The sequence below is a fragment of the Falco peregrinus genome, chromosome W (assembly GCF_023634155.1).
Source record: "Falco peregrinus isolate bFalPer1 chromosome W, bFalPer1.pri, whole genome shotgun sequence".
Taxonomy (NCBI): Eukaryota; Metazoa; Chordata; class Aves; order Falconiformes; family Falconidae; genus Falco; species Falco peregrinus.
Window position 1 is genome coordinate 22048780 of NC_073743.1, and position 72089 is coordinate 22120868.

The following is a 72089-nucleotide window of genomic DNA, read 5'->3' on the forward strand; positions in this document are numbered from 1 at the left end:
TTAAATGCTAAGAAAAACTTAGCTGGATGGTGGATAAGTCTCTTGTGATGAGAGAGATAATTCAAACAAGGCATCAAGAATGTCACTGGGGAGCAGAAGCCTTAGTAACATCTTTACGAAAGCAAGTAATATCAGTTAAGATGTTGGGAATAGCTAAAATGGTAACTGCAAAGTGTGAAGTATGTTTGAAAAATAATCCAGTGATTAAGAAAAAGGTTCAAATGGGTAGACTGAAATCTGGTGTAGAACCTGGAGATTATTGGTAAGTAGATTTTTCAGAGTTACCTAGACAAAATGGGTACCGGTACATCCTGGTAAGGGTTGATACTTTTACAGGATGGCCAGAAGCCCTTCCCTGTCGCACCACACAAGCAAAAAGAAGTAGTGAAGTGGTTATTACAAGAAATAATTCAGAGATTTGGAGTTCCTATTGGAATTTCCTCTGACAGAGGTCCACACTTTGTTGCTGAAGTAGTCCAAAGTGTTAGCAAAGTATTGGGTATTAATTGGGATTTGCATGCGTCTTGCAGGCCACAATTTAGTGGAAAAGTGGAGAGGATGAATCAAACTTTGAAATGACAAATAAGTAAAATTTGTCAAGAAACCAGTCTAAAGTGGCCTCAGGCACTTCCATTGGTGTTATTACGAATCAGAGTACAGCCAAAGAGTGGAACCTCAGTCAGTCCTTATGAATTATTATATGGAAAACCATATGAGTCTCTAGAACCAAATCTAAACATACATGTAAAAGGAAAACAAGATGTGTATAACTATTTGCTTTTTCTAAGGAAAACTTTGGCTGTGATTTGGAGTGTAGTAATTTGGAATAGACCTTTACCCCTGGAAAATTCAGTGCATGATTTCCAACCAGGAGACTATGTCTATGTGAAGACTTGGACCTCCGAACCTTTGCAGGAGCACTGGAGAGGACCTTTCCAGATACTGCTAACCACTTTTACAGCTATCAAAATTGCAGAATCGGATGCTTGGATACATTATACTCGAGTGAAGAAAGCACCGTGAAGAAAGCATCTACTCCGTGGAAGATTGTTAATCGTGACCCAGAGTCTTAAAAATTGACTTTGAAACATGTCTAATTTTTCATATCAGGTTATGATTGGTTTTTGGATTTTCTTTTGGTCGGTAGTGTTGGTGGGATCATGGGCTGACTTGGTGGACAGGAACAAAAGACAAATAGAAACAGAACAAATGATTGACATTCCCAAACAAATGACTGAGGAAAATTTGATGGTAGGATTGATTAAAGAATTTGCCAATTTACAAAACGTCACGCAGATCACTGCTTGTTTGCCAATACCGAGGGCAGTAGGTGAATCTATTCCATGGGGAATTTTAACTATGAATCTGACTAATCTGGAACATAAAAATGAAACCACCTATTGTGAACAAAGAACAGTAACTCAATGGTATGAACAAGTAAAGGTTATTAGAAAACAGTGGAAGTCACCAGGTAAAGAAACAGATTGTAAAAAAAAAAACCAAAAAAACCAAAAAACCCCCAAACTATTTAATTATGATTTTATAACAGGATCCAGACCTAGTGCCATAGCTTGAGTTCTTCTTCCTGGGGGTCCAAATCTCCAGTTAGGATGGTGTTCTTATGATGAACAACTTAAAACCAATGTGAGCAGAAGTATCATGAAATGGAAGTGTAATAAAACTGGCCAAGGTACCCAATTAGTAGAACAATGGGACTCTATATGGTCTATGTCCATATTTTCTCATTTTCAGTATATGACAAGAACTTCTTGGTGTTTTACCTGGGATGGAAAAGTTTTTTCAGTATTACCCTGGGTCAATGATAGGTCAACTTCATCGGGAGAGAAGGAAAATAAAATAGTGCCATGGTGGAAATGTGAAAAAGTATATGATTGCAGTAATGCAGACTTAGTAATCCAAAGAATTCCTCCGTAGGCCACTGTTTTAAAATATGGTTGTTTTTGTCGAGGTCTTAAGAACACTCTCAATTTAACCAGCACTTTTACAGTTAGGAAAGGAACTTTGTTTAGTTGTAGTAAAACTACTATTTGAAGTCCAGGACATTTAGTTTGGGCATTAAGTGATGGAACCTGGACCACACATTTACCATTAGATGGTAAGGTGAAACAAATTACTTTAGGCATGCCAACATTGTGTCAAATTTGGAAGAAATCACCATTTAAAGGATCCTTAGAGAATTTAGAATTGAAACGAATAAAGAGATCTGAGATAAATGATGATATTTGGAATGAACCATTTACAGGAGTGAAAACTGGTTGGGCACTTGAATCACTTTTAAATCCTATAGCTTCATATAGAAACAGAGCATGGCTCTATCAGTTAACTGGTCAAGTGGAAAAATTAGCAAACGTTACCAAAAAGGGGTTTAAGGAATTGAACATACAATTACAGGCGACCTCCAGAATGACTTTACAAAATAGAATGGCACTAGATATGCTCCTACTTAAAGAAGATGGAGTATGTGGATATCTCAAGGATAAATTGGACCACTGTTGTATCCACATTCCAAATGTCACTCAGGATGTGGAACATGATCTAGACCTATTAGGAAAAATTGAAAAAGAAACTGAAGCAATTCAAAAGGATATGTCAGAAGATTGGCTTGGGAAAATTTTTAACAAACTGGGATGGAATTTGAGCTCTTGGATACAATCTATAATTAAAACTTTGTTTCTGTTATTAATTGTCTTTTTGATGAGCATGCTAGTATATGCATGTTTGAAGAAACAGTTTACCAATAGAATTGCAGTCAGTCGTATGATTATGAGAGAAGTACCAACTATTTCACCAAGACATGATCCATCACCAAAATATGTTGAAACAAAAGATATATGAATAATGTGAAAGTATTGAAATAATGATTTTCAATACTTTCAAAGGGGGGAAATGTTATCGATTTGTTAATAAGTTAAGATTGATTGACTTTATTTGATTGATTAATTGATTTTATAAAATCATTTAATAGAATTAAAAAATAGAAGGATAAGAAATATTTTTAATGAAACTTATAGTTGCACAGTAAAAGCTGCTATGAGATCTTCTGTACATCCTGTACCAAGGCTAGAAGAAGGGGCTGGAACCATTGTTAAAACTTAGGTAATAACTTTAGGGTTTGAAAGGTTTCTTTGTATTTGACCAGTCTTCTGTATGTAGAAGTGTATTGAAATGTCAGAATATGAGATTAATGGAAACTGGGGAGAGTCGACTGGAACAGCTTGTAGTTACCTGCCAAGAAACCGTGAACTTTAGTAAAAGGTAATTCCGGCAGGGGGAGATCGCGACCACCGACTCATATACCACCTACCCAAATCGTACCCCAGACCCATTTCTAGACCTTTCTAAGCTCTACTGCGCAGAATCGGATATAGGAGGAGAATATGTTAAAGATTTACGGGAAATATCATGGTTATGCATGAATACTTAATGAATATGTATGAATAAGTTCTATATATGGTGTCTGATTTTGAGACCTGGCATGCGTTGATCGTGAGAGGACTCGCTCACGCACCCGGCCGTTAATAAAGAAGTGTCTGCTTATCTACATCACATTGGTGTCGATAAGTTTTTCATTCCGAGATTTCGGTAACAATCTCAACCAGGAAACACGACGCTTGCAGAAAAGCCCTCCTAACTAATTTATTGGTTATTAATCGGCCTCCATGGTTCTTCCCCCAGGCTCGCGTCCTGCCCGCGGGAAGCACCCAGTGCCTGCCACCCCTGGCCTTCCTCACCCTCTGCCCACTGGCATCCCTGGCGGGTGGGTGCTGGGACGGGAGCCAGCCTGGGGGACACCGGGTGGATGGGAAAGGCTGGGGGAAAATCCAGGTCCATTTTTCTCTCCGCTCTGGCTCGTGGTGGCCCCAGCAGTGCTCCCCAATGTCACCGCAGAGCGGTCTGGCACCAAGGCCACCTAGACGTGTTTTGCTACAATCTTAAGCACGTAATGACTGCATGTCAGAGAAGACTGCATATTATGCCCTCTTTTTTTTGCAAGTGTACACTGGCTGGCTGGCAGCAGGCCACCAATGCAGGCTTCCTTTTTTTTTTTACATTCCTGGTGTTCTGTTTGCCATACATAAAACATGAACTACTGGAGGATTTACAAATGGTTGCTAAAACAGCTGAATTCGACAGCAACTCTCTCATCCCCACCACTCATGCGAGTTGAGTGACAAAGATGATAAAAGAAATTAGTAATTTGTCTTTTCATTTTGTGCTGTTGGGAACACATTCAGATTTTTGGCGTGGTGGTGTGATTATTTGCTATGGGTGTTTCTGTAGTTAGTAATTACGTATTTTTTATTAAAAAAACAACCAAACCAACCCAAATGAGTGACCTACGACACTGTCTCATTAATGGCATGGACTATGTTTAAAATAGACTTCCATGACGTAAGACTAGACCTATACAAAGAGCTACAAACCTCTACGGAGTAAAACATGAGTTAGTCATGACAACTTGAGCTCTACGAAGACTAGTGGATCAAAAGGAGCAATCCAGTGGCATCACCTATGACTCCACAGTGACGATGCCACCTGCTTTGCCCCGCTTTCATCACTTGAGATGCCAGATCTACGGTTCTGTAACGTTTCCATGATTATTCATTCATTCCTTTTTCTTATTTTTATCATTCCTTTCAGGACTTTGCAGTAATCTTCCTGGCACTGAAGGAGTGGTACCGGGAACAAGATGATTTTATGGGGTGTTGTACGTGGGTGGTATGCGTGAAATCCTGGTATGCTGCAATGCTCTGGGATAATTATCGCTTCATCAAGGGCTGTTAGAAGGCTGAGCCTGTGATAGCATTAAGTTGCTTCATTAGCCCCTCCAAACTGGCCATCTGTTCACTCAGATCGTCCTGCTCATAAACCTGGGAGAAAATACAAACACACACATAAGTGGGCACTGGGATGGGAACCAAACCCACCCACACAGGGACCCCGTCCCCAGGGACCTGGAGCCTTCAGGGATGGGCTGATGCTCACAGGGGGGATAGCAAAGCCTCTCTGGGCTCAGCACCCTGAAAACCAGGGGTGACCCTGCCAGAGCGATAGGAAATATTAGTGACCCCTCCCCAAACCCCCATTTCCCCCATTTCCCTCCCTTACATTGCACACACCCATGCTTGGGGTGACAATAAAGATATTTTTTAGCACCCAACAGAGACCTCAAACGTTCATCTAAACATGTCCTCTACCAGGGCAGGCTTGTCCGGCAATTACCTCAGCTCCTCAGCCCTTGTGATATGGAGAAATAGTGTGAAATGGGGACAATGGACATCGATTGTGATTGTATATGTCTGCTCAAGGAATGTGGGTATGGTGACTGGTCATGGGTGTGGTGTCTGGTCACATTACCACACAGCTCTGAGGAGACAACTACCCTTCTTCCTCTAACAAAGGGGCTATTTATAAAAAGGATGAGAAAAGGATGAGAGACATCCCAATGCTATCTAGAGGGAGGGAGTGCTAAGTCTTCTTGCTGGAGAAGATCAGATGGTCACAAGGACATGAATCACCTACAAACCTGCAAGACCACCACATTCCAGGCAAAGGACTGATAAGCTAATTAACATACGAAGCGAGAGTAAGCAGGTTTAGGTAACGAATATGTATAGGCGTTAATTGAATATTCATTTGTTTTATTGTATAAATGTGAGATGGTTCGTCACTTTGGGCATGCACGCTTGTGGAGGAGCGATCCCCCGTGCATCTGCACGCAATAAACATACCTACTTTATAACTTTCGAGTTATAGAGTTTAATTCCATACATCACTTGCTGATGCTGGGGAATTGCCACCATCACCTTTAGTGGGAGCAGAGAACTGGGAACAGTTTCCAGAAGCGCCTAACTGGGCTGGAGGAAAGTTATCCTTTGGGTATGGGTAGTTGCGAATCTGCAGCAAAACCTAAAGGTACCAGCGCTGCCCCTATTCTTGACAACCACTGACCCCCAAAATTAATTTCCAAGGCAAGAGCAAGAGGAGAGATCCACTGCTTTCAGACACTGAGAAGAAGCTCAGATGGTTTTACATACATATATATATATATATATATACACCCCCAGTTAGTTATTTATATGGGTTTTATTCAGTAAAAGATCTGACATTTGTTGTATAAGCCCTGCAGTCCCTGAGGTGGGATGGAGCAGGCAGCTTAAAAAAGCACCTGTGGAGTCAAGCTTAAAAAAAGAAAAAAATCCCCAAATTTTAGCTTTTCTTCCCAAATTCTGACCACCCGATGAGCTTGTTGCTTGCACTGTTATTGCCTGTAACTGCCCTTGCACTTGTGGAGCTTGAGCAGAGTCTCTCCCGAGAGCTAAATCGTGCTGCTGTGATGACATAAGATGCTGAGAGCTGAAATTACACTTTGCGTTACCAAATGGCCTGTGTGAAATTACTCCTTATGCCAGCAATTTCACCACAGAGGGCATTTTCCTTCCCGTTCCCATTCCAGTAGGAGATTCCATGGCTCTTACATCATCCCATGTCCCCTTTTCCAGCAAAATGTGAGAAACCTGATGCAACTCTACGCAGAAGTATATTTTTATGCCGTTGATAACAACAGGCAGGAATCAAACGCTGTTGTCCTGCATAAATCAGGCAGCACACCCAAACCCTCCAGACCTACATCTAAAGCAAATCTTTTGTCTTTCCTTTAGCCAGGTTGAAAACGTAAAAGGATTCACTAACAAAATGTTGGACAAATCACTGCTATAGCGTCTAGCAAAAAATTCTGCTGTGCAAGTAGATGAAAAGAGGTGATACACAATGTGTATTTAATGTATTTCTTTTTTCCCCCTCATTCTACTTCTTTTCCACTATTTCATCTTCTGGACCACGAGACCTTTCTCTAACCATCTTAATAGGAGTTAAAAGACTGTTCTAATTTCACCACCTTTTCAGTGTCACTTATCTACTTCTTCAATGTTATTCTTCTTACCATTATCTGGTATTACTATAGACTCATTTTTCCTGCCAAAATTATTTTCTTCCCTTATCATACTTCTTACCCCCTCTTTCTCGTCCCCCACTATCTCAGGGAGCTCAGGAGAGGCGGTGCGAGCTGTCCTGTGGATAATATTCACACAGAACTGAAGCACTCGCTTCTCCCCTGTATCATGGCTGCCAAAGTCTATTAAAGCCACCCGCAAAGTTTTGCCGGCTGCCCGAACTTTTTACTGGCTTTCTAAGAGCCATCAGCTGCAGCGTAATACCCAAGGCAAGGAGGGACAGACTGTTATCTCAAAATTAATGTCTAGATTGGGGCTTAGAGGCTCTAACGGGATGGTGAGGAGCCTCGTGAGCTCAGGGTGCTGGTTCTTACATTGGCGGAGTCCCCCGTCTGCTTGTGGCCTTCTTCTGCCACCTCTGGGGCCGTGGGCACCGAGACGGGCAGCAGGGGCGACCTGGCCTTCCCTGCCAAACCAAAGGAGGCCATCTTCACCTGAGCCTTGGGGAGGTTAGGCCCTGGAAAAAAAATAAAATGTCACACTGAGAACCTGTAGGTAGGACAAAAAGGGATGGCAGTGAAACGCGGGGTGGGGTGGGTGAAATGCAGCTGGTTTGATCGCGGCTGCTTGTGGTTTCGGTTGTAACCGTACAGCCTCCTTCCCTGGCAGGCTTCCCAGTAATTCTTCCCAGAGGAGCATCAGAACTGACACAAACACTTTCTAAAAACTTCCATTAGATTCCAAAGCCCACTGGTCTGAACCCCACCACTGCGCCCAGCAGAGCTCCAAGGCAGCACATTTGCGATTGCTGTTGACATTATTTTCTGACGACTGTTCTTCTGCAGCAACACAAGCATCCACATGGAAACTTCCATTTTCCTGGGAATAATACCTGGAATAATACCTACAAACCTGGCACTCCTGGAAGAAAATCTGGGCTTGGTGGTCCCTGCCAGGCAGGGCACTGCCAGCTCCGTGTGGTGTTTGAGGGAGACAGTGAGAGCGAAGAGCATGGAGCAGTGGCCAGGCTGGGGGAATGACAGCTATTTCTGTGGTCCTCCTCTATTTTTGTTCCTTTCTGTGGTTCTCCTCTATTTTTTTTCTTAACTCCCTCAAGCTGCCCTCCAGGTGGGTCACTGAACAAGATAAAATAAAAATTGTATTTCAACTTTGTAAAAAAAAAAAAAAATTCTTTCTGACTTTTTACCCCAGCTCGGAAGAAAGGAAAAAAAATAACAAAACAGATTTATTTTTTTGACAGAAAGGGATCTCCCTTCTTAAGAGCTCTGTCGAAGCCCCTCCTGCCCACCCCATGGAGCCGCAGGACTGCCTGAGCTGCCCTTTAAGGATGCATCAACCCAGAGGTCTCAGCTCTCTCCTAGAGGAAATTAACAATTCTTTCTCTCTCTCAATAGTTTCAAACATCAAAGAATAAAACCTTTGTCCTGGGCAATACGCCTCTGCGTGGCACAAGCTCTAGGCAAGACGCTGCAGGAGACACGAGAGCCATCAGTGGAAAGAGAGGCACACAAGGCATGGAGTTGGGGTACGCGGGGATAGTTTTTAAATCAGCATTGCCTGATGAAGCCAAAGAGAGATCGAATATCTCATGCATCATAGATTCAAGGCCAAAAAAGAGGACAGCAGCTCCCGGCTTGCTCGCTGCCAGCATAACCCTGCTGCCCTGAAGCTACAGCTCAGACATAGCCGCGCTCCCGGCATGAGGCCGAATGCATAGCAGCCAGTGTCTTTGGCTCTTCTCTCAGCCACCTAGGTCCCCAAAACCAAAATCTATTTTTCCAACTTCCCCTCTATGGACATTAAACCACTTTGACACCTACTTGTGCCCGCAGTCCAGTTTCACCTCCATCTCTTTAGATGTGCTGATACTCACCGGGCAGGAGGCTGCCAGATCCCCCCCTGGCACCCCCACCAGGGAACAGTAGATCCCCTCTGGAACAGCAGATCCCCACAAGGGATCACTGTGGAGTCTCACAGGGCAGGTTTCCTCTCCCATGGGACTTGGGCACAATTTTTATTCTGTTCATTTGACTCCCGTTGAAATCCAGGAGACGAATCATAAATAAAGAACCTTTTTTCTATATATTGCCTCCACTATGACCTTCAGCAAGCCCCCTGCCTTTTTGCTGTTATGAAAATGTGTACCATAATAATGACAATTAACAACAGCCATTGCTTTAGTAGCTGATCGCGCTTACTAGAGCTATTAAAAGGCATCAGTAAGTCAAGCTGGCTATCGACCATGGCATCAGAATTGGACCAGAAAGAGAAAAACAGGGTCTTGAGCCACTCCAGCCATAAACCGTGTGCAGAGAAAGGGCTGTCCCAGGGACCAGCCACAGGACAGGTTTGTACGAGGATGCCCGCGGCTGTGGAGCTGAGACGCAGGGACCAGGAGCATGGGAGAAGTCTCCATCCACCCGGGATGGACATCAACACCCACCTCTCAGAACAGAACCCCCCCTGGTTTCCACACAAAACCAAAACATCCTTTCAGGGATCTGTTTTCCCCACCAATTTGTTTTCCCCAGAGCATCACAGAGCAGCCCGGGGCGGAAGGGACCCAACCAGATTATCTGGCCTGCAAAGGGAGGCAAGATGGGACTATCTAACACCTCACCTGATCCCTTCATCACTAGATGCCCACCTGGTTGCCTCTCTTTTCTTACAGACCATTTACCACATCACGAAAGCAAGGCTCCGGAGCCTACAGCAGGGCTGCCTGAAGGGTAACGCCAGTGTGGGAAGATGGGCAGCTGCTGCCGTGGCTCTCGCCCCCCAGATCCCCCCAGATCCCTGCAGCCACCGCAGCCCTCCACACCCCCATGGCTCCAGCCAGCAGCCAAGAGCCATCGGTTATTTTTCCCCTGTTTCAAAGAATCGTGTTCACAGTTTTAATGAGTTGAAGGCAGAGGAAAACGCAATGGAAAACCAGAGGAAAAGCCAGTTGCCAGCAGTGCGTTCGTTAACAGTGAGTCCCAGTAAAGAGTTGCGAGATGGAGGCAGAGACCTGCAGATAACTCCCATTTAGCTGAAGCTATGAACCTGTGAAAGCTCAACAGAAGCTAGAAGAGATCTCCACAAAGATACCCTTGCTCTTCCAGCCCCCGTTTAATAGCTATAAGACTTCTTTATTAACAGGCCTACAGACTTCCCTGTATCTCAGGGTAAGAGCAGCCGATACAGCTATCCCCAGAGACTCCATCTTCTAAGTGCCGCACATTCAAATCAGGTTGTTTTTTTTCAAAAAGGGACTGTTTGCCACTTCCATTTCTTACCAAATAAAGCTTATTTCCAAAGAAGCATGTGGGGAGAAGATGCAGACAACGACACTCCCCGTGTGCACCCCACAGTTGCACATGGAGAAATGCAACAGCCCGATTCGGAAAATTCAAGAGCAGAAGGCAGTACCATCGCAGGCAAACCAACTCTGAGCTGCCTGGCGTACAGGCTGTACCCCTTCAACAATTTTTTCTGCCCCCCTAGGGCTTTGAAAACACCTGCAGTGCTCAGCAAAGAAGCAAACCGCAGCTATGACCCCTGCAGCTGGCAGCTGTGCTGCTATTTCTGTTCCTGCAGCGCTCACGTGCCCTGCTAAAAAGGGATTTATCCAAATCCCATTAGAGGGAATCTCGATTGCATCCCGGGACATAGCTGTGATGTGAAAAATAAAGAGAAGGTACAGCCACCATGGAATCCATGCTGTTTATTGGGTAGATAATGGACCCAAATAGGCTTTTTTTTTATACAAGTGACTTTGCATTGCGACTTGTTTGATTTTCATGGGCTGGTGGGGAAGTAAATATTTGATGCTGCGGTGAGGAGCTCACGCGGAATGCGGCATATGTTGCTATTGTAATCCTCTAAATCCCGTGGTAAAAATCATGTTTCTCGTATGCAACTCATCAATTGTAGTAATTGGACTTAAAGACCTGCTTTTCTGCACAAAGACAGATGTTCCCTCCTGGATATTGTTAATGAGAAGCCATAATGATGATTAGTAAGTTTGGTTTGTGCATCTTTTTTGCCCTTTAGCTCACAAAAGCAACAGGCAAGTCATAATGCTCATAACTAATATGAAGCTGAGCAAACGCTCCTTGTGCCTATTGCAAGTTCTTCAGTGAATGCTTTGCAGCGGGGACCATTCTCCATGGTGACGTCTGTAATACATAATTAGTCCAACAGTTGAGCCTTCTTCCCTCAAAGGACATTAAAAAGACCAAGCAAGCCTCTTGAAGAGAATTCTGGACGCAAAAGGTTGTAAGTAAACTAATTTATGCAAATGAGCAGCTAATTACGTTAAAATTGCTTTGGTTTCTAATGTTCTCCAACTCCGTGGGAGCCTCCCAAGTAAAAAAAAGAGGAAACCTTGGAAGTGATGCTGCAAGAGGCAGACGACAATACCGATGAGGTGTAACTCTGAGCAGCCCCAGCATGGATTTACCATTTAAAAGTTTCATTTTCTCCGTGGGGTTATTAAACACTTCACTGGCTCATTAGTCAGATAATATATGGCTACCAGGTGCAAATCACAGCTACGGCCGCCTCTCCCAGGCTGCCGCTGAACTCGCTGCAGGACCATCCTCGGTATTCCAGGAGCACTGCACATCACCACGGTCCTGCACCCAGCCAAAAAGAAGCCATTTCCTAAATCCATCCGCATTTGCACATATCTATATGTTATCATGATGGACAGAGAGGAAAACCAACAGAGCCTTCGCATCCATCCTCTTGATAGAGATGCTTTGGGCGAGCTCCTTCGCGTTATGTTTTTTTGAGCTATGTCAAGTGGGACACGAGATGATGTACTCAGCCAGGGGAGGACAACTCATTTCAGGGAAAGGGCTCAGGGTTTCTGCTCTTCGCCTGGCAGGGTTTCCACAGCTCAGTCCCCAGCTGCAGGGAGCACAGCGAGCTGGAAACTCTGACAGCATCAGAAGATGCTGTGTTCATGCGCAATGGATGTGGGGTCTGTATCCAGCCTGACGACCAACAATCCTTACGTGCTTCACATGTCACAGGTGTTCCGGATGATGATGCAAAATGGTGACGTGAAAAAAAGGAGTTAAGAGCGGAGAAAATGGAGATGGATGCAAAAACTGAAAGGAGCTAGTTTAGGGACAAACGGCAAGAAGCCAGGCTGGATGGAGGACGCTGGAGTAGAAGGCGGGTAGCAGCGGAGTTCCTCAATGTCTGCATCTAGGATCAACTCTGAATATTCTGATAGGCACAACAGCTGTACGATTACAAAATCCATTACTTGCAAAAGCTTGGCAGTCGCTGGAGCTGGAGCAACATAAAGAGAACTGCAGGGACCTTTCTGCCTATCTGCTGCTCATGCAAACTTTCAGATTTTCAAAGCAAGGAGGCTGGACCATGTCTCCCATCCCTTCAGCTGAACTTCAGGTGTTTAAAAGCAAGGGATAAGCCTCCGCTGGTTCTTTCACCTCCCTCAATCACCTATGGGAAGAAGCACCTTCCCTAGCCTGAGGAGAAGCTGGATGAATTGTCTTTCAGCAGATCCTCTCTCTCCCCTTTGGCTGCACAGTGAGCTGATGTGACGGGCACAGAGCAGACACCTGCTCATCAAAGCTCTAAAATTAGCTAGGAAGAAGTCAGATCTCTGAGAAGAAGGAATAGGACATTTTGCCATCAATTCTGCTGGCTCTAGCCGAAGGAGATGAGGGAAGAAAAAACCTTCATGCTTCTAATTCCGAGCCTGTACTGCACCTCAGAGAAGTCAGCGACCACCTTGGGACTTACGAGTGAAGCAATTTTTGGCAGCAGCAAGGCAAACAGCAATGGTGTTTTACAAAGTGGTGGGAAGATCCTATTGGGAAAGCTCTGTCCCAGTCGAAGGGTTTGCACGCAAGAAAAAAATGAACTGTACAAAGTGTTGAGAGGGTTTACTAGGTGCCAGTGACAAAGAGGAAGGATCTATATGATAATCTATATACGGAACAGAAAAAGTGATGGAACCAGCTTTGCCAGCAAGCCCTGCGCTTCTCAGAAAGATTGTGGTAATTTGCTTTCGCAAGGTGGTAATGCAAAACTCCAAGGCAAAGAGATTTTTTCCATTAACCTCGGTGAGATGTGGATCAAGCCTCCCACATCCATGTGTTCTTGCCAGAGATCACCACCAGCCGGGCTGAGGAAGGATGCATCTCGGCTAAAACCCCAGAGAGTGGCCACAGTAGCAATTTAAAAATAAAATTGTTTTATCTTCCTAATATTCTGCTCTTGGCAAACGCTTACAACCATCGTCAACCACCATGTGGGACAGCAGGCAGGACAGCGGGCAAAGTCTGAAAAGAGGATTTTGCAGTAAGATGCGCTATGTTGCTAACTGGTTTCAGTTTTAAACCTGCAGCCATTCTAGTCTATCGATTTCAGAGTTGGAAAAAATGCTCTGTTCAATATTTGATTCACCTAAAACTCTGATTTTTTGGTTGTTGGTTTAGGGTTTTCAACAAAGTAAAAGACCTACATTTTGGATCACACAAGATATTTCTAGGCATGTCTCAGAAAACTAATATGGAAACTTCAACAGAGAATTTCCAAACGGGGGATGCGGATAGATTTTTATATCCAGTAGCCCAACAGACAGGGCACCCATCAAAGACGTGAAGGGGATCTGCAGCTGAAGATCATCTGGTCTGAGGTGGCAGATGGAAATGGATCTGTCTCCTGGGGTGCAAACAAGCCTTTGTTCCCATCAGAACTGGTTCTTGGAGGATGAGGCGTACCAAGATTAACCCCGTATAATGAGACTACAGAAGTCAAAACAACTGCAGAAATCAGAAGGTAATGTCAGACTTGTACATAAACGAGGGCAATCTTTGCTGGCCCTGAATCTCACAGCTTTTCCACAGGTTTTTCTACCCAGCAGGACAAAAGGCAAAAACTACCCGTGCCATCAACTAGAGCTGCGTCTAGCAATGTCCATCTGTAGGCACAGAGGGATCTGCAAGGCTGCTCTCATGGAGAGATGTCGTAGCTCGTAAAACTGAAAGCGATCGAGCTGGAAAATTAAAACTATTTCAGAATTTCATCCATCCCCGATGCTTCTGACAGTAAGGAGACTGGCAGCCTGAACTTCCAGTGTGGGGAAGGAGCGCTGTACAGCAACGCCAAGCCAGATCTTTGCCCTATTAAGCAATCAATTAAGAGCTGATGGGGTATGCTGCTTATCTGGCACTACAAAGAGGTATTTTCTCATAAATGTCCAACAAAAAAAAAAATCACAATAGGATCAAATGCCACTCTACAGGTTAGTTGCTGTTTCTACCAGTAATAACAGTGTCAATTTAAGTGACTTTAAAAGCTGAAACATAAAGATGAGACTAACAGGTAGAAGTGAAGTCGCCTGTAGCTCCGTGGCAGGATGCTCCTGTTTAAGACAGTGCCTATCGGGGGGACAGAATAACTAACTCTATGAAAAATATTATTTGAAGACTCAGCTGGGAAAAAAAAATCTTTCCTCAAGAAAATGAGTCTCTAAAAATGATTTTTGTGGCGATAATCAACGCAAGGGAAAGCCTCCTAGAAAGAGGCAAAGTTTAATTTAGAAATATAGGATAGTAGGAGAAAAAGTAAAAAGATAAATTAAACACAAAAGAGAAAGAGGTCATTTAATTACTCTTCAGAATAGGGTACCAAGCAAGCCCTGGGACTGCACTGCTGAGCTTCACACGTTTTTACGGGCTACGGCTTCAAAACAGGTATCGGAACGGTGAGCTGGGAAAGGACAATTCCAGAGAAAAACAACACAGGCTGCTGAAACACGGGGAAATACGAGAGAGGTTTGATCTCTGTCTTCCCAGCTGCTTTTCAACTTTGTAATCTATTTGCTGGAAACAATGTGTGGGATAAACATGGGTTAGGGCAAAAGTGACTGGCTGGCTGCAACGGCTCAGCGGTAATGCACAGTCCCAAATTAATACGGAGCAATTATACAAGAGGTGGAAAATGCTTTATATCTCTGCTGATGAAACACAGGAAAACAGAATGGCCCATCCATAAATCTTTCTATGAATTTACAGTATGAATTATCCGGAAAAATACATTTTTTTTAATTATTTGACTGCTTCCTTGTATCAAAATAGATCATTTATATCAAAGGGGAATCAGTTCACTTATCCAGACAAGCACCTAAATCCACGCTTCACTTTACACCTTCCAGTAGTCCCATGAATTTTAATGAGACAACTCAGGTGTCTCAAGTTATCTACATGCTAATTACTGGGGCCACTTTCCTCTAACAGACAGGACCGGCCCTTTTGTGACATTTGTGTAGCAATACATCTCCCAGCTGAATGGAGAAAGCTTGTTTTCAGAAAAAGAAATGTAGAAGAAAAATAAACATTTCAAAACTGAAGCCTGGGGGGGCGGGGAGGTAAAAGCTTATGAAATAAAAGAATAATTTTCTTTTGAACATTTGAGTTACTAGTGCAAAAAGCTAGGAATTCAGAATAAAAGGTTCAAGAATGAATCATTCCCATATTTGCAGTGAATTTATAGACCCTGCTTACTGTAACTATGATAAAGAGAAGTCCATAATCTCATTTACACTCATCATGAAAACATGAAAAAACCCCACCCTTACGCCAGAAAGATTTTTATACTGTATTAACAAAAGAGTTCTTAGTTGCCTTTAAATTCAATGACTGAACTCAAATTAGAAGCGATAGGTTTAGGTTTTCATTTGTGTTTTATATTGGCGCTGGGATTCTTTTACTGTGAACGGCAAACTTAAAAAAAAAAAACAAAAACCCAAAAGACAGCTCCAGATTTTGGTTGCATGGCTAATTAATTAGAGCGCATTGATTGTCCAGAATATCACTTACCAATTAAATCGTCACTTTGTGTGAGGGGGGATTAAGCTCTCTAAAAAATGGATAGCAATTAAATGCATAAGCCTAGCACCACAGTGATCAAAGTTCACATCTCCAAAATTTGCCTAATTTGCAGCCACAAGTTTTATTCTTGGAATTTCCATCTCTAAACTCTCCACCTGAGATCCCACCTTCAAGACACTTGTGTCACCAGGATTTTACCACTGCTCCTGTCAGGAGCACTGTTACCAGCACGATGGGAAGCCTTACTGTACTTGGTCTATATCCACACTTCTAAGGATCGCCGTAATTCCAGCCCCCGCCGAGGTCCCAGACCTTTGCTCTTTGGGATTATGATGGCCCAGGAGTCACCGCTTAATACCCAAATACACTTTATTCCTCTTGACTTCATCCCTTATTTATTTGACCGTTAGCGTGTGGTTTGAACGGCGGCTTTGCAAACCTCCAGCCTTATCTTGTTTTTCTGGTTCTTTTCTTACAATGGCTTCAGGGAAAAGGGGGAAATAAAAAAAAAAAAAAGCAGAAAAAAAAAATCCCTCATGGAGCTCATTTTCTTACCAGGCTGTCTTATCCCATTTGGTAATGAAAACAGTGTGGGGGTCAGCCTGGATGCGGGAAGGATTTGTTCGAATGTCCAGGCAATATCCAGCTGCTGCTTTTTACACAGGGATGTTTACTGCCAGATTCCTTCACCTCACCCTTCGCTTTTACTCCCTAAGCCAGCCGAGTTTGAAAAGACAAGATTTTTTTTATATATATATATATTTTTCCCCAAAAATAGCACAGAAATAAACGTTGAGCAGCTCATCTGCAGTGCAAGCCTTCCCCTGTGCGCCCAGCCCACCGCCGGCTGGGGCATTCCTCCCAGCTCAGCAGTGAGAAGGAAAATAAAGCTTGATTTTGCTGTATAATGAAGTGGTTTCTAGCTCTGGGGTATCACTGAGTGATTCCAGGAAGACCGAGAAGATGACAGCTTAGATTTCCAACTGCATTTTTTATTTTTTTTAGTGGAGTAGCAATAGAAAAAAAATGCAGCATTTTTACAACCTCACAAAAGATACAGGAGCCTGAAAAAGCTGAAGTTTTAAAACTGTGACAGAATATAAAAAACACCAATTCACAGGTGGTATTTTCTACCACCTTGCACTTGCTTCTGGAGAAGAAAAATGACCTCCTAATTCAGGATCATCAAGACCTAAAAGGAATTCTCATTTGTGAGGGTAAAAAAAAAAATAAATCTTTCCCATCCATTTCTGGAATTTATGTCAGATCTATAATGCAATAAGCTCAACACTCCATCAAACATTTTCTATTTAACCTGAAAGGGGACTAAGTCAAATCACTTACATGCCTGTGTGTATGACTTGCAAAGAGGAGCGAGTGCAGCCACAGGGTGGACTGGAAGTACCACGGAGTGATTCTCACGCCTTCAGAATAACTATCAGCAACCTCAAGTGCTCCATCGTTTATCCTATAAAGGATCAACGGGAAGGGCTTAATGTGAAGAGTTCAGATTTACTGGGCTCCAGGGAAAAAAAAAAAAAAATAATTAAAAAAAATGGCAGATTTAGCTCTGGATTAGGCTGATGTCATGACCCAAAGCCAGGAGCACAGCCTTTTCAATATTTATTCATATCCTCATGGCAAAATCCTCCACAAGTGAATAATGATCTTTGTATGTCTTTTTTATGAACCGTATGATAGAGTTTAACAGCTAATTATACTGCCACTACGGAGATATAGTGAATAGATCAAATATTAGAGGAGATACCTCCTTTTAGCATCAGGTCAATCAAAGCCAAGAAAAAGCCCCGCGCTCATCCCTTCCCTGGGCAAGATCCAAAAATTTATTTTGACATTAATACTGCGTGAGGGCCAGTGGTAGGCACCAGCTCCAGGGCTATGAAGTCTTTGCTGGAAATCTCCGGATCAACCTCTACAATCTTCTCCCCTTCCAAATTCTGCAGGATTGTTCCATTAGGTATGGACTACCCAAAGGGATAGGACACCTGATTAACATGCATTTAAAAAAACAGAACAGCAATGTAAAGAGTAGCTTAATTGGTTCAAGTGTTGAGTTTATCACTTCTTGCCCTATTGCTTTATTCCATAGGACACGTAAAAATGTCTTTAGTTTTAAAAAATGCAATGAAAAATTAATTAATTCCATCTCTCAGGTTAAGGAAAGCAACAGTTAATCCAATGTGGGAATTTGCTAAGAGCCTTTTAAAGCTGAGATGTCCCTACGTGGGGCATAATGGGCATTGATGGTCCCTAAGGGAACCACCTCGACTGGTCCACAGGGAGCTCGGCCAGCGGGGACTAGGGAGGAGGAGGGACATGTCAGTCATCTTTTCTCGGAGGCTTGTTCCAACAGAGAAATACCTCACAAGCCTTGAAAAGTTCTCAAATATCCTCAAAATTTCCCTTTTGTGGGTATCTATCTACGGCTGGGGCATCATGCCCGTGAGTAGTGTTAAAGACCCAGAACTGCCGGTGACGTGCTGTCCCTTTTTCATTCCTTTCTCTCTCCACTCCCATTCTGAGTGAAAAGAAGAGAGATCTGGGTTCCAGAGGAGCGGGATTCGGGAGTGGGTACAGGAAGAGCAGCCTGGGTTGGAGGGACGAGGTGCAGGAGCTGGGCACCCTGCGCAAAGGAAACCTTGCAACGAGAAATCGGGAGAGGAGGCAACATCACTCTGGCTAACGACTCCGGGGACAAGTACATTGAGAAAAGTGAGAGCAACCATACATAGAGAGAAATAAATCACCCCCAACACCTCCAAACAGCTGAAAGCAGAGCAGAAATGAAGTTATATACATTTCTAAAAAGTAAAAAATGTGGTTTCAGTATTCCAGTGAATACAATAGGTCTGAACGCCATATAAAAGCCAACAACATGTTTTTGTCTATGTGATAGAGTCCAGAAAACCAGATTTTTTCATCCCTTTAGCATTTGCTTTATTTATTTCCACTGCTTTATGGCAGATTATTGCCATAAACTTTCAGCTCTTCATTTTACCTAATGACACATTGTTTGCATCTGCTTATGTGAGATTACTTACTGAAAAAAAGGCAATTTTCTTTTTCAGGATGATCAGATTCTTTATGAAGACATGTAACATGCCCTGAGTTCCTCTCTTTGCCATGCCTCCTAATTATAATAGTTAAAATGTAAACTCTGACTGACTTAGAGAACAAATAGTCCTTTCAAGGTACTGGGTTTACTTGCTAGAGTAAGACAAGTAGAATTGGATCCTCATAAAGTAAAATGTGGTACTACATAAAGATGAATGGACTCCGTTATATATAAAAAATAATTCAGCAGCACTATTTGGCAAAAGCCGTTCTCCAGTAAATAAGGATTTATCTACTTCTGTCTGCTGTCAGAAACTGCATTACTTGCTGATGGATAGCAGGTGCTTCCAGTAAAAAAGCAGAGATGTTTTGGTAGCTTGCTTGTTGCAAACATCGACCTAACATATGCTGTATGGCAAGAAAGCTACGCTTGCAAAGCTGTGTAAGAATAGAAGAGTGAAGCTGAAATCTCCAGTTTGTCTGAGCCAAACTGGAGATTATCCAAGCTAAAGGAGTAAGGTAAACAGTTAAAACGAGATACCAGTCTGCAACCCCCCCCTTTTTTTTTTTTTTCTCCTTCTTAATAGCTCTAGTAGCTAGGGTCACTGAGGCAAACACTGCTACTCAAACGATACCAGTTCATGTGAAGAACACTTCTAGCACCGGGTCCACTTCACAAACAAAGCAGATACCAGATACATCGCCCAAACGTTCTCATTCCAGACAAGGGTGAATTTTTAAAACAGCTCTCCAGAAATGATGCTGCTCTGGAAACAGACCTAGAAACCAGCCAGAAAGGCACCGTTCCCCCCACCCAAGGATGAATGTCCCCCTACAGCCACGTGCAGCCTTGACACCAGCCTGCAGCTTCATTCAACAGTGGCACCGGTCTAAAGCCTTTTTTTTTTTTTTTTTTAATTTTAAATATAGAATAATTTCCTTTCTGTTCCTTGCACGCTTGCTATTTAATTTTTAAGTAGCTTGCACACTGGAGTGGGTTGCAGTCAGTTCTTTTCCAGCATACATAAATAGTCTTTTCATTATCAAAAAGGCAAAGCCTTGAAACAAGAGTCAAGTGGCACTGGTTCAAGTTACTGTAGCATAACAGGAGACTGGAAACAAGACCAAGTGATTAATTTGACATCTTATTTAAATCATTTTTATCACTTACTTGTTAACTCTGATTTCAAGCTGTTGCCTTGTCCTGAATTTTGATTCCATTTTGTCAGAATGAAATACTGGATTATTATCATATAAATGTACATATCCACTTTCCATTCTGTCAGCACTCACAGATCTGGCTTCAAGGCACGGGACGGCCTCGCGCTATCTGTTGGGTGACAAACTGTGTCACCAGCTCAGCTGTGGTACCGCAGCCCTTCCCCCCATCACTCTTACCTGTTTGAGACAGAAGCGGTGTGTAAGGGACTTTCGGTTCTATTGCACTCATGGGCGGAGGTAGCAAGGGATTGGCAAAGCTGCGCAGAGGGTGCGTAGGGCGGACACAGGCGGTGGGGATGATTCTGCTCGGGGCATCCTCACTGTTGGAGTGCTCAGGCTGCGTCTGCGGCAGCAAGGGCAGCTGCTGCGGTGCTGGGCCTTCATTAACAGCTGCAAGAGAACCATCCGGGGGGGGGGGGGGGGAGGGAAGACTATTATGGATGTATTTTTTAATGTCTCATTTCCTATTTGTATGGTCATTTTCAACAGAAGGGCCAGCATTTGCCTCCACCCTCCAAGAAGGTGCAGATGTGTGAACAGTCCCATCAAAAGTCATTGGCAGCCAAATTAAAAACCATTTGAAGTGCAAAACAACTTCCTTAAAAAAAACCCAACAAAACAAAACCCACAATATTTTTTAGCTCCTTCTGTCTTTCCTCTTTATGTGCTTTTAGATATTAAAAATCCATAAAGACATAAATACATCACGTGGAGATTGAAACAATCTATGGCTATGGAAACTCGGTGTGTCCAGCATGACGATACTGTTCTAGTCACAGTGGGGAAAAGCTGGAGACAAAGAAAGGACTTAATTCATTTCCACATAACCCATTACCAATATTGTTTTTCCTGGAGACAGCGGTAACGGTTAGTGTGCCAAAGCAGTGGATTGCTGCTTTATTAGCCTATATCCAAAGCCAGTTCCTCAGAGATTTAAATGTTCCATGTCAACCTCATATAAAAGATGACCTCGCTATGTTCTGCGGTATTCCTTAAAAGAAGCTTTCAAGATCAACCTCTGTCGTGGACTTCCCACGCCAGGAAACACAAGCAGGCAGCTGAAGGATTAATGAAAACAAAGGTTGAGACAAAGAGCAAAGCCCGTTATTCCTACAACCCTCTGGAAACACGTGTGGTACCCAAACTTATAAACTGCATCGTCATTATGGCGCTGTCGGAGTTTTCAGGATGCGTACAATCCACAGTGCTGGCATCACCGGTACCACGACGGTAGGAAAAGGTGAGTTGTGAACTGAGACCTACTGAAACCTGTTAGATGCAAAACAGCCTCGTCCTGTAGCCTACAATCAGAGTATCTTCTACGGAGTGTGTCGAGTGGAGAAGATGCTGCATAGGAGGAAGGACAGAAGACACCAGCAAGAGGCAGGCTGCGCACTCGCACCCCCCTGACAGCATCGCTGGTCACCTAACGCTCACTCGTGGTCGTGGAGAGAAACTCACTGCTGCTGTTTACACAACACTGTACCACGTCATTCAGACTTTAAGAAAATACATTTTTCATTTAAAAAGAAATTAAAAATAAATAAAAAAGATTTCCATCTAAAAAGACGTAAATAAGAATCCCAAAGAAACCAGATTATTTCGTTCTTGTAAGGGAACGGAAATGGGGATAAAAAAATCTTTAAAATCTCTTCCTGACCACAATGCCTACCCTGACAAGCCAAACTAGGTAAGAATTAATTACAAGGAGGATTGATAAGCGTAACTCCACTGCGGTGCTTTGTGGATGGCATTTCCCCGTGCACCAGGAAAGAGCCAACCCAACTGGAAACACCATCCCTGATCTCCAAATCCTGCACGGCGCCTGCTGCTGAGCCTTTCCCGGAGCAAGGACCCGCTGGGGCACATCCTGGCCCCTCTCCCAGCTCCTGCCCCACGGCCCCGAGCAGCAGCACTGGGAGAAAGTTCTCCTCTTGGTGAGAGTGCCCGCTGACGTTATTTGCAAGCAGAACCATGGAAGGAAGAAGCCAAATGGATAGCGAAGAGCCCCATCACAACAGGAACTTCATCTGAATGTGTTGGTGCTGGTCTGGCATCCCCAGGGTATCCATGCCAGCTGGGATGGCTTCCCAGCATGACAGTTAATCATGCAGCTTGTGGCAGGGAACAGATATCTAGGAAAAACTCAACCTTCTGCTGAAGAAAACCACTTTCCTGACACACAGCTATCAGAATTAGTTATTATACTGGGATCCAAAATGCTCCAGAGGACCTGGTTTCTTTCACAGCCTGCTGCAACAACCAGAACTCATTGTGCAAGTAACATGCAATTACACAGCCAAGTCAAATCTGAAGTCATTTTATAATAATTAATGTCAAAGTATGTAAGTAATTACAACCTACTAAGTGGAAAAACAGCTTTGAAAAATGGAAATGAGGATTTCTCCTCATTTCCACAGCCCAATTGCTCGTTCCTATGGCAATATCACACTGGCAAAATGCAACACGGTGGATAGGAACCCAACTACAGGATCAGACCAAGGTCAAAATCATTCACGGTTTGTGGATAACTGGCTAGCTGAAAAGGGTCACATAGACATAGTCCAGCTGGCTGGACAAAAATGCACATCTCTCTCAGCTTATCTGAAGTAAAGCAAAAATACACTGTCTTTGGCTGTCCTTGTTACACAATAACAGGAAGATTTTGGTGGGAAAAGAATGTTGCAGGTGGGAACAGATAACTACAGAAGAGAAACAAGGGGCGGGCTTGGTATTTAGGCAACTAACCAATAATGAGCTTAACTTTTGTAATATGTATGAGCTAATTATAAGAAGGCATAAAAGGTGACTGTAAGAGACAATAAACGAAGTCTGCTGATCACTCATATTGAGTGACTGTGTCTTCCCTCCGTCGCGACAACGGTTCGTAAAAGTTTGCTCATCTGCAGCTCATTTTCTTTTTTTTCACCTTCAAGGCTCTTTACATTGCCCTGGCTCTGCTCTTCCATTGCCTTCCTTGCCCAGCAGACCCCTTGCTCTTCTTCTCCTCGGACTAAAATTCTCCTCAAGGAGGGCAGCGACACTGAGGCTGTTTGTAACAGGGTAGAGCAGGAGTGAGAGCTAGGCCCATCCCACCTTTCCTCACCACCCACACATTCCAGAAGGTGTCCCAGCCTGTTGCTACTTCGCTCTCGTCCTAGTCAAGGAAGATGCAAACCAGCGGGTGAGTCTCACCGAGGGACGCACCTGAGGCTGCAACGCTTTCTAGTGCAAATCCTTGGCCAGGGCTTTGCTCAAAGTAAGAATAAAAGCTTTTGCCAATGCCCTTAGCCTCAATATGTCTTTTGGCATGTTTGTCAAAGACTGAACTTCCTCCCCAGCCCAACGCTTTTCATCGTGTCCTTAAGGACAGTTCTTCTGGGAGGCTCTTGACCTCTTTGGAGAAACAAGCAAGCCAGACACTTCACTGCTGCTGGCCATCAAATACCTCCTTGGTATTTTCTGCAGTGGTGCTCTCGGATAGCAAAGCTTTATTAGCTAGCATCAGCATAATGGCCTCTGCATTAAAAGGCTATTAAATTACGGCTTTACTGTATGGGTATGTCTTATCTCAAAGATTTAGTTGTAAAACCTGGAGACCTACATAACCGTTATTACATAAAAGACTTCAGGTTATCCTCCAGCTATTACTGAAGAGAAAGGTGTGATGACTCTATTAAAATTAGAAGCTAGAGTTGGGATTTAAATATTGAAGGTAAGTGGTCTAATGAAGGTGTTTCATGCTTGAGAAGACTTTTTTCTAAAATAAGATGTGCATGCTTGCAAACATAATGAGAACCATCAATCTGCAATTCTCTCAAGTCCCTGCAGGAAGAGAGGATGGATTGTTTATTTGAAGGATGGATGAAGATGAGCACATTGCTACTGCTGCCTATATCACCCACATCAGTCCCCTGCCTAGCAGCCAGATTATTTGCCTTCATACAGCACAACAGAAGTGCCCAAGAATTCTGAGTATTTCCACAGATCCAATTATTACCCTATTGTTTTGAAAGAAGGTAGACTCCCAATTGACCTTTAAGATGGAGCAGATTAATGCACCATGCTGCATTCCCGTTGCAATCTTTTGCTCTTGAATTCCATGCCAGAGTAAGGCAAATACTATGCTACACATGAAGATCTGTTCTAAAGCCCAGTAAAACCAATTAGGGTCTCGTTACTTTGGAGAAACCTTGGATAAAGTCCTACTTGCATTCATTTTATACACGAGGAACATTGGGAATAAGCTTGCTTTGAACACCAATAGCTGTGGACACTGCTCACCGAGCAGAAGAATATCTGATACAGAGTCTTTTGATCTTCCCTTTGCTTTCGCCTAATTGTTGTTTCTGACGATGTTGTTAACCATTTTAATGAATTTAGGTCTCTGAACATATTTTTACATCGTGTAGCTGCTATTAAGAGGTAACACTGGAAATACTCCCACTTGGATTGGTAGCTATTGGCTCTGCCACAGTCTGAGGTAATGAAAAAATCAATATGGATTGAAAAGAAAAGGTAATAACAACTCAAAGTATGTGATGGTAGATGGGGACTTAAAATGACTGAACTTTACTCCATATCTGCTAATGACTTTCTGTGTATTTTTGAACTTACGCAAGTTGTAAATATCAGGCGATCGAGACTATATAGCTGTGTCCTGTTGACAAACCAGGGCTTATTCCCGCTCAGATCTTTGGATGTTACCGCAGCCCAAGCAGCAATATTTTTTTTAGCAGGTTTAATCGTCAGGCTACTACTCTGGTGCAATTCTAGGTACATCCCAAAGAGCAGTTTTGAGGAACACTTTTAAAAAATTGCCACTCCAAAGCCAAATCATGGAAAGATGGCAGAACCGTTTTTAAGTCGTATGTGGTTAAACCAAGCCCTGCTGAACCCAAACCCAACTCTTGAGTAAAATGACCGTTTCCACCAAGTCCAGAACGCAGCTTCTGCGCTAGAAGGGATTTAAGCTTCCCAGCTGGATGAGCTCACCGCAGAGCTGACTGCTTGCCGCCAGAAAGCCAGCTCCAAGAGGAAATGTGCTCAGGAAATATTTGTGTTAGTGCATCTCACCTTAACAGCTCGTTGTACGAAAAGTTACCTCCATTCCATAATATTTTTTCTACGGCTATATCTCAAGCTGTTAATATCATTGCTGTTTCATTGTTCTGGTTTACACAATTTTCAATCTTGCTTTTTTAATACTAGCAAATAATATATCTCTATTTTTTGGAAAAAAAAACCCAACCAAACACTGTATTTTCTGAACATCTCCAAGCTCATCTCAGATGAACATCTCAGGGCGCTACACTGATGAATGGCTCCCTCTAAAAATGGTGCTGTTAGACCACTTGTAGTGTTTAAAGTTAGCCTGAAGAGAAGCCCTCTGCCTCCTGTAAAAGCGTGATCAGGATGGGACCACAACGTGGTCTGTTGATGCTGACCAGCATGCGGGTGGGATAGGGCAGGACAGGGATGGGGCCACCTCAGCACCTCCCAAGCGGGATACGGTTTCCCCCACCTCTCTTCTTTCCCTACTGGAGACCATGCTGGCTCAGCATCTCCACTAGTTGTGGCAGTGGGGAAAAAAAGAGCAGCTTTTTCCTTCCGTAACACATGGCAAACTAGGCATGTCACCATCTTCTCCTACCTGTCTTGATAACGCTGTAAGCAGTGGGTGTGATGGAGCTCCGGAGGAGAACGCAAGCCGTGGGAAGGACTGGTGACCAGACAACAGTCACTTTATTATGGTTCAGAGACCTTTTCTGTCTGGAAAAAACTGATATTTAGCAATTGTATTGTATGGCTGGTAGTGTCATCAGCAGTAATCAAACAGGCGAGACAGCTTATTATTCAAGTCAGCCGGGGCCTGACTCTCCATCCTTTTTTTATTTATTATTTATTTTCCTCTTCAGTAGAACATTTGTCCTAAAGATAAGCTGCAGCACTCAAATCTTTGGGTCAATGAATAAGGCCTTCAGAAACAGAAGAAGGTGTTCAAGCATTGTCTGTATGGCAGGATGCCGAGCAACACCCTCGCTAATGGCACGGCATATGATTTATTCAGGGATTGCTACGTCTTGATCAATAAGTGCTCGGTCATGCAGTACCGCAGGTAGGCTCCATCACAGAGGAATTATTGCTGGATAGCTCTTTTTCAGCTGCAGCTGCAATTGGTCAAGTATCAAGTGAATTTTTCACTGAGGAGTAAAACATATGCAGAGAAAAAAGCTTTAGGTGTTGTCTCTATAGTCTCTTTAACTGCTAGTTGCTCTCAACCACAGGATCGTATTAAGAAAACAGCTGAAAAATAAACAAATTCCAAGCATGAAGAGTGATTTCGTGGATCTATCCCCATTCTCTGCTGCAGTGAGGTGGGCGGTGAGGCAGCGGGAGGTGAGCCACAAAGGAAGCAGCGGCTTTTCGGTCGGATGAATTGCAGATTGTCCGCTCTTCCAGAGGGGGGGGAGGTCACCAGCACCAGCCCATATGCCCAGAAAGCCGTCAAGCAGCATATTAAAAATAGACTTTTACACCTCTTCATCCCACCTTGGACTGAAAAGTAATGAACAATATTACAAAATAAACCTAGTGAACTGCTTGGCTGGTTCTGACAGCCTCAAGTGTCACTTGAAAACAAACACTATTGCCGCATCCTTGTCTGTGCCTTTGCTTCCTTGCCACGGCGGTGAACATGGAGGGTATGGCAAAGGAAAAGAGCATTTCATTCGGAGGCATTTCGTATCACCTGGGAGCTTTGGAAGCCTTCGCCAGAGAGCAAAACTGTGCCAGCTCTAACAGGTCATCACGACACATTGATAAGGGGCTGAGCTAATTTTCAAAATACCGTGCGGTCTTGATTACTCAGAACTCAATAATGGGAAATAGATGCTATCCAAACAAGGCTACATCCACTGCTTCTGAATTATTTAATGGGATGTTGCCCAAATTATCTGGAATCTTCACTGCTGGAGCTTTTTCAAGGCCCATCAGGTCTTCTGAATAATTTAAAGCTGATTTGTAGTCAAGCTTTTTGCAGAAAACTTCTGGGCATCAGCAATCTCCTGCTCAGCTCTCAAGCATGCTGCACTCGAAGGGCTTGGGCAAGCCCATACCTCTCTATACGGACCTTCCTCCAGCAGCAGGATCCAACAGGATTTCAAAGGCATTCCTTGTTTTGAAAATCTCATCTCCCAACTACTACCCATGTAAAACTAGCGACTGGTTCAGGCAGAAGCTGAATGCACCAGGGGTATGGGATTCTGGGGGCTGTGCCTAACGTATCCCTCAGCAATGGTGTCCCAGCCACCGCTCCACATGGTACTTCCCAGCTGAGCTGCCTGCATCCCTGGGGAAACCCCCCTCACAGGCACAGCCGGATTTTGGAACTGAAGATGCTCAGGTCCTTTATGAGCAGGTCGAGGTGATGATGGCTAAGCAAATAATTCAATTTTTTTTTTTTCTTCCATCTCCGTGATCAGACACAGGGTAGGGTTTTTTTGTTTTGTTTTGGTTTGGTTTGGTTTTTTGTTAATTCCCCAACATCTATTATATGTCAAACAAGAAACTGAATCGACTTCGTTACCATGCATTGCATTTGTGGTGGGTGGGGTATTAATTTAAGCAGCAGATCAAAACCTGATGATGCCGGCGAGGCTCTCCAGAGGAAACTGCCTTCTAGCTTTGAAGGGACCATTCTGAAGGGAGGGGGAATGGCATTAGGGTGATGACTAGGACACCTGAACCCACCTTTTACCTACAGTCCCACCACCGGATTTCAATCACCGGTCCCCAAGGATCTGTCTGAACTGACTGAAAGCACCAGTCCAAGAGGAGGAAAAATTAGTCATTTCAAGACGAGTTCCCTGTGGACCAGCAGCACCGAGTCTTGGTGACGTGAAAAAAAGATGTGTAACAGATTGCCATTAATGTGTCAATAATTCAGCCTTGACATGCAGTGGAGTTAAGGGAGAACCCTCCAACTGTAATTAATATGCCAGAGTAGGCTCGTTAGGCTCGAACGAAGCACAGATGGTGCGGCAGAGGCTTACACTCAAGTTATGAGGGTGAGGATGGGCACGCACTTCCCGCAGCGTAAGGTAAAGAGGAGTTACGGGAACATGCAAACCATACATCTATTACTGCAGAGGAGCAAAGAGGTATGTGGAGCTCACCCTGGAGAAAAAACGAGTGATGCTGAGATGGGATAACAGCGTTCCCGTGTATAAAAGGAGCTGCAAAAGGAAGAAAATAAACGTTATATATATTTATATATATATATATATATATAAAATATATAGTGCCTGCTATAATCGAACCAAGAAACAATCAACTTCAGTTTCAGCAAGTTTGATGTTAAAGATGATGCTTCTAGCAGCGAGGGCAGCTAAGGCTGGGAAGACACTATGTGGAGAGGTCGTGTAAAAGCTATCATGGATGATTTTAATGAGTGATGATATGAGATTCTGCCTTGGGATGAAGAAGAGCTCTCAAAGCCTGCGTTTTTCTGGGCATATCCTTATGAATAAAGCAAAGGAAATTAAAGTACAGTGAAACGACTGACAGACCCTCAGAAAAGAGAGGATTGGATTAGAGATGCTGCGACTTTTAGCTTTTAAGGTGTTCTGTACAGATTGGAAATTGCAACTGGAGCTGCTGCTTGAGAAGAGAAATCCATCCTGGATTTATCCTGGTTCCCAAAAAGCACAGCAGCACAATTGGATTGGCAAGAGCTTATACATCCCAATGATGGAAAGCAACCTCTTCCCATGCCCTTTAACAGCAAAATACAGAAGAAAAGCACTGTACTGACTTCTTCCTGCTCCAAAGGTCCTGTCCACAGAGAGGGTCGGGAATGGCACCGGCCGCAGGGTGAACTGCGGGTGCGGGTATCCGCAGGTCGGGGATGGCAGGATCCCGGGATACTGGGCACTTTCTAGCGTTGGCACTGGAATGGCACTGACCACAGCTAAAAGGAAAGAAGGAGAGAGATTAAATGAGCGCTTTCAGAAAATAAAAAAAAAAAAAAAGAAAAGAAAAAAAAAAGGCCTTAGAGCCAGGAGGGAACCATAAACAACCACGTTTCCAAAGCGAAGAACCCAAACGGCTGGTACAAAACATGCCGCTGCCCACAGGAGCCACCTCAATATCCAGAAATACGCCTCTCACTTATCTGTAAAATTAAAGGGCTTTTTGTCTGTGTTCCAGCTATTCAGCCACGTTTTGGGGGGTGCTTTATATCCCTTGAAAAATGAGGGAGAAGGAACGGATCGGGCAATTTAAAAGCTTATTTTAGTGGTCTACGTGCATTCCTGATGCCGCCCTCAGCTGATGATGCTCTGGAGGTGCGCAGCCTTCTGCAACCCTGCCATCCTTCACACTGGTGTCCCCAGCACTCCTGCACGTCCCCAATGGCACGGGACCCCCATGTCTACCCAGCAGATGAGGCTGGCTGGGCATCATTCCCTGCTCAGGAATGGCCAAGCCTGTGAGGAACCGGGGTGAGATGTCCCAGCAAACCGGCAAAGTCGAGTTCCTGAGCTGCGTTTAAGCGAAAGCCTTGGATTTGAAAACTGGGATCACGGTGTGATGAATTCCAGCTTTCCCCTAAGCTACCTCCTTTTTTTTCAACAATCGGTGCTGGAAGAGCGGGTGATCATAATGCTATACGAACCATACATTTCTCCATAGCTTTTAGGAAAAACTTGGAAACTCTCATGCAAGTTTTGCCAAGCTAAACAAGACGCAGAGATTTTCAGCTCGTAGATGATAAGGTTTGGGCTTGCCTAGCACCTTTCACACATGGATTATAAACAATGCTGTAAACTTTAAGATGGTCATTACAATTAATTCTATCTAGCTCCTACTACAATCATTACACAGAGTGGCAAACCGGGCTACCTGCCCAAGGTCACACAAGCAGCCATGGCGGTGCCAAGGCTTTACAAGGGTAATTTTAAGCCCTCGGCTTTCAGCTGCACTGCCAGAGGTAAGGGACAATCGGGGAGGTGAAGAAAACTCATGAAGAAACGCTAACCTGGGTGATTTGAGCTTCAGAGTTGTCTGGGTTCAATTCATCCACCCTGAGAAGAGAATTTCTACTATTCAGACATTTCGTTTTGTCTGTATAAGACAGCTTTATTGACAATATTTATAACGTTGCTGCTACGGTGAAAAATATCTCTCCTTTATTGAATCCTATTAAAGAACAACTTGTTTTTCAAAGTCCATTCTTTCATTTCTTTTTAGGGTGTAGGTACCTAGCACTTTCATTTTTAAAGTAAGACAGGATTACTATTCATTGCATCCCTCTATTGTAGAGAAGCCAGAGAAAAGCAAACATCAAACATTTTCAATAAATCCTTGCAATTTCAAGCAGATATGACAACAAATCTGTTCTGTCATAGCCTGTCAGCAATTGAATTTACACTTAATATTGATACACCAAGACACCGAAAACAAATCACAGAGCTCCCTAAACACTGGTATACATTTAAAATGTACTGTATCACGTAAAAAAAAAAAAAAAAAAAAAAAAAAAAAAGCAGCACCCAGGAACAGCTTACAGAAATAATAAACTGGGACAGTTTGAATTGTATTCAAGCATCCCAGAGGCTGCCGTAGCAACCGAGCCGATGTGTTTTTATTTCCCTGAAAAGCCAAGGCGCCTTCTGGTGTGGTTTTGTTCACAAAATGCAAAGCCTGCTGATTGAAATGAGTGTGAAAAATTCCAGATTTGGTATTTAACAATTAATGCTATGTGTTTTTTACTTCAGAATTATGATGTTGCTTCTTCGATCTATTTAATCGCTCGCTGCTGACAATTTCTTGCAGTATCAGGCAAACAGAGGGAAATTAATTAAAGCACCTAATCCGACACAAAGCCTCAATTTTATCTTCTGGGTAAAAAAAAGGCATATTCAGCATAACTCAGCTGGCACAAATAAGATTTTAATAAATCTGAGTTTAATTATTTGCAAACAATCATAATATGCTGTCGCTGTAGATTAGATGGATAGTGTTTAAAATATAAATAAATAGAAAAGAGGACATAATTCCTCAAAATGCATTGTTTGACTGAAAGAAACATAATTACGTTGAAGAGCATTTTTTTCTACAAAATGTAGAATCATGTTGAATTGACTTTTACTTAACTAACCCTGCTACTGACCCATCTTAACTACAATTGAGTCGGTCCTGATTTTGCTCACACCTTTCCAAGTCTACCCATTTTCTTGGACGGCTGCCCTCCTTCAACCCAAGCCAGCCCAGGCAGAATCCCACTTGAAAAAGGGTAAAATTGCCTGATTTTGTGTGAGATTAGTGTGGTTACAAGATGGGAATGTGTCCCAGGTCACGGGCAGGTGGTACAAGAGCTTTCGCAACAACCCAGAGGTCTTTCTTCCAGACCATAAGGAGGGGAGAGGCTGAAATGTGGTGATAGCACCAGTCCAAGGCATGAAGAACGGGAATTCAGTCTCTCCTTGGGCACTGGTGCTTTATCCTTGCAAGGGCTGGGTGCTGAGGCTAAGCAGCATGACCCAAATCACACCCACAATGAAGAGAAATTAAGGGAACCAATGCTAGGTCTTACTAAGTAATTTACTGAACAAAGCCACGGTAGGTTATTCCCTCTCCTCTCCTTCAATCCGTTCCTTCTATTATTTTTTTTCCCCCCCGATATATCATTTGTGATCTGCCCTTCCACAAACCTACGAACGGGCACTTACATTTAACCAGCCGAGCTAGGAAGATGTTTTGTGATGAAATGGATTTCTGTCAGCACACCTTCATTTTTCTTAACTCAGGCTATTTAGACGGATGCACCAATTCCTATAGATTTTTGATCAAATCCATCTTGTGAGGCCAAAGGGTCTAGCTAACAGCTGGGAGCTACCACGAGACGGATGGCAGGGTTGCTCGGAGGAGGAGCGGGGAACCAAAGCTTCATCCTTCACCAGGAACTACATCAATGCCAAACCCTCCTCCGGTGCCTGCAGGCTGTCACCTACCCCCTTCCTTTGCTTCAATGTGAAATAACTTTAGAAATTTAAATATGTTTTGCAGGATGGGAGAACCTATCTAATGCTCTCCTTGTGTACTTTGCTGCTTTGAAAAAGATTCGCTTCATCTGTGAAACTTGTTCAACAATAAATGCTTTGCGGTCACTGAAATTTAAGACCTATTCAAAATATCCTCATTTCCTTGGCTTTATAAAAAGAGCTGCTCCAGATTAAAAAAGCCTAAAGCGGTGTAGACAACTACAACAGACAAAAGAAAATAGAGCAGAAACTGCAATAACCTCAGCTGATTATAATGATTGATATTAATAAAAATATCACAGTTTACATCTGTGTGTTGCAAAACCTTCTGCTCCGGCAGCTTGAACTCTTACCCCTGTTTTTAAAGTTTTAGAGTAGGGAGACAGAGGGATTTATCCATTGCTATCCACCTGATAAAAATACAAAAAAAACTCTTCAGGCTTGGCCTGGACTGAGTCTAACAGAAGTATGATTTCTGAATTCCCTCCATAGTTTTCCCACCGATGCGTTGAGAAACCCGGGCGAGCGTCCAGCCTTTTTAGTTATTTATTTTCCCGATGAACCAAACCTCGTTAATGCTGTTTCGCTTTTCTGAGGCGTAACTAGATCGTATTGGAAAGACCGTAGGAGATCTTCAGGTGGGCGAGGGTGGCTTGGGGGGTGCAGAAGGGGGCCGGGGGAAGGTCCTGGTACTCACGAGGGTTGGTTGGTTGTGAATCCATGGGGATCATGAGCTTGGCACGGGTGGCTCTGCGGGCAGCAAGGGAGCGCTCCAACGTGGACATGCTGCTTCCGATGTCTTCTGTCTCAGGACCTAGAGAAAAACAATGTAACAGGGCAGCTGAAAACGCTGTAAACGTATGCTTCTCTTCGCCCTGAATCTAGCAGAAAGATCCATAGGTTTCTTTAGGATGCAATTATTTTAACGGATCGTTAAATGTCATCAGCTGCAAAGAGCTGCACAGACTATTCTGGCTGCCTTTTCTGAATAAAATCCTTGTTTGTTTCTGTAAGAGAATTAAGATATCACACCCCCTTTGTCTTTGCAATTATCTTGAAAACCCCATTCACTTCATAAAAATAATGACATTTTTCCTGTAACTTCCCTGTTACAAACTTATTTTAAAATTCAAGTATTGAGACCAGAAAAAAACTGCATAAATTCAGGTACTTACAACACCTGGCAGCCAAGAATTGGTCTTTGAAATACATCTGATGGATGGAAATGACCTTCCCTGTGAGATGCCATGAAGTCTTATGTCCTGATTGTCTGGTAACTCACGGTAGCTCTTCCCACCTGTGCATCCTGTTGTTTTTTTTTCTACAGAAACCATGGCAAGCCAAAGATGGGCCTGGATCTTCTCCTTACCTGATCCTGGATCACAACTAGGACAGCTAGATCAGAGAGCTGAGGTATGCTGCCCAAGGTCCCATCCAATTCTAAACTGCCCCAGCAGCTATATTAATGAGATTCTCTTTAGGTATTGCAATATGGACACTCTAATTTAGTCACGTCAGTATAGGATATTTGAAGTCTTCAAAAATTCTAGCGAATACACGTGGCAGGAAGAAAGCGTGCTTGGAACTGGATGTTTGGTGGAGTAATTCACAAGGAAATAAAAGCTGTATTCCTCTCTTCATACCTTGTCTCACTTGAACCTTCTATTTAGGCTACTTTTGGTATTTTAATAAGCCATGGGTGAAGTCAGTTTAATACTGTCATACCGTTAAGCTTATACACCCACTCAAAATATACATCTCTGATGCATCCAAGCAAACACACATTCCTTGAAAAATGAAAAAAAAAAAATGCCTGAAAAGACTATTTTTTTTTCCAAATCACTCTTCTCTGAATTGCAGGATAAAGAGCCAAGTCTTCTATCGATGGCCATTCAAAGACCTAATTGCCAGTGAAAAGCCAGGTAAAGTATGGCACTGAATACATGGTAGCCACACTGAACCATGTATTATGGACTGGGAAGACAATGTAAAGGCATTTATTTATGGTCCAAGGCATTTATACACAAACCATCTAGCCCAGCCTTTGTTGTTGACGCGCTCATACGCAGTGATCACTTCCTACCACGCACTCAACTCCAAGCCTGTTGTAGGCAATGGAGCTCTCACATAGATCTTTCTGGGCCTTGGATCAGCGCTCCCGATCGTTGGCAATATCTGGTTAGGCAGAGGGAATCATCTGCTTAACGTTTTCACAATGTCTAATAAAAAAAGGACCTCTGTATTAAACCCAACAGAAATCACTGTCCCATTTATCTTCATAAGCAGTAAACTACCGGCCCCAAAATCCCGCAAGGAAAAGAATATTAGATCCATTTAAAATTTTGAAAACAGTTCCTTTTTAACATTTCTTTCCTTGCAAGAACAGGAGCAACGGAAAAGGGATAAAAACATCAGAGGCATCTGAAAAAGTCACCTTCATGATTTACAGCCCCAGCTGATAGTCCGGAATTATTTCACTCTGTCACCAACAGCAATGCATTAGCGATGAACTCAAGACAAATGTGTTTATGGTTTCAGCTCCTGCGCTGCCATTTGCCCTCCGTCCCTCTCTGCATGCACCACCCGCCTCTCCCAAGACTTTCTGTCATGATGGTGGAAAAACTGTGATCAGCCACAGTGAACTCAGGTTCAAAAAAGGAAGAGGAAACTTCACTCAAACTACATTTTCCTTACAGAATTTCTTTCTTCACACTTCTAAGTTTTTTCAGTCTCCGTGGCCCAAACTCTGCTCCTGGTGATGCTGCTGAACTTCTTCCTAACCACATTCTCCCTCTGCTCCACTTCCCCCTCCACTTACTTCTCTATGCCCCCTTTTCCCTCTCTGTTTTTCTTTAGCACGGTATGAAAATTTAATAACATTTGACTTCCAGTTGAATTCCTGAACTTGAAAAGTTAGAATAGTGTAAAAATACAAAAGGATGTGTTTTCTCCTAGTCTGAAACCACTGCAAAAATCATGCAGGAACATCTCTCCCAGCACCCATCACAGACCTGTCAGTTCTTCTAGTTTCCTCCTGGATCTTGCCCGGTTCAGTCTTTCTCCATCAGCTGGGCTAAGGTCACTAACCACCGATATAGCACTAATTTAAAGAAAATTTCTATGCTTGTGATGGAGGAAAAAATAAAATAAAATTGGGGTGCGTGGAATGGGGTTGGACTAGATGACCTTGAAAGATCCCTTCCAAGCCAAACCATTTTACGCTTCTATGATTCTCGGTTCCCCACATCTCCGAGTGACATCCAGCCGGTTCCGTCCCTCACCGGGCTGCGGGGTGCTCTTGCTGCCCAGCTGCGTTTCCGACTGGCTGTGGCTGACGGGAGTGATGTCCTGGCAGCTCTGCATCGGCGAGTCCCTTCCTGTGGTGTCTGAGCCCGTCGGCTTCTCGATGTTCTTCATTTCCATCTCCTCGTGGTGTATCCAGAGATCTGGAGGTCTCAAGTCCTTCTGGCTGCCCTTCCTTTTACCAGTGCTTTGGGTTGCATGTTTCCTGTGGGAAAGAAAGATCAAAACCATCACATCAGAACATTTTTCCCCTTCATAAGACCAAAAGAGAGATGTCTCCTCATCGGTGTCTTTCTAAGGAACCCCTCGGGTTGTGTCCTTCAAAGGACAGCCATTACCTTGGTGTGGTCCCACGCTTCCTGGAGTATGCTCCAGGGAAAGGGCCTGGGACTCAGCAGGGTGGGTCAATTTTGGCATCAGTTGATGTAGAAATTGGGAAGAAACTACTTTTCCCGGAACCAAAGCAGCCAGTTTCATCTCGAGAAGAGCAGCATTTGCAGAGTGCCTGCATTTAAACACGGCGACTGAAGACTGCTGAGCCCACTTCTGCCCAGTTACGCACATCTTACACCTTCCGTAATGGCGTGCAGCCTATGTTGTATTTCTGTAAATATCCACTAAAGCAGCGCTTTTCTTACAGAAAAGCTCAGTAGTGTTTCCCAGATTACCGTTAACTCTCCTTTCTTGGTGCACAGGTATCCCAACACACTCCTGTGTTGGTGGCCACCTCCTCCAGGAGCATCCTGAGGGCACTGCTCCGCTGCTCTCCAACTTCCAACTCCCCTCGACTACACAGGCTATCGATAATAAAACATGTGTGGTTTTTTCTAGTCTAAAGAAAAGGTACGCTCCTTAAATGTGGAGTGCCATGCCTAATCTACAGCTGTAGAGAAAGCCTTATCAGAAATCAATTTAAATAACTCTGAAAGAACAGTTTTTCTGGCTTATTGTCAGGGTTTTTTGCTCAATAATCCAGATCTCTTACCCCTGGCTTTTTCCTTTGTACTAATCAATGTACTTGGTGAAAAGAAGGTGATATTATTGTCCCAAGTGGAAAAACAGAGATACTTGTGATATAGAAAAAGCTGCAGGCAAGTTATTTTCAAATTCATGTGAACTTTTATGTAACAAAAAAAGAAAATCTTCATCCCCAGGGGAGCTGAGTGCCTTTAGCTACTCATTACCCCCGTCATACTGATGGGCAGGCTCCTTCCCAAGCGCAACCCCCCTCCCTGCCCTGCCCAGGGTGTGCAGTGGGTAGCACCCGTGCAAGGATGCTCAGGTCACCACCCAGGCTGATGCACACCGGGAGGCGGCAGCGGGTCATCCACCTAAAAAAGTCTTGAGGAAATGCTAAACTTTAAGAAACTCCAATTGTTTGAATCGATTTCTGCTCCTGGCATCACCAAAGGTTTTGCTTTCAAGAGAAGGAAAAACCACATCCTGTAATTTAACATGTCACCATGGGCACAGCCCTGTCTCACCCCCAGAAGCTGATGGCAATGACATTTTACTTCAGCAGAAAAATCCCCATCCTCAAACTGCCACTCATCAAGGCAGAAATGTTTTTTAGGTCTTTTGAGTGGTCGGTACCCCAAAAGCTCTTCAAGGGTTAAAAGGTTCATTTTAAAATGTGATCTGGATAGTTAGCGGTGGAGGGGAGGTTGGGGTGGCTCAGGGATTGTTGTTTATAGCCCACAAGAAATAAAAGTGTTGGCTTCTGGTCATAATTAATTCCTACGTTTCATCTGTTACTTGCTAATTGCCAAAACTTACTAATTTAAAATGACAGTATTTCAAAGAGCAGGAAGAAAGAACACGGAATAAAGACAGTTCTTTAATACCTTCTTGCACAGACCCTAGCACCTTCCTGATTAACACCTGCAAGAATAATTATGAGCACCTCCTTTCAAACCTTAATGTATGACCCGCCTGAAGTTAAAAAATAAAATTGTTCTGTCTCAAAAAAAAAAAAAAAAGAAAAAAGAAAAAAAGAAAAAAGGCCATAATTTTGGTTCTAAATAAGGAATTCCTTCCTTCACTTTGGGATATAGCAGCTTTTTTGTCACTTTCAATTGAAAATAATTAATTTATCTGGGCCTGAGCTAGGCAGGAGAAATTTCAGCCCCAAAGTAATTTTATACCCACCTCGAAATAAAGGGTTCTAATTAAAGTGTCATTCCAACCATAACTCCAAACTCATTTAAAACTCATTTAAAAATACATACCGTGATCGAGCTTGGTTCGCATTGTTTTTTTCTCACAAATTATTGTTGCGCTGGCAGCCCGTGAGTAGCAAATTGAATCAGAGCCAGGAGTGCATATGAAAAGGTCATCAATAACAAATGAAAATAAATCCTCCCCTGCAACGTTTTCTTTATGCAATGCAGAAGTTGAGGTTCGGCTTCTGAAAATGCACCTACCCTCAGTTTCAGGGGCAGGCAGGATCTTTGCTGCACTGGACGAGCACATTATATCACTGGAATACAGTCCTGAAAGCTTCACCATCAGCTTCCAACTTCAGCTGCAGCAATGGAAAGTGACGCTTCGCAAGTTCATGTTGAGATTTACAGTGGGATTCAAATTTAGTCCATTACCCATTTTATAACTGGAGCAGGGACTGAGAAGACAAGGAGTTTGGAATTGAAAAAATGATCTCAGATGGCAGCATTTCTGGTGTTCAATTATTTTACAACGTGAAATGCATCCAGCTTGCAGACCAAAATGATATATAGTTTTTTCCTAAGGATAGTTGCATGACTAGCGCTCAGCTCTGCCCTTAAAATATATATTACGGTCATGCAGTCTTGAATAACGACAACAGAAATTAAGCTATGCTTTCAAAATAAACTCTCTAGAGAGGAAAACTCTTTTCTCATCATCTCTTTCTATATTTTCCAGCACACCACCATCTGGGCAGTGACTCCAGCCATTATACAGCACATCCACACAGCTCCTAACAATATACACATGCTACATAGGATAATTTTTCAAATACTCCGGAGTGAGATTACTTGCCATTGCCTTCATTTTACAGTTACATTATGCCAGAGAAAATAGTTCAGGTTATAGCAACTCAGCCGAGTTTATTTTTTTAATAACAACTGAAGATGTATCTATCTGAGGATCTCAGAAATAAACCGTCCTCCTGAGCAAAACAAGTTTTTGCTTGTAAAAAAAAAATGCACAGGAAACCATCCCATCCTGCTCCGATCAGATGCCTTTTTCCATGGAGCAGGGACAGTTTCAGAGACAGGACACAGAAACAATGGCCCCATAAGCTGTAATCATCTCCCCGAGCCTCCTCTAGTGCTGTTTGCAAAGCGCTTTGAAGATGCCTAACGATAAATGCAAACGTTAGTTCCCCTTAAACATCCTTACGATGCATGAGTTAATATTTTGTATTTTCTGCTCTTTACTCTTAACCTGGCAAAAATGTGCGCTTTGCCTTTTGGGCTGTAAGAAAGGAGATAACAACTGGCATAGTGGTCCTGTACAAAAAACCTGAAGGAGGATACAAAATGGTTCTTTTTCCATAAAATCTCCCCCAGTGTTTACAGAAAAATCATTCCAGCTCAGCCTCTTTCTTTCCTGCCAGCCATCCTGGAAAGCTGCAACAGGCATCCGGCTCTCCCATCACCCGGCGTCACGGTCCTCTCCCCTGTGCTAAGATCCAGCCACCGTGCAAGAGCTGGGGCAGAGGCCACAGCTAACGAGCTGCCACAGCTAACGAGCTACCCCAGCACGCAGGACGTGGAAAACCAGGATCATGTCCAGGGAGCACCGCGGTGAAATATGGAGGCTCTTTAGTGGCTGCCAACTTGTTCCCCATTAGTTTGAGTAGATTACGCTTTGGTTAATGCCTCCCCTGAGCCCTCCCAAATGTACACTGACACATCCCTATTACTTACACAGGACTTAAACTAGTGGACCAGGAGTGAAGGATGGGAGCTGATGGTGGCCCCATCGTCCACCCTCCCTGGTGGCCCATCGGCAGCTGCTGTCAGCGCAGGACAGCAAGCATCTCATGCTGCGGAAGATGTAATTACAGTGAGGGTGTGAATCTCAATTAGTGCAGAAGCCATACATTCCCTTTACTCACTACTGTGTAAGTTATTGCACCTGAATCTTTACTCCCATTTTTTCTCCCTTGTAAAAAATTACTGGTGTCAAATTGTCACAGGGTTCAGACGGCTGATATTTCATTCTCCCCTAGATGGCAGAGACAGAAAATACCTACTAAACCACCTAGGTCACTACCAGGTTGTTCTGTCTAATATGCTTTATTGTGCTTTGTTCAGCCAAGTTTTAATTAACTTCAGAAATATGATTTGCCTCCACTGACGGCTTAAGGAGATGATTCCATCACCCGCAAGCTTTCACTCTGGGGAAGGAGGAGAACATTATCCAGTGGAACTGGCCCTTGCCTTCACTGCAGTCTCCATCGGTGATTTTCAACCAAGAACCTGCTGCTCATAAAAGCCTGAATCAAAACTGAATCGAAACTGAATCGAAGCTCTTTGTGTCACAGGATGCACCACTCCAGGCAGGTCAGAACCAAAGGCATTCCCAACAACCACCTCTGTATTGGGGAAATGCAGGATTTTTCCTGTTGTGTTCCATTCCAGAACCGTTGTTTCATGTTTCCTGCCCTAGTTTTCCCCCGCTTCCAGTGCAGAAGTGGTTAGTTTGGGGAAACTTGGGTGAGATTCACCCGCCTACAGGATAGACATTTAGAACTTAAACAGCAAATGTAAGTCCATCAGCTTCACGTTTTCTAAGCGATGGACAGCAATAAGCACCTTCAAATGGCAACTCTTCCAGTGTCTGACGGTGAGAAGGATGATTCTTTGAATGCTCCTGTTCTTCCCCAAGGGCTACAGAGGAGGTCAACGATGATCAACTCACACTCGGATATTTAATTTTTGACACCTCATTCTGGATAGATGGATCCCTGTTTGTTTCTTTCTCTTGTAATTCCACTTTCCCTGTTAGAAACTCAAGAGAGCTTTCGCCTTGATTCACCAAACTCTATTCAACAGCAGAATTTCCACAGCCTTCAGATGATGCCCTCATTTTCCAGTGCTATGACTCACAATAGAAGCAGATTTTCCAATCAGCTCATCATTCAACTGTGCCAGCACCCCTAAAAGCATAAGCCCTTACTTTTCTGCCTAAATGAGAGCTTGCTTATTTAAAAAATCTACCCTCAAACATCCATCTTTAGAGAAAGCACCTGCCCCGGTGACCATAACACACTACAAGCTGCCATCCACCAGCCTGGAGCTGATTCCAGCAAACACGGGAGCCATTCCATTCCTTGTCCATCCCTTCCTTCATCGTGCCAGCCCTTCCTAAGCATCAGTGCAAATCAATATAGTATTATCTGGCCTGTGCAATCAGAGTCTGAAAAAAACAGGTAAAAAAAAAAATGCCATTCTTGTGGGCAAGCTATGATTGAACTTCACATTCTCATGTCCATGCTTTCTTAAGAGTTTAATAATACAATGAATAAATAGTGAACGAATAGTCTAATAATTTTCAATGCATTAAATGCAGCACACCCAGCTGTTTCAAAGCCATCAACTCCACTTCTAACTCGTCATAAAATCCGAAAAAAGCTTTGTGCTTTACACTGCTGCCCTTTTATAGCCTTCCAGAGGAATCCTAAAGATTTTCCCCCCCCCCGTAATTTTCTATAGACTGGTGGGGGTTTTTCAAGTGTATGAGAGTCACCTGGAGAAACAGTTTGGGATGCTTTTTACTGGAAGATGTTTTGAGACAGGCTGTCTGGAAAGGATAACGTCCTCCCCAAGGTTAGCAAGAGAGCAGGGCTCGCTGCATCTCAGCCGTGCAAGTGCAGGGCTGTGGAGTCAGGAAGGCTGCCAGCATCACCAGACACAGACAAAGACTTTTGGGGTTTTTTTTTCCCCTCCTTTATATCAATAGAATCGATTCTTTCCTGTGTCTGAATTATACCCGGCAACATAAACAACAGAGAGCTGCGCATGGCAGGCTTGTTTTTCACGGCTTGCCACGCCAGGGGTACTTCTGCTCCATGTAGTAAACCTCTGCAGCTGGGGACAAAGGTTACTCGCCTCTCCCCAGCAGTGAGGAGTGACACCGCCAAACCCAAAAGATGGAGCCCCAAACTGCAGCTCAGTCCCAGACCCCCCCCATGGCTCTACAGAATAAATGTTCTTGCCCGTGTCTATCTTGAAACCTTTTCCTTTCACCCCACGCTTTGAGAACCTACTTCCTCTGCTGCGCCGAGGAGTGCTGGGTGCAGATGACGGCCACCGCTACCACCACCACCACCGTGATGACGCTGACGGTGATGATGATGATGATGAGGAGGTTGCTGTTCTTCTGGGGCGTGATGCTGCTGTGGGGAGGGTGCATCTGCCCAATGGGGGGCTCTGGAAAGAAAACAGAGGAGGGGATGGTTAGTGCTGGATTTGTTCCCCCGCCTCTGTAGGAGTCACCCATAGAATAAAACAGGGAAAGCCTGTCAGGTGGCGTGAAATCCTCTGAAAAAGCAGACAGAGGGTGCAGAAGGGTGCTGTGATGAGCTGAAATTCGTATCTTGCTGCATTTCAGTGGTACAGCAAAGAGGAAAATATTTAAGCAGTAATGACTTTGCGTTTGCTGGCTGTTACTAATCTGATGTTGGAAGTCAATAACTCTCAGCTCATTTTTGCTATTATCAGCTGAAAATGGAAATACGGGGACTATAGATATTTTTTTCCTTTATGGCCCATATAGTTTTTCTTGGTATTTACAGGCAAATACATCTCTCATCTATCAGCCAACCCAAATGCCTGATTCATTTGCCGGTACTGCATTCATCACTTGTTATAACTAATTACAGTTATATTTTATATAGTTATATATTATAACTAATTAAACTATTTAAATAACTTGCCCTTTTTCTCATAGCCTTTTTTCAGGCAACTAAGACCAGCAGCCGTTAGTGCCACCCTTTTGGCCTTACAACAGTCTCTAAGATTTGGGGTTTGGCTTCTTTTTCATTTCCATGCTGAGTAAAAGGCACTGAAGGAGTATACCATGTAAAATAGAGCACCTATCAAGAAAAACATTATTTTTTCCTCTCCCTACCCTTTATGGCAGGCTCTGAAAGCTCTCTTTCTGTCTCATGAGTCAGTTTTTCTGTATTTATGATGCACTACTACGAAGAGCAACGAGAAATGCTTAAACCAGTGGTGTGTTGGCTGCACCACAGCAGGACACAGAAGGGGAACACAATTTTGCATTCCTTCCGTGTCTTGACTGAGAATAATAATCAGCATGAGTTTATCAGCTAGGTACCTTGTAATTATTTTGTACTTTTAAACCTCACTTGATGCCACATTTGAGGGAATCTGGTCTGTTGTTTCATTCAATAACGTGAGATACCAATGCTTCATTAGGTAACGGGGATGGGGTCAGGAATAAGAAGTTATTGACAGCGTATCTACACCCCAGCGTGCTCATTAGCTTCAGTTAATTTTTGTTAATCCATGGGGTTTCCCAAGTCTTTCTATTTTAGAGCCGGATTAATTAATAAAAAAAATGGTATTTTTCTGCAGAAAGCTTAAATGGAAAAGTAATAACATAAAATGTATTTTACAATTCTTTTGAAGCTGTTAGGTTTTTTTTCTTTAGTTGTTTTTTTTTTTTTTACAGGTATTCCCATGGCCTGAGATATATCTACCACTTCTCTTGCGATGGGATTATCATACACTTTTGGGAGTATTGCATCAGCTGGAAATCTGAGGGGTACCTTGGGGATCAGCTTTAAGAAAACCAATAGAGAATATATGGTATCCTGACAATATTTTTGTTACCCTTCTTTTTTGTTACCATTCTGGTTAAAACTGCTGTCGGATTTGCAGCAGGTATTTTGCACGCAGATGGGATTTTCCACAGCTGAGAAAACTCTTTTCCCTACAAAACAGCGAGTGTGAGAGCTGTGGCCACGTTGGGTGGGAGAGAGAGGAACAAGAGAGCAATACAGAGAAGAAAAGTAGGAAGTTATTACCAAAATTGCATTTTATTTTTTTTTTTAATTATGGAGCGTGTGTGGACAGAGCCTGTATTTACCGTTCAGAATGCTCCTGTCGATCAGGTTGGTGTCCACCGGCCAGTACGAGCCATCCCCGTGCCGATCTGTTGGTGGAAAAAAACCGCATCAGACATGGTGTGACAGGTAAACCAGCAAAGACCAGTTTGTCATTTGAGACAGCGCCTGCCCGACAGCATTTAAACCATCAAACAGTGCAGGAAAAGCCATCCCATATGCGCCAGGGAAACTCTGTCATTGCAGCGGGCATTGGAAAGCCAGCTGAATTTCAGACCTTTGAGCAGCTTGCCTTGTTCTGTTGGGTTTTTTCCCTCCTCCCGATGTACTTGTCAGAGTGACAAACTTAGGTGGGATGGCAGCCCCCACCTGTGTCCCCTCCGTGGGTCATGGTGGCAGAGGGATGGTTCTCCGCCTGCCAGGTGGCTTCCCACCACTGGGAAGCCAGTTTGTTTGAATTTATTTCCCTGCTTGTGGAAATACAATGCCACAACTGCTTAGTTTCTTACAAAAAGCTTGCCTCTATTCTAATCCTGATGTAAAAAAAACCCCAAAACCAACCCCCCAACAAAACAAAGAAAAAAAAAAACAACAAAAAGGATTATGATTATCATTCCAAAAATGTTCTGGCTGTTGAGGCAATATTTGCACTCCAAATGAATACAGTGAAATTGGAGGTGTTCAGCTTTTCTCCTGCTCTATTTTATCCCAGTTATCAGCTTCAGGCTAAATAGCTGGGACGGTGTATCCATGTTTCTGCCAAGACCAGCACATCTCTGCTTCCTCACGTCCGACAGAAGTGCAAAGGTTGGCAAAGTCCCACCAATCTCCTCTTGGTCCCTCCCAGTGTGGGAGTGAGCAGAAGTCCATGGCAGGAGTGGTTTGGGATACAAGCTGCTCTTCTAGCAAAGGCCAAGCCGATGCCAACAGCATGCTCCTGCACCACAGCAAAGCCCAAAGCGTGGCCGTCTCATTCCTCCAAAGCTAATTAGTTGTTTTATACAAGTCAAATGAGCCTTTCCAGGTGGCAGCATCTCCACTGACGCAGCAGAGCTTGGCTGGGACGGTGCTTCAGGGAAAAGGCAACTTCCGCTGAGATGGGCAGAGGCTACTGGAGCATCCACCTCTGTAAGACCCTTGGGCACCAACTTTTTTTGGATGCCATCCTTAAACAGCACCTGAGGGTGGGGGTTGGTTGGTGAAGGACTTCTGTAAAAATTCTGAAAACTTAGTGCAGGGCAGCAAATTACCAGGGATTATTCCAGGTAAATTCTGCATCAAACAGCCACTGTCTACATCAGCTCTCTTGGTAGAATAAGAAAAAAAAATATTTAAAAAAATAATTAAAAAAATCTCATTTTCCTGCAATTGTTTGTTGCTGCTGTGCTCTGTTAAACAACAGCCATATTCCTCTCCAGATTTACTTGTATTTCTGTGGCTTGCAACGAAATTCATGTGCATAACTTTGTCTACCAATTTGGAAAGTATTTTGTGATGAATGGCCCTAAATAAATGGAAGATGATTGTCATCAGAAGACACTTCAATGTAATCATCTTTTCAATCAGTGTAATTGCACAGCTACAACAACTTGATCCCAAGAAAGCAAGGCTGCGAAATGTTTAGCTGTAGAAGCAGACAAAATAGAGATAAATGTAAGGTGTACAGTCGTTCTGTTTACCAAGATGATGCTCTCAAAGCAGCCCTGTTCATAGTGTTACACCGCAGCATGTGAACATGTTGTGACCCAGAGGTTAGATTGTGCTTGGGAAACTGGGTAAATCCCCAGGAGATTGTTAAATGGTACTGGGGTTTATATTTAGCCCAGACTGAAACATCTTAGTGGGAGCCTAATGCACTGGAAAATTTAGCCAGGAGATCAGAGACGTAAAAAAGCTAACCCTGTGTGCCTGGTCCTACCGGTGAGCACTTTCTGAATCAACCTATGAATACTTTCCAAGGCATTATTCATGACAAAAATATTTGTGTAAACAGCTGGCCCTTTCATTGCTGGCCCTAATATGGTGACTGGCACCTGGAGAAGCCGTTGATTTGGGATGGCTCAACACTGAGAGGGGCAGGCAGCTACCAGGGAAAGGGTTGGGCTGCACCATCCATCTCGGGGGGGTCCTGGGCCAGAAATGGTTTTGAAACACTTTAAGTTTTAAAACCATCCCAAGGCAGCAGAGTCTTCCAGTTTGACTTATTGAGGGCAATTCTTCCAAAAGGTTCGCCTTCTAATCAGAGGCGATTTCACTGATAAGAAGCAGGAACGCCAATAACTCATAATGAACAGTATTTCAACACCACGGTTTGTCAAGGATACCCAAGAGTGAATTTATGGTAATTTGGCTGTTTTGCTATTAAGACAAGCAAACCTTATTCAATATTTAGATAAAAACAGAAATCTAAGCACTTAGGAGGCAGGAGGTATCTCTCTGATGCATTGCAAGGGTTTATACGTTAAAGGGCAGGTGAGGCTTAAACCCCTTAAGGATTATCCAACGTCTGTTCCAAGCCAGCACACCTCCATCGATCATTTCTACCTCCAACTTTCACTCTGCACAGGCAGATCGGCAGACGTTGAAGGAATGCTTTCTCCTTGCAAAACGCTCACTACAAGCCATCTGCCTGAGCTGGAGGGGGAATGACACTTGCTGGTGTATCGTCTGGCTCCTCTGAACCAGACCCAGCCCTGCACTGTCACTGGATTTTGCCTTAAACAGCCCAAAATACAGAGAAAATAAGATGAGTAATATTGTCATATGAGACAGCAGAAACTGCATGTAACATCTCCTGCCCCATGGGTGTCCCTAGGGAGGATCCAGCATGCAACCAGTCATCAGCTCTCACAGTCAACACAAGCTGTCAGGCATATGGTGCCATCAGAAAAGCTGCTATTCTGCTTCCATGGAAAAGCTGAGCTCCCCATGCTAGGTAAGGTGCTGAGCACTTGGGAATCTGCTCCAGGACAGAGCAGGACACGGCAAGCTGCCTTCTAGCCTGCTGCTGACCTGCAGCCCCCCTGGAAACCTGGTGGGATAAGGAAGCTCAGGTACAGCAGAGTAAAAGTAGAGTAAGGAGGACAGCTGACAAAAAAAAAAAAAAAAAGGAGAAATGGGAGCTTCTGCCCAGAGCAGACACACAGACATCTGAGAAAAAGAGAACATCCCTCTACCACCTTGTTCCAATTCGGGATCATCTGCTGGCAAGGAAGAAAAACAAGCCAGAAGAGGGAAAGGTTGAGTAACACCCGTTATGCAGTTCATATCACTCCAGAGGCTGCTCCTTCATCCTGGAACACTCCAGAGGCTGCTCCTTCGTCCTGGAAGAGGGGCTGGGGTCCAGCCTGGGATGGGTAACGCCAAGCAGCCACATCGCATGGCCGCACACCCCGACACGCCGAGCTCGGAGCGCACTGAGGCGAGGAGCCACCTCCACGGGCATGGCCACGCCGAGCTCCCTCGCTGGTCATGCGAAGGTGCCCACCACACTGTCAGACTCTGAGGTGTACGGTGTTAGCGGAGTTTCTGCATCCATCCCAAACCTCATTTACACATGCCAGAGCATGAGGACTTACGTCTTCTTTTCAACTCTGGTCAGCACCTGATAGCGACGGAAAGATGCTGAGGCTCGGGGCAGAGATGCAAGATGAGGTGAGCAGTTACCACATCACCTGTCGACTTTCCAGTCCTTCTTTTTCCAGTGCATCCAGGGGCCGTTGTCTCTACTACGTCTCAGCACAGGAAACACAACGAATACGCAGAAATGATCCTTCTTCTTCACATTTCAAGCATGGCTTCTGAGATGCTTTCCATTTGCTGGACCTTAAGAAAGCGTTCTTACACTGCTTGGCAAACACAGCCAGATGACAGTCTAAAAGGCTTTTCCCACCTCCCCACCCCTCCTCAGGAGGGGTTATTCTGATAAACAGGATACTTCTCATTTCTTATTTCCAGCAAAGAGCATTACAGACCACTGCATTATTTGGTTAGGAAGGAGCTCTTTGAAAAAGATCTGAACTGCTTATTCCTTTCACTGCTGCTGTGCTCTGAATTTGCAAAATAACTTCAGAACCGAAAGCCTGGAGCTACCAAAAGCTTGAAGAGCAAGAAAGAGGCCAACTTGATGCCTTCTGGAGTCACAATATGAGACGACGTGACTGTTTGGGGGCTGACATCAGGCTGGAGATGTACCGGCAGCCGTTTTGATGCAGGAAGGCAGATGGAGAAAAAACGAGCCCAGGGAGGTTTCAAATGGGCAAACAGGCAATAATCCCACAGGGTGAAGGGTGGGTGAGCTGCAGAAAGCCAAATTCCAGGCACGATTAGACTGCGCTTCAAACCCTCTTGCTCTGCAAAATGAAGCAAATGGTGTGCTGTTAACTCACGAGATGGGGAACACCGAGGTATAAAATGGTGGGTGTGCAGCAAAGTGCCCAGTGTTCACCCCCTGTTAGGAGAGGCCAAGTCCCCCAGCATCGCTTGGAAACCTTTCCACATGCCTCCAGACTGGATGCAAAACAACACAGACCACTGGTTTCCTCTGGGTTTGGAAACAAAATCCATAGACGTCTGTCTTGGATGATGTTCTCCATGGGCTTTCTGTGGAGCTTGGGTATGGTCACTGGCCCTGCTCCAGGCATGGGGAACAGGAGCCTCCCACTGGCTTCACCATGGCAGTAAATATGAAATCTGCACTTGTAAACATCCGATTTATAGTTTAAAAAGAGTAATGTCATACAAAAAAAAAAAAAAAATTGTACCTGTATTCCATATGTAACAGATTTCCACAGTGATATATGAATTTATCTAGATAGTTTATATGACCCATTTCCCAGGAGGTTTTCAGAAAACAATTGAATAATCAAAGCATATTGAAATTTCCTAAGATAAGAAGAAACGTTTGTTCAAAATTCTGTGTTTCCTTTCATAAAAATTTACGGGGGACACTATAAAACATTTGCAGTGCAGAGGCAGGAATCATCTTGCTTTGCTCTTGCAGAGATCTAATTCCGATGGCAACACAAAACTGTTGACAAGTCCTATATTGACAAAATACAGACTAAAGAATTTAATATTGTTTTATTGAATGAAAACTGGGGCAAGATAAAACGCAATGAATTCATCTCTTCTTTGCCTACTTTGTCTCTATATATTTCAGGTTAAAATAATAAACAGAGTTTTTTAGACTCCAGGAAGCCTCCATCACAGCCCACCTGAAAGCAGCTGGCCCTGGCCCACATATATAAAGTGTGACAACTCCTCTCTCTTGGGCATCTGAAACTGTAATTTTATTCTTACGTTCATATCACTGCTTTTACTACCTTTGCACATGCCCTGCTCTACCAGTGGCATACAGGCAAAATAAAAATCGGGAAGGAAGCTGACATATTCAAGGGCTTGGCACCCGCTTCAGATGAAGGCTCTCTTGGGAAACGCGTGATGTGATTCTCCAGATGCTGATGCTCCTCTTTTTTCCCTTCAGGTAACAGTGTTTGCATCCTGGGAGCGTTACTTGCATTTCAGCATTGGGATTCCTCCTTCTCTCAGACAGCTGTGGACCAATGATGGGATGGGCTGGGCTGGGCTCAACTCTGTCCAGCGGTCATGGGCAAGAATGAAGTCATGGGCGTAGGGTACCCCTTGCCTCCTCTTGTCAGTGGTAGCCCCTTTGTGCAGCAGCTGGTCTCTGCTCTCCCAGGGAGTTGCCACAACCAGGAGTACAGTTGCCCTGGACTAAGAAACCTTTGAAACCCTCCCTAAGCTCTGCTTTCCTCCCTATCTCCCTTCCTGCACCCAAGGTCGCTGGCGGTTGTACCACCTCTTCTAGCAGATCCCACATCTGGGATCCTCAGAGTTCCGTCTCCTCCTGCCCTGCAGCCTTGGTGTCTCTGCCCGAAGCCCCTCACACGTCCCACACCCTCCAACGGGACTTTGCTGCTGTGTAAGTCAATTTTGCTTCCTGAACACAGGAGCCATGAGCCGGCGTTGGAGACAGATGACCTACCACAGTTAATTCATGTCACTCAATAAGAATTGCATTTGTGGCAGAGATGGCCCCCAGGGACCTGCCCGAAGCACAGAGTAATTTAAAAGGCTCCTCCTGACTTCAGCAGGCGTTGGTTCAGGCTGATTAAAGAATTAGCTTTGATGATTTCTAAGGCAAATGAGCTTTTAGAAACTTTGACTTTGTTTGTCTTACAGCTTGTGCTTGGAGTATGGTTGCAGTGAGACCTGGCACCATCCACTTGTCTTTAACAGAGCTGGAATCACAGAACGGAATGGTAGAATCCTTTATTGGAAAAGACCTTGGAGATCATCGAGTCCAACCGTTAAGCCAGCACTGCCAAGCCCACCGCTAAACCACCTTGCTGAGGACCATACCTACGTGGTTTTTAAACACCTCCAGGTGTTAAGTTGCCTAAAGATCAAGTAAATGCAAGTGAAGACCTCAGACTTGGCCTTATCAGAATTCATCATCGAGGTCACATAAAAATGGAAACTGAATTCAGATACCAACAAGCCTACAGAAGATACAACAAAAAGGCTCAGAATTTCTCCTCCTTATATCCCACAGTCCTAAAGAATGAAAATGCAGCGTATTCCAACTCCCCAGGGGGAAGACAGTATTTACGTACTAGGAGTGACTGTGTAACTCAGGTTGTGCACACCTGCTGGCTGCTAAAGCCTCGCTAACCTCGTTTCATTTTTGTCATCTCATCAGTTATTTGACTCAAATGAAACCGAAACCCCCACCATACCCAAAGCAACTGGGAATTCACAGGCTACGGCTGCAACCCCAGCACAGTTACCACCTGGGGGTTGCGCTTCAGCCAGACACCACACTGCAAGTAGCTACACAAGACTGGAGGAAATCTTTCCTGGCTTAAAGTCTATACCGAATATCACTCACTAAACAGGTGGCAAATACTGTTCAGCCTGGTCAAGAGCAATGAATTATTCTGATGATGCTTTTTTACACAGCAAGGAAAACCCGAGCAAGGGGCACAGCATTCTCAGAGGAACAGGATGCACAAAAGGGAAACGACACAGACCTCTCTTTTTCTGGGGTAGTTTGAGGAACACGTATTCACCTCCCATATACAAAGCAGCTTAATCTGTCATGCTTATGTACATCTCCCCATTAACTAGGGCGTTAATTAACTAGGGAGACAAAACTACAGCACAAGGTGGGATAGGCAGGTCTCCCTGCAGAGGATCTGATTCTCCATATCCTTGTGATGGACGCAGCTTTATCACTCTATGGAACATAAAACCACTTTTCCACATATTTTTTTTTTCCTCCCATAAAGCATCGCAAAAGTAGTACGTAGAGCATCCGACCAAGGGGATTTTCCGCAGTGCTCCATGAAAAGCAGCAAGTAGAAGCTTAGGAACCAGCCTGACGCTGCTTGCACAGAAACCTGCTTCATGGGCAAGAAGATGGGGGACAAGTACTGAGAGGGAATGGACCGTGCCTATAGGAGCAGCAGTCCTTTGGTTGTGCCTAGCAGTGACTCCGGTGCTGGCTTTGCCACTGGAAAGCCCCACCAGCGGAGAAGGCAGATGCCCCACGTGCTGTGCCATGAGTTCCATTACACACCGCTACGGTACGGCTGTACAACCATACAGCCACAGAGCAACACGCTCAGTGAAGAACAAAACCACAAATGCTACTTTTCCATCCAGCCTCTTCTTTTCTCCCTTTTTTTAAAAAAAAACTGAACTTGACATTTTTTCAGTCCTGCTTACCTTGATACCTTGTGCTGGAGCCTCTCCTAGGCTTTCCAAACCTGCCTGAAAACACCTTAAACGCAAATTTGAAGAAAAACATACTGACAATTTACTTTCAGGCTGCTTTGTAACCTAACACTTTTACCCTTTAAAAAAATAGGTTTTATCTTTTCAAACCTGACATTTTCCATTTGCGTGTGCTGTGGTGCAAACAATCGTACTGAGCACACCAGCTTTTAATTTTGTAATTTGTATACTTCTGCTTCTCCCAGGAAATTGTACGCTGAAATCAGAAGGTGAATTTCAGAAACTGGCTGAGAGCAGGTCCCTCCAACGTGCCACCTTGCTGTGAGGCTTTACGTGGTACCTGGGCAAAGCGAAAACCTAGTGAAGAAACACGCCAGGGATGCTCCAGGTCAAAATAAAACCTATGAAAGGGCTTACAGTTGAGTTTCAACCTTCTAAATACTGCTCGCCTGTCTTCCCTAGGAATTATCTATTGCAGGTTAATGTAACCCACTAAACTGGGGTAAGACAGGACTTGGGGTAAGTCAAGCCAGGGACTTGCGGTTTACACCTCACTTTGCCTTTTAAACTAGTGGGAACTGAGAGTTCAAATCCCAATAAACCTCCCAAGACCAGGTTTGAGTTTTTCTCAAAAGTCACCGTGAGCGTTTCCTTGGGCAGATGTCACGTACATGTATGATGCTCTAGCTGTAATTGGAAGAAATACTTTGGAATAAATAGGTCTGAAGTGAAAAAAGGGAAGAAATATCCTAGCAACAGGCTTCACAAGTACTCGAAGGGCCACAGGAGCAGAGGAACCATGACCAGACACAGTCATATTTGGAAAATGCAATGATAATGCCTTGAAAAGTTGACTAAACTTTGCCATTATGAAACAGGAGCTGCTGCTTTGAGAGAAAAGATGATTTATGATTTCACACTGTGAGGCTTTTGAACTTTAATCTATAACCCACGAAAGGGTGTAAGAGGAGCCTGGAAATTATGCTGAGCTTAATTATACTTAATGCGAATTATTCAGAAGTGCAGCAGAGAGACTAAAAATTTATTTCATACAAAGAAACTTGACATTTTAACTGGTCCTTCAGAAAAGAGACAAAATAATTTCCTCTCCCAAAAATTTACATCTTCCCCATCAAAGCAGCAACCTCAGCTGAGCAGAACTTCATTAACAAGATTAATTAGCAAGCCGGTGCCTGCCTCATCAGGTGTGCAGCCCAGGTGAAAAGCACAGCCCCCTCCCCAGAAAAAAGGCAACAGATTGAGGGCACCATACCTTGGTCATTAGCCATTTTGTCAGGGTGCTTGACTGCAAGAAAGAGACAATGTCATTAGAGGCTGACAGCTCCTCGCCGCCACATTGCACCAGCTACCACGTCTTAACTGATCCCCTTTTCCAGAGAGATCCTGGAGAACCGAGAGGACACAACACAGCGTCATGGAATCACCAAATAGCTCCAAGTGGGAAGGGATCCGTAAGGAGCACCAAGTACCGACTCCCTGCTCCTCGCAGGGCTGCCCAAAGCGAAGCCCTACGGCGAAGAGCATCGTCCGGATGCTCCCGGAATTCTGAACATGTGTTGAACCATGAGTAGAGCGGGTATTTTCACCAGGTTCTTCCAAATGTGAGACCTTGGCCGCAGCACTTTTTCGTTCTCTTGGGTAGTTTTTCTGGTATGAGCGGAGAAGTTTAATCAAGCGAGAAGGGAAAGGGAGACGCTGCTCCTTTAAATAATTACACTCAGATCACCTATGAGTTGAAAGCCTGGCTTCTACTCCCATTGGTTCAGCTTTTTACAAGAGGGTTTAAAACTATTTACATAGTTTTGCATAATAACCATAAAAGATAGCGTGATCTGAAGTGCACCAGGCAAGACTAGGAAATTCAACAGATATATTTATATCTGTTATTTATATGTAGCTTTAAAAAAATTAATTTTTTTTTTAAATACTTATATTTATATGCAGCTTTCCTGCATGACTACAACTTCTGACTATTTATGATATGTCTGAGGGAATTAAACCTTCCTCGGATTTCTAAGTAGCTACCACGGTAGAGCATTAACCAGCCCTCCGCTTCATAAATTATGTAAGAATATTAAAGTAGAGGAAATTAGAGGCAAAAGAAGTGATTTGGCATGTGAATCTGGAAGCCCAATAACCCCCGCCTGCAGGTGCGGAGCAGGTTGCTTCCGCGCTGCTAAAACCACTGCAACCTCCTGGATCACGGCATCACGCTAGGAACAAACTGAGGTACTGAACTAGCAGTGATCTACTATCACGGGCACAATCAGGAGCTCCACGCCTGTGGCAGAGGGGGGGTAGCTCCTTGGATGACCCCCAAACCCTCAGTTAATATTTTTTCCCTCCCTCTCAGACTTTTTCACATGGATGCAGAGAAGCAGGGTATATGGAGCACATACAGAGGGTGTACGGAGCACATACACTGGGTTTGTATGACACACATACACAGGGTCTATGGAGCACATACACAGGGTATGTGAGGCACATACACAGGGTCTATGGAGCACATACATCGGGTGTATGGAGCACATTGCCTCGAACTTTCTAGAAATCTGTGAGCCTGCGCTTCCACACTGCGCCATACCTGGGTTACCACCTTTCCTTCAGGACAAATATCCTCAAGAAGACCTGAAACCCTGCCCGTGACTGCCTTTACCTCCATCCGAGTGCTGACGCCGCTCAGACGCTGCCCTGGCACCGCTCAGTGCTTGCTGCCTTCTCCAGGTGATGGAGGAGAAACCTGTGACACCTCCAGTGCCAAGAAATGCTGCAGCCCGGGGGGGTAATACCTGCTTCGGGCAGGTCACGGGGGGGTTGCCTTTGGTGCTGGTTATGAACTGGGATGCGCTGTTGGAGCACGACGCAAGGCAGCATTAGAGGGCACTGCAGGGCTAGAAATGCTGCCCCACGCTTGACCACACAAGGGGGGTCAAGGCGCAGAGTGGCATCACCTGCGGGTTCAGGGCTATCGTAGAAATGGTACAGGGGCAGCTTCTCATCTGATGTCCTGCAGAAAGCCCATGCCTAGAGTTTTCCTGCCGATCTTAGCACGATGGGACTATCTGTGTCTCATGCCCATGATTTCTTTCTCCCTCTCTCTCCCCCTCCCTACTCTTCCCTTTAAAACAGCATCTGATCCAGAGTGCTATCCCTGCTTTGCATTATGTCTGCAGGTGAATTAACAGGCAACTTTTTTTTTTCAGTTCATACGTGTGGATGTAATGTTTTGTGCCAGCCTGACAAGCAGGATACCACTCTTTCATTTTCTTTAATTAAAGGAGCTCGGTGCCCAAGGAAGGTCTGTTTGTAAAGGCTGGCTGAAACGCAGAACGGGTTGGGCTCAGCAGAGGAAAGCATAAGCTCACTCGGTACATACGGTTCCAAGATTTGCTTGTTTCTGCAACAGAAGAAAACCCAGAGAGCTGACAAATGATTTGAAAGCCCAAGGAAATCTCCCTGCCTGCCTGCCTGTCACCGGCTCCATCCTTCCCTTTAGATGTCACGTTTCATCAGTCAGTTGCAACCTCAGACGATTTATTTACTTCTGCAACTCCAAGAATTTCTGAAAATGATTAGTTTACAAGCCACTTATAGGCCAATGGAACACTGAGACTTGGACTTCAACATCAGGAGCAACCTGTGAGTATACACTGCGACAGGCTGCAAAATGCACATACGATTTGGGCACTCTCTGATTCTCTTCCATAAACACATACACACACACACACACACACATATATATATGTATGTCATCCAGACTCAGTAAGGAGCAAGAAAAATCTGTGCAATGACCTCGAATTCTGGCTCATGTTATACAACAAAAACCAAAGGTGGGATGTTTGATCACATTTTATTCTTCTCTTCCAGGTGCCTAAGAAGGTGCGTATCTGCTTCTTCATGCTCTAAGTGATAAATTTAACCAGCCAGAGCATAAAGAAAGCAGATCCTCACCTGATGTAAGCTGTGGTAGACTGATTGAAGTTCACAGTGTAATGACAATTTACATAAGCTAAGGATTTGCCCATTTGCCTCTATATTACCATCAGCAGAGCTGAGGTGGAAGAATATAAACTCATTGCTCCATGATAGTGTTATTTACTACTAAACACATATCTTTCTCACAGATCACTACACTTTCATTAGTAAAGGAAAGTCCCTACAAATACTCACATTGCAATTACAACACAAGGAATGGCTTGGTTTCCTTGGAGGAGCTTTATGTGCTCTAATACATGAAACGAGACAGTGGGTGACTTAGTGGATCTTTGATGCTTGTTGAGTTCCTCGTGATTGAAAACTTTCTCTGATCAGGACACAGATTCACCATCAGAGCTTGCGTCACCATATGGCACATACAGATCTTCTGTTAATAATCATTAAGGGCAGGAAACCAACATTTTTGCATAATTCACAATGCACTCAAGACTTCAGAAAGTCTTTTCACCTCAAGTGTAGGGACAGATCTGTCAAAAGACCAGTTGAATAGAATTGAACGTGACATATTTAGGGTGGATATTATTAAGTATTCATGGCAGGGTATTAGACAGAGTCCTTGTAGGCTATTACAAGATGTAACAAATGTATAAATTCATCTTTATTGTAACTGTTGATGCTGTCTGATCTAGAGTTCATTTCCCAAATGAGTTTTATGGTACTTTGTGTAAACATTACAAAGTAGGTGATATCAAATGCATTAATCTTTTGGTTTAGTTGAGATATCTGGGTCTCTATATCTTTTCATATCTCATTAGTCTGCGGTTATTATATTTTGATGCCTTGACTCATTTTAAGCTCAGTCTAATAGACTTCTTCTGCTTGGCACAAATCGTGAGCATGAAATTAAGTTGGCACCATCGGCTTGATAGAGGTGAAGCACCCGCAAAGTGCTATCTCTTCACATTTCATGGCAGTGGAGAATGAATAATCAGGATCTTCCCAATAATTCATTCAAAGTGAAACATGACTTGGACAAGTAAGTCCTGCAAACCTGGGCAGGCGGTGATAAGCTCAGAACAAATTGATATAATTTTTCTTTTTTTTTTTTGTCCTCTCTGACTCTTGCTGTAGGAGGCTGCCTCTCCGGCACAGGTTTGAGCCTGAATTTCCCTAATTTCCCTCCAGTCATGACTCCTCAGGCCCAGCCTGAGTCCAGTCTCAATTCCCTTCTTCCAAGATGTTATTTTTACCTACAAATCCCTGGATTTTCTCTAGAGAAGGCACAGCAATAATGTGCTCTCTCATATGCCACGCTTCTTTCCTGGAATAGCTTCGCTGTTTATGTCAGCGGAGTTTTTCATTAATTACAAGTCTTTTTTAAAAAGTAATTTCATACCTCTGTGCAAATGAATGAGTGACAGTTAAAATATAAGGAGCAGAGCTGTGGCAAGCACCCTGCTTCCCACTCATGGTAATATTGCTTACATCTTCATAACTAATAATTGCCGGGTAGATCATGTCAGGGCTTCCCACAGACAGGCAGCGGGGAAGAGAGGAGAAGAATATCTCTGCTTGTTAATTTGAAATTGAGTCCGATACAACAGTCCTTTGCCCTCATGAACACATTGGTGCTGAAATACCAGCCAAAAAAAAAAAATAATAAACGGGTGCCCCTGTTTTGCCTGCTCCTTCTCACCGGTCACTAAGGGAGAGGGATCAGGTATTAATTAATTAATAATCGAGGTCTGCTGTTGAAAAATACCTGGAAGGACTCTCCCCACGCAAAGTCAAGTCACATCTCAGTTTGCTGAGATTTTTAATTATCGTTTTGCATGCCTACTCTGTTGATAGGAGTGAGTCATTACAGGTTCCTACACCCACCAGAGGATCCAAAATGAAAAGGGACCTCCCTAGAGAAATCCAGTCAAATTCAATTACCTTTAGTACTGATGGGAGAAAGTTAGGTGTTGTCAGGGTGCTTTCCCCCAGCTGACTGAATTTAAAAATAATAGTTACTGCCTCATTATGTGGATTACTTTTGTCAACTACTGGATGCAGTGTTTTGCTTTTATCTCTCAATAAGTGTTTCATAGTAGTAAGATCTCTTCTGGCTGACACGGAATTAATTGCAAAGCTCCCACGGAGGCATAAGCAAATTCTATGTATCATTACTATGCAGATGACGCAGATCCAAACCTTTCAGTGTCCGGAAGAAAATAGGATCGGAGAGGGGCCCCACTCCCTTGGCGTTGCGAGCTTGGATCCTGAAGTAGTAAACGGTGTCCAGGTTGAGGTCCATGATCTGGTGGGTGAGCCGGTCGCCGCTGATGGATTCCATGATCCAGTCATCGATTGGAGCGTTCTTGTCCGAAGTATAGAAGAGGATGTAAGCTGAAGAAACACAGTCTCTCCATTAGTACTTCAAATTTTAATGTGCTTCTGTTACGAAATACAGGTACAATTCGGATTTCGGAAAAAAACAGAGTTTTCTTTTTAAAAGCAGAGACGCCAGGTCTCCAATCAAAATAGCTTTGAGAAAAGTTTTGAAAATAGATGTTTGTCTATTTTTAGAACAAAACCACAAGTACAGCATTCACTGCAAGAAATATAGATTTAACAAATATGAAAATGGGTAGCACATTAAAAGGCTGCTACAAGCACGTTACTCAAATTCAGACACACCATTCAGCCTGACGGCTGCCATAAACCATATGATATACATCTTCAGTGTGTCTGAAGCATTAATAAAACTAAACAGCATTAATCACACACATCAATTGCTGGGTACTTAGGGGAAGCCATGTGATATTCCTTGGCTGCTCTAGGGGAAAGTATTTTGGAGAAGAATAAAAAATTTTAGTAACCCAGAAGTTTGGTAACTTAAGAGTAATATGAGAACTACTTACTGTTCAATAAAACTTAGAAGTTGTAAAACTTCGTGTAGAAGTACGAGTGTTAGGAAACACTAACAGTTTGTAGGAATTACCTTGCCATTTGGGAAGAAGAAAAAAGCCAGTAAACAAGGCTGAGATGTCTAGCACATCCTGCAACACCAGTCTCTGCCCAACTTCAGAAATATCTTTTTTTTTTGTTGTGGGTTTTTTTTGTTTTTTTCCCCTAAAATACTCCCTGGCAAATTAGTCATATGCATAAGCCCCACTCTAAGAGTGCTCTGAAGTGTCGTGCCACGGGTGTGAGCTACTGTAACGGGGAGAGCCCGAGTGGGTCTTCTGAGCTTCATCTTTGCCTGCACCCAAAGTTACTACAAAGTTGGTGTAAGCCTTATTACGGCTGTTTCCCTATTCTTTTCTGAAATAAAAAAAATCAAATCTCATTCCACATGAATGGTTACTAAGCGGTGTTAGGATGGAAGTGAGATGGTTTTGTGTGGTTGGTTTTTTTTCTTGTTTTATATTACAGGATTTTATGTAGAGGCTTGTAGCGTGGGGTTACTAAAGCAGTTTCTCTGACCATGACATTTGAATTAATAGATATGTAAGTTATGAATATATATATATGTGTGTGTGTATGTCTCAACACAAGTACGCTCACTCAAGCATTTGTAAGGATGAAGATGTGGCTGTTAGGGACATTTCTACTCTCCACAGGGAGTTGTTTTCTCTGCTTGCTATGTCTAAGAACCATTTGACCACGGATGCACTAAAAGATCCCTGTGAGAGTCATTCTTCAACCAAGTGCTCCAAGAAAGAAGTTTGTGCATGGATGTCAAGGGACCCAGCCTGCTCTCAGTCGATGGAACAACTCTATAAAAAGTTGTTACCACGGAGTCATTTCACGCCTTGGAAGTCAGGAAAGCTTTTATTTTATTTTGTCTTGGAAAGTCACCGGGGAATCAGGACCATTAGCACTCATTTCAGTGTGCTGTCCATCAGAACGATCATTTCTTCTCTCTAATGGCTGAATTAGGTAAGTGTAAACAAAGCCATTTCATCAAAACATCCTCCTCTCCGACATGGTCAGGGGTTGTAAAGTGCTGAGGATAATAGAGAGTGAAATTATACACAGTTACGCAAGTCTAGCCTAGGAATTGTTATCGCTGACCGATGTCCACATGGAAATATATCCTTATTTTATTGGTAACATAAAGTGGGACACTTTTCCGGGTGTAACTCACAACAACTCCGACGCCAGTGAAGCCCTGCTGAGTTAGAAGTGTTAAAATCTGCTCCAGCACTCTTCACTGCTAATGGTTCTAACTAACGGGTCTAACCCAACTGTTTGTAGTGTGACCATCATGTGGGCATTTTTGAAGATGGGCAGTATTTCTCCTAATAATGATAAGCCTCTGAGATGTCTATTAATAGCCTAAAGTAATCATTTAAACACAAAGTCTCAGACACAACTCGACTATATTTTTCAAACTAAATTAACATTAAAGGTTTGTAATGGATTTTTTAATTAGGCACTAAGGTCACATGCAGTATTTTGGAAAATAAAATCTGTCATTGCGAAGCATCCGTTAAGTTCAGTTCTTGTCAGTATTACTGTTTTTTTACCTGTTCATCACTGTCCTAAATTGTTATTGTAAAGTTAATATCTACAATAAATTCTCCCATGATGTGCTGCACTGAGCAACTTATCATTACGTATTACATATGCATTGTATTATGTATTGCATTATTACCAAACAAAGTACTTATTATTCATTTCTAATTATCATTGAGCAGCACATACCACAAAACCTTCACTTCGAGTGCGGCTTTTTTTAACTTTGATTACTGCTCTTAGCATTTAAAAATAGAAGACTTGCATCCCCTGAGCTGTAGATCTTGCAGCATCCCTAACACTGCCAATTCCTAGACCAAGTTGGCTGATACAAATAACAGAAAATAAAATAATGTCTGTTTGATAAAAGTAAGAGAAAATAAAATAACATCAGATGAAATAGCGCCCAAGGAAAAAACAACCAAACCCCAAACCAAAACAGATAGGAAGTGAAGGCAGCAAATGATCAGAACAGTAAATAAGTGGAGAATACAGGATAATGTAAATGTTTACCAGTAATTTTTCCATTGGCTTCAAACGGTGGCTGCCAGCTGACAATGACAGCCTGCGGCTTCCCTTCCCGTGTAATGACTGTCAAATCCTTGGGCACAGAGGTTGGAGCTGAAAATCATGAAAACAATTGAAACCAGAAGTGAGTCACCTTTTGAATTCCCTACACACCATAGCAGGTGTGGACCACCCAGGAGGCATCCTTTCAGATGTGAGTGCCCTGAGATGCACTGCAAACGTAACACACGATTTGCCCAGCAGTGGTATTTCCATAGGGGTGATTGCACAAAACACTACGTGTGGGTACGTCAGGGTTTGTGGATAGCCCTTCTCCTCCTACTGCTAGTATCAGTCCTTAGAACTAAACAACCGCTGAGGTATCCAAGAACATATAATATACTCTGGGAGCCCTATATGTTTAGGATCAGTAATAATGTGGCTTCTCTAGGAACATTTGTAGGTACGCGCAAATGTAATTGTGCATTTTCATTAAATATATGCTCAGCTTGGGATATTTTAGACCTGATAAAAAAATCTTAGCTTTACTATTTCCACTGTATTAAAGATGGAAGGTTGGATTTCTGAGCTTGCAGCTGCTGCTTTGCGCCCTGCTTTACTAACAGGGGCCAGGAGGTCTTGCAGAGCATCTCACATATTTTAACATCATATTGTTAGACTGTGGAGGAGAAAGGAAAAATGGACAATTATTTAAAAATGCTTGAAAGAGAGGAGTAATACATGGGCATGTTACAGATCTGCTAATAAGTTAGAATTAATTGACTATATTTGTTTTTATAAAGTCATTTGGAATAATAAATATATTTTAATGAAATTTGTAGTTGCACAGCAAAAGCTGCTATGAAATCCTCTGTACAGCCCTGTAGCAAGGCCAAAAGAATAGGTCAGAATCACCTAGTAGGAATGATTAGAACTTAGATAATAGACTTAAGATTCAAGATGATTGAAGATAATTGGATACAGTATTTACAGGTAGACTGGGGAGAGGATTTCTTTGTATTTGACTAGTCTTCTGTATGTAGAAAGTGTATTGAAATGTCAGAATATGAGATTAATGGGAACTGGGGAGAGTCGACTGGAACAGCTTGTGGTTACCTGCCAAGAAACCGTGAACTTTAGTAAAAGGTAATTCCGGCAGGGGGAGATCGCGACCACTGGCTCATATACCACCTACCCAAATTGTACCCCAGACCCATTTCTAGACTTTTCTAACCTTTACTGCGCAGAATCGGATATGGGAGGAGAGTATGTTAATGATTTAAGGGAAATATTATGATTATGTATGAATACTTAATGAATATGCATGAATAAGTTCTATATATGGTGTCTGATTTTGAAACTTGGTGTGCGTTGATCGTGAGAGGACTCACTCACGCACCCGGCCGTTAATAAAGAAGTGTCTGCTTATCTACATCACATTGGTGCCGATAAGTTCTTCATTCCGAGATTTTGGTAACAGGCACGGAGCTCGTTGTTCATTTACTTGCTTTGTCTACAGGCTGTTGATGACCCGGAGTGTACAGTGTCACAGCAGGGAGCACACAGCACATGAGCATCATGTCACCTGCATCCTACCACCTGCATCCTACCCCTACAGCCATTGAACAACTTTCCTGAATATCCGAAGAACTGTTCCAGAAGTCACTTTATGAGGTAAAGTTTTACAAATCCATTGGAGCTAAACGAGCCCGATCTAAAGCACAGACACATATCTTCAGGGTGACAAACATTCACTGGTCCTAAAACACAAGAAGGAAGGGAAGAACCAGCTGCCGTACAGGCTGTGGTCACAAGGAACCAATGCCTTCGAAATAACACCGAGCAGATGGTCTCGTGGTATTTGTATCAGCTGAACTTTGCAAAAGTGGGATCCAGAAAGCAACTGCTAAATCTGTGCACAGAAAACCAAAGTTTCTGTTACCGCTGTCATACAACCAAGCAGGTGACCACTCGCCAGCGGATGCTCTTGGTGGCAGAATTACGGTGGATTATCCCTTTGCTGTACGTGCTGGAATGACTCGTTCAGTCTGGTACATCCAGAGCCAGCACCAACGCCACTCACAATATTTAATTTCAGTCTTGTCACGTCAGCTGCTCCTCGCTGGAAGCATCTTCACATCTTTCTTAGCCTGAAGTAGGCAAGCTGCAACGCAAGCTCACAGATCTTTGAGAAGACTCTTAATCCTCAGCAATGCCCAGCATGATGTGAGCTCCCACACTGCTGGGGGAGTTTGCATTAGTGTTTTGGCCATTATTGCCACTGCTGCTGCTGCTGCTGTTGCTTATTACTATTATTATTTTATTTTTTTTTTTAAGAGGGTTGTGTTGCATTTAAAAGCTACTCAGCTTGTAGCTGGCTTGGGACACTGGCTCATCAGTTGAAACACAGCATACAAAAAGAAACATCTGGGACTGCCTTGCTCTTCCAGAGAACTGCAAGAGATAACCCTTTTCATAAATGAATCACACTTGATTTTAAAAGCAAAATGGTCCTGCTCTACTTTTGCTAAGCCTATCCTGCAATATTCTCCACCTTCACATAAATGATCGTATTCCTACCAAAGCGCGTCCATCTCTTTGTATGTAAACGGCGTCTTTATCTGAAATACTATTTTCCATTCTCTGATATTAATCCTTTTGATGTGTTTTCATGAACTAACCCTTTCCCTTCCTAGACTTTCCGTTTTTTGGGAGGCTAAACTAGGAAAGCTTGTAAGCCCCCTCCTGTAACATAGGCTTTCCATCTGGTAATTACCACGTGGGTCCCGCTGAGCGACTGAAGTTGAACTCTGCGTTCAGCAGATTGTGAACAGAAGATACCAAGAGAAAAATCAAAGCTTTAGATGTTTCCCTTAGCACACATTAACACCCCTCGTATCAGTAAGACTTGTGTAGGCAGATCTGGGGATGGAAGTTGGCTCTGAGAGCTGCTTTTGAATTATGGGCATAACAGGCTCTCCCTAGCCATGGTAGTAATCTCTAGTGAGTTCTGTACCGATGCTGATACGTACGGTCTTTAATATCATTACGGGAAATTCAACATGTGGAATGGGTACAAAACAGGCAATAAAGATCGGCAGTGCAGGATGCCCTTAATTAACAGAGCTGCTCCATCAAGCTCAGATAATTGTATTGAAATCACATGGGAAAATCTAAGGACATATGCAACCCCTCTTCTTTTCCCTTTGTTAATTAACTGGCAAGTACTGTGGTTTTCATTTTAAAAAGCCCCCAACAAATCAATATTTACCAGCAGGCTTCATTTGGTATCTGCTGGTAGAAACCAATTTGTAATGGCACCTAGAGTATTTTCAAGGCCAACAGTCACCCTCAGGAAAATACAGCCCTTTCTGCATTGCCGTCCATATGTACATATTGCTGTCTCCAACAGATGCAGAAGAAAAATATATTAAGCAAAACCACAGACACTCTTATCTATGGGTAAGGGACTACAGCAAGATACATAGGCGATCATAAAGAATGTGGAAAATCCAGCAGTTCAACAGCTTATTCTAAAAGAAATGCAAATTTCATGGAAGACCCACCCTTGTTTAAAGACAACCTGAGTATCAGTGTAGGCGCTGCCATTAACAACTATGTGATAACTAGAAGTAAAGCCCAGGCATAATATTACCCCACTGTGGTTAACCAAAGGCACACGAAAGAGAGATCACTACCTCTCCAGCCCCCTTTTTGAATATTTTTACCCCCCTGAACTAGGGTTACATGTGATATGTATCTGCTGTCTGTAATCAAAACGGCATTTAGCCCCCTTCAGAACTGGAGCATCTTCCAGGTCATAGTTTCCTGCTTGGAAAACACCACTCAAATGCTTGAGAAGAGCAGTTAAATGAAACCTCCACAGCGTAGTCGTTCATTATAATCACAGTTAATATTAACAAATGGCTGCTTGTTGGAAATGAAATAAAAATGTTGAAAATAAAACCACCAAGCATAGATGAATGAGATGCCTTACCAAACGGTCAGCAGGGAACAGATAAAAGTCACCATTTTGCACAGGGTAGATAATTGTAGCTTTACAAGAAATAATGTGCAACCTGAAAAGACTGCTCACTTGACTGTTAATTTTTTTCCCCCGTTTCTAACTTTAAATTTCCCCACCGCTATTTCTAATTTTTGCCCCTAATTTTGTCTCTACTTTTGCACACACAGTTTCAATCAATGTAACCCTGTAGGTCTTGGCTGGACTGATGTACAAGAGCAGAGCAAATAAGCTAAGATGTGTCCACCCAGTAGTAAGAACACACCCGTGAGTCAAGACCTCAAGTCAAGAAGGATGTGAGTTAGACAGAGGCAGTCACTGAGTCCTTTTTACTAAGTGGATACGATGAGAAGTCATGAACTTGAGACAAAACCATGTAAAACTTCGTACGTCGAAATTGTGAAGTAGCAAAATCATTATCTAATAATAAGAGAATAATCCTTCTCACCTGATCTTGGATTTCTTTGAAAAATGAAAACTACTTTAAATCATTAGAAGTCACAGCTCCTCATGATATCAGAGGGCAAAGTATTACACACACGTATTCCCACCTCCTAACTTCTTGCAGCAACACCAGAACTCAGCGGAATGACTGCTCTGCTGTGCTGCCCGTGAAAAAAAAATAAATGAAGAAATACACTTTGTGCATATGCTGCCAGCTTATGGAGTTAGGATGAGCTTGTACCAGGCTTTTTATGAGAAATACAACCCCCAAAGCAAGACTCCCCAGCAGCTCCGGCCGTACCTGCTTCGTAGGTGGTGGCGTGCGCTGTCATGCTCCAGGTGCTGGACCGCCGGCCTTTGGTGACCATGACGGAGAACTCGTACATAGTGTTTGGCTTCAGCCCTATCACCGTGTGACTCAGGGCGGTCGTGTCTGCCGACTGCAAAGAGAGGGAGCGCACAACATCTTTAAAGCCACCCTTCTGGCTGGTCGCCAAGCAAAACGCAGTTACAACGGATGCCTTTTCCAAGCAAAAGAGCTCTACTGCTACTGCACACCTTAACGGGAGTATTTTTAGTACCATAGGCAGTTAAATAAATTATTGTGATGCTTTCTCTTTTCCCAGACAAAGCAATTTGCCATGCATTTTTTTCCAATGTAAATTTTGTCCTTCATATGCATATGCATTCATATGCCCATATGCAGACAAAAAATAGGAGCGTTTCCATTTACTTAAAACACTTGTTTCCAGTCTCTTTGATGGGTTTCTTCTAAAAAAAAAATAATGTGAATATTAAAGACTTAATTTATTTTAGCTGATTTAGCTTTTTACCTCAGCCTGCAGTAAGGAACAATCTGAGCCAAACTGCTCTAGTATCAAAGGAGACAAGTGAGAAGAAAATTATTGGACAAATTGGTGACAACTGAATAAAATCAATTCCCACACTTTTCAAGCTACAGAGCCTGGTGTGCAATCCTCCAGCCTGGACAACTTACAGGCCAGTGAGTAAACGTGGTGCACACTTTTACACGTCTGTATGTCTACGGACTAGAGTTAACTGAGTAAGGACAACATGCAGATGACTCTGCATCGCAGGACTACCTTGATACTCATGGTTGGGAAGCGGTTCACAAGAAGGCATCTTGCTGGCATGCATCGGTAACGCCATTTCGACGCTAAATTATCAGCTGATTCAAAAATAAATTGCCCTTTACTAAAAACAGGATGTCAAGTTTCCAGCACGCCACAGGCTAAAGCAGTAAAATATTACTATATTCAAGGGGGAGGGGGAGAAATTTCCTTTGCAGAGACATGAATGCATGGGCTATTGGTTGGAATTGAGGAGCTTAAAGGTCTTTGCCGACCTAAATGATTCTGTGGTTCTATATATGCCTACTTATATGGTTCTATATATGTTACTTAATAGGAGGACTTAATGCAATACCAGATTTTATCCTTTTCATACTCAAGTAAAACTCCCAGCTCTTGAAAAGCAGCCGTTTTGCAACTTATCTGTACTAGGGGTTTGCTCCAGCAGAGAATCTCCCTCTATAAAAAGTCTTATTGAAGAAAAGACATTGCTTATAACCTGTGTGTTCATAAACTACTCAGTCAAACTACTCAGGCACTTGCCAGAGACGGTAAAATCTACCTGCTGGAGTTTATATAAATTATTCTTTGAGTAAAGGCTGGATTTCAATATAGGGAATAATAATTTTCTCCCCCTGAAAAGATTTTGGAAGAAATGAAATAATTTATGGCATAAAATACTCCTCAGCATGACTGAGGGTAGCTAAATCTGATAACTATCACTGTGAAAGCCCTCAGATATTACACACAATGAGGAAAAATTCACATGGAAAAAAAATAGGGTTTGAACCTATTCCTGGACAAAACAGTCTTTAGTAGAAAATAAAGAGGTTGGGTTCTTTTTTTGTAAAAAGGAAGTTATTTGTCTCCAGCGGAGTGTTTTTCTTTGACTGTTTCGCTCAGTACTAAATATTAGCATCTCAATAGTCAAAACATCCTTGAAGTCAACAACCCATTGAGATGAAGGAGGTGTAACTGGAGCGAGTATCTTTAGTAATGCCACGCCATGCGTGTTTCGGATGGTCTGTACAAAGTAAAGTTGGCAGGGCGAAGCTGAATTTATAAACTTTCCACCTTCCATGGGAAAGGCTGAACCCTTCATTATCTTAGATGTGATATATGGTTTTGAAGCAATGGGAGACTTTAATGGGAAAATTTCAAAAGACTGGGAAATTCAATGCCCACGCACAGGCAAGTGCTTTGGAACCTATTTGTGAGCCTGACCCAAACCCTTCCAAAGGAAACAGAAGTGTTCCCCGCTGTTTTCCAAGAATAACACAATAAGGTTTTATCTTGTTTCCTTGAGAAAACGTGGTCGTTTCAAGCAAGCAGACCCTCCAGAAAGATTTTTGATTGTTTCTGCTTCTGGCTGATTGAACTGGAAAAATGAATCAGACCGGCTCTTTACATGTTACTCACAGACTGGCCAAACTAGAGATGGTGGCAAAAAAAAAAGGTAATTCCACTCTTGCTCCTCTCCTGCTCCTAGAGCCCTGCGTGGTGGCTCTGGAAGAGATGCCCACCTGCTCATTCTAGCAGAAGGCCAATGAGCTCAACACCTCCAAGCAGGACCTGCTTCTCCCACGCAGTGGATTAACAGGGTTATTCTTTAAGCATTTTTGCTGCCCCCCCCTCCCCCCCATTTTCCACCGCGTGCAGCTCAGTACGTGCACTGGGAAATCAGAGAAAATGCTACGATGGACATCATGCTGCCTTTGCTGAAGCTCTAGTTTCATCCCGAGAGCTGCAAACTGGGACTCGCCGTGCTTCCCTGTGCTGTGCTCCTCATTTCCTTGGGCATGGAAATCCATCTCTAAATAGCAGTCAGATCAAGGTAGGGCACCCAAAATATTACAACGCATCATTTTGGCACCCGTCATTATCTAAGAGCTCGTTACAACTGCACGAGCCTACAAACCTTGGGTCTAATATTGCAGATCGTCAGGTCAGCATGGGAGGTTGCCAGCAGTACGGCAGCAGAGGTAAAAGCAAGGTACGGAATTTTATACCTAGTCAAGATGGGCTATTACTTAAAGGCATGGACTTTTACACCTTGTAAAGATGTGCTATTATTTAAAAGATTTACAGTGGGTCAGCACCAGCAGACCTGAGTCTCCTCTGAGCTGGCGTGAACACAACCCAGGAGTAACGCAACCAACGTGGGTAGTTTGCGGCAGCAGACGGACACAGCTGAGTGCCAGCGAGCACAGTTCTGATGGAGCCGTGTAAGGGGGAGAGCCAAAAAATCACACCCAGCAAAGGGACTGAAGGCAAGAGATTCTCCACCATCATTCCCACGTCTTCTAAAAATGACCTGGGAAAGATCTCATGAGTATAGAGTCCGTAGGACAAGTGTACCCCAAATCTGAAAGAGGTGGAGAGCCTTCCTCTGAGGTGTTGGAAAGGTCAGCCTCTATCCAGACACACTGCTCAGGCTCTGACCGGAGGAGCCTGAGGGCTGGATAGAGCATGGCCTGTTCCACAGTCCTTGTAAAAATGACTTGTACGAGGCTGCTTTTGTTAGAACAGAGAACAGTCAAAAAATGAGGCATCCACTTGCAGTATAAAAATACATCCATAGCAAACAACTCACTATGGATCGATACGATCCTTTAGGCAAGCGAAAACAACTATTATGGTAGGGCACGGGAGGAAGGACATGCTTGTCATGGGGAAGGTGGATGTTATATGAGATGCAATATAGAAGCTGACGATAGTGGGGAAAGGTAGCTTCTTGCTCAAAACCAAGCAAACAAAAAAGCCTAAATAAAGGCTGTGCTTGTTCCTTCCCATTCCCTGTCCCACCGTATCTCTTTGCTGAACTGCACGGGCTCTGGTACTGCTTTCATGGGGACTTGAAAAGCAATTTCCATACAGAAAGTAGTGTGCTGCTCTCATATCCGCTCAAATTGAGTTTTCTCAGAATTTCTCAGAAATTCACCTTTGGTTTTTGCTATTTGGGATAACAGTAATAGGGGTGGTTGGACTTGTGACACAGTGTGGGTGGGTTTGCAATTGGTGTATCTTCCTATTCATGCTGAGCTATTGTGCTACCAAATCTGTGACTAATTTATATCTGACTGATAAAGATTAAAGATCAACATTTTCAACAATTGGCATGAGGAATTAAAAGGTGGCATTTTCATCCAGCTAAACACACAGGTTTCTAGGAAGCAGTAGTTACTCAGGCAAGTTTCCTTTTGGTTAGAATGGGAATTTTGGTTGAGGGGCGTTCGTAAAAAGCCAATTCGGAGCCTTTGAAAATAAAATATGAACAGATGAAGTAGCTCATAAATTCATAACGTGTTAAAATTTCACCTTGTACTTAGCACTTGTCGAATAGCTCATTTTCCATCGGACCGTGTAGAAGCGAACCTCCGTAGTCTTTTGGTTCTTTGGGACAGAGTTGTCTGCCCAGATGACCCTCACTGCATCATGAGTAAGTGCAACAGCCTGGACACCTACTGGTGGGAGCATGGGGGTGGAGATATCTGGGACTGAGGTAGGGAAATCATCAAGCAAAGGATAAAAATCAACTTCTAATGGATCAATGGGGTCTGGGTCCATACATCACCAAATGAGCATTCCAAAATAAATGAATAGGTAAGTTAAACAGAAAAACAAAATGAAACACAACACAAACAGCCACCAAGGGGCACACATCACAATGGGTTAAATGCATGGCATTAATGAGGAGGAGGAACATGAGGAGAACAGAAAGAAAGGCATTAATGCAAAATGAGAACGCATCAGCAACATTTCAGTTACATCACTACAACAAAACTAACCGGCGCTAAGTGTTATTTTTCCTGACAGGGATAATGGTTAGACTGGATGATCTTAAAGGTCTTTTTGTCTTTTCCAACCTAAATGATTCTCTGAAAAATACTTCCAAGTATGCTGTGTTTTCTTCACACGAGATGCATCAACGCACAGTGTCTCTCTATAACTTTATTTACATTTTCCTAAAAAAACGAATCACTTAAATGATATATTATCAGAAATGCCTACAAAGTGGAGGGTGCGTTGTCTTCCAACCTGATTTACAGACACAACAACCTCTCGCATGCGTAGGATGACCCAACATCTGCTAGGCAAACCAGAACATAACCATTTCTGAAGAAAGATCATCTTGCACTTGTTGGTTTAAGATTGTCAGCACATTAGTTGTGTTAAACGTGCACTTCCAGGCGTGGAGACATGGATAATCTTCAAGCGGGCTTCTTCCACGAGGAACAAGCACAGCTCCTCTCCCACGTCCCTGTGATCGGGTGGTCTTTGGGGACCAAGACACTGAGCACCATGTGCATGCCACAGCGGTGTGCTATGCAACATCAGAGGTTAATTCTGGCCGGCTTAATTATTGAGACAGTGGTACATTTAATTTCACTTCCAGAAGTTGAGATCTGAGTGGCATGCTCACACCTTCAGTGAACTGAGGCTGCTGAGATTACTGTGGCCACGATTCTCCTGCCACTTTGCTGCAGAGAAGGTTTCTCTAAGTTATGGTGGTGTGAGAGAGGAACCAGACCATGGGTCAGATTACTGCTGTTACAGTCACGGGGAAAATAAAGAAAACCACCAACCACCCACGTACAGAATTCCTCTCCAGCATTCGGTTCGGCCCCGATGACATTCACGCTCTTGGTTTCTCCAGGGCTCTGTTGGGGCTGCACAGTGATGGCACCCATGTAGGAACCACAGACCATTTCTACTCTGTTTGAATACCTCTGGTCCTTGTTATCTCAGCCAGCCAGCTTCTGACCTATCTTACTGACCTTACTTACTGATTCGTTATTTACCAGTTGTGATTTTTCTAAATACAATTCCAAAATGCAGTGGGCAAAGTGCGCCAAAGCAAGCCAAAAGGTTCCTTGGCTTGTTTTTTTTTCCCCCTAAAATAATGTGCTAATTAATTAATCAAAGCATAAATGACTCTAATTCCTAACTGATAGTTGCTAGAGTTTGCTCCATGTGCAATTCCAGCTCCTGACACTCTTTGACCACCCCTGTTTTACAGTTTCGGAATTCTTATTCAGACCTTTGGGAGGTCACAGCCTTCAGAGGGAAAAACAGAGGCGACAAGGATCTTTAAAACGTACGATAAGCCATGAGGTTCAACCTGCCTCTTGTGTTGCTTCTTTCATCAAAAATTGCTTTATAAGAAGTTTTAATACGAGTGTTGAAGGAGATGAAGCAACCTGGTTGTTGCTGTAGTGATCCAGAACTCAAACACATGGGGAGGAATGGGCGGCTGAATCTCTTCTTTGCCTCAACCTGGGGAATCAAGGTTCTGCAAGTTGAAAACTAACAGTTTCTTTTCCTGAAGTTTTCCAAAAGAACTGGCTGTAAACTTTGGCAGGTGAGCAATGCCTGTTCCTGTTGGGGTTTGTAACAAACAAAACAATGGAAGCTGATGTGACTGGAGGAGCCAAATTGGCATTTTAGCAAATGCTACGCTTCCCTTCGATTTTTCCTTCCCATACTGACACCTGAAGTCCTGCTGTAGAGGACATTATGAAATGGTCAGTGTCAATCGATCAAGATAATTCAGTTTCTGAAACATGTCACCACTGACCTGAGGAAGAGGCAAATGTCTATAATCCCAGGGTGGCTGAAAACAGGTCCCTAAGTACCACCTCCACGTTCCACCAAAGTTTCCTTTGCTATTATTTTACACGTGGACATCTGTCAGCTGGAAATCGCCATCATCTTGACAGAAAAGAGTTTCTGGCTCTCTTTGGAGTTGCTTTGCAAATATTGCATGTTACAGAACTTCAGTTTGCCCACCACAGCCACACAAGCACCCACCAAAGTATGTCTATCTGGATAGATACATGGGCACACAAAGCCACTGGGTTTGGTTTTCTTTGGTGCCCAGGGTGTGTCAGCTCACCCACTGCTGGGGGAACACAGTTCTTGCACTTTCCTGCTTCAAGAAAAGAGGTTTTTGAGATGTTCCTCCACGAACAACCCAGGCCACCAGCTCCTTTCAGAGGCTGCATCCCATGGGCGGGAGGTGGTTGGATGATGCTCTGGGTACGGGTGTCTCTCAGCAGTAAGAAAGAAGCACGGAGTTGTGCTGCTCCCAGATACGGTTCACCAAACCAGAGCCCAAGCCTGAATTACCTTGTTCACACCTGGATATCATTTTGTTTATGAGAAGTTATATATACAGACATAAACTCATCAGGTAATTTTGAAATAGAATCAACAAGGAACT

General features: G+C 43.4%; 1 protein-coding gene and 1 long non-coding RNA gene across 2 annotated transcripts in view; one reads left to right on the forward strand and one right to left on the reverse strand.

Moving 5' to 3' along the window:
• Positions 1-1269, forward strand: part of LOC129783105 (uncharacterized) — a 4726-nt gene extending 3457 nt beyond the window's left edge. Inside the window, exon 2 of the long non-coding RNA XR_008745087.1 lies at positions 872-1269. This is a non-coding gene — a long non-coding RNA (uncharacterized LOC129783105). The remainder of the gene's footprint in view (positions 1-871) is intronic.
• Positions 1270-18294: 17025 nt separating this feature from the next.
• On the reverse strand, positions 18295-52708 carry LOC129783058 (netrin receptor DCC-like). Its single transcript, XM_055792718.1, has 8 exons — positions 52611-52708; positions 43600-43665; positions 41753-41915; positions 35475-35701; positions 32816-33007; positions 28965-29120; positions 20327-20539; positions 18295-18392 (listed from the first exon to the last, which is right to left on the reverse strand). The coding sequence occupies exons 1-8, from the start codon at positions 52624-52626 to the stop codon at positions 18295-18297; spliced, it is 1131 nt and encodes a 376-aa protein (XP_055648693.1). The 5' UTR covers positions 52627-52708.
• Positions 52709-72089: the final 19381 nt, after the last annotated feature.

Coding starts and splice junctions, on each gene's coding strand:
- LOC129783058 (XM_055792718.1), bottom strand. Junction 33,008..35,474: donor CAAGAGCACCCCGCAGCCCG/GTGAGGGACGGA, acceptor GTTTTTCTCTAG/GTCCTGAGACAGAAGACATC. Junction 20,540..28,964: donor GACCTTTGGAGCAGGAAGAA/GTCAGTACAGTG, acceptor GTTCTCTTGCAG/CTGTTAATGAAGGCCCAGCA.